This window comes from Bos javanicus, chromosome 23 (genome assembly GCF_032452875.1).
Source record: "Bos javanicus breed banteng chromosome 23, ARS-OSU_banteng_1.0, whole genome shotgun sequence".
Taxonomy (NCBI): domain Eukaryota; kingdom Metazoa; phylum Chordata; class Mammalia; order Artiodactyla; family Bovidae; genus Bos; species Bos javanicus.
In genome coordinates this window covers 47,635,492-47,707,580 of record NC_083890.1, presented here as the reverse complement: position 1 = coordinate 47,707,580, position 72,089 = coordinate 47,635,492, and the positions used below count along the sequence as shown (strand labels likewise).

At 44.5% G+C, this 72,089-nt stretch overlaps 1 long non-coding RNA gene across 5 annotated transcripts; it reads left to right on the top strand.

Moving 5' to 3' along the window:
* Positions 1–40,407: 40,407 nt before the first annotated feature.
* Positions 40,408–69,797, top strand: LOC133236729 (uncharacterized). Of its 5 annotated transcripts, XR_009733003.1 has the most exons (4): positions 42,532–43,119; positions 44,055–44,442; positions 69,388–69,490; positions 69,593–69,797. It is a non-coding gene; the product is annotated as an uncharacterized LOC133236729 (long non-coding RNA). The 5 variants fall into 5 exon arrangements; XR_009733005.1 differs by lacking the exon at positions 42,532–43,119 and adding an exon at positions 40,408–42,501 and having other exon boundaries at positions 69,388–69,797; XR_009733002.1 differs by having other exon boundaries at positions 44,055–44,311; positions 69,388–69,797.
* The last annotated feature ends 2,292 nt before the right edge of the window (positions 69,798–72,089 follow it).

The following is a 72,089-nucleotide window of genomic DNA, read 5'->3' as shown; positions in this document are numbered from 1 at the left end:
GCACATTTAGGGTAAATTCATTGGAATGCCTGTTGGATTGGCTTATGGGGGTCTCATATTTTTTACTTACAATCCCCTAGTGGGGTTAACTATTTAATCATCTATTTTGTCTCTCTCATTAGCACTCACCCTAATCACTCAATAAATATCCATTCTCTTTCACTTTTTTTTTTTTTTTCTGACATACTCTTCAGGAAAACCCTACATTAGCCTCATAGTAAATGAAATAGAATGAATGAAGGATGGGGAAAGAAAGCGACACAGAGAACAACAGAAAAGAGTAAAGGAATGGTATCAATACAATATGAAAGTTCGTATAGAAGCACAGCTTTAGTTAAGATGATTATTTGGGATTGTGCTAATGGAAAGAATTAACTCAGGGTTTAAGAAAATGGGTTGTGCTGACTTCCCTGCAGTCCAGTGGTTAAGACTCTGTGCTTTCACTGCAGGGGTGTGGGCTTGATCTCTGGTTGGGGAGCTACGATCCCACATGCCTCATGGCACGGCCAAGAAAAAAGGTTGATTGTGCAACATTCATTGAGCACCTGTTAATTGCCAGGGACTAGGATAAGCCCTAGGATTATATGGTGAACAAGGTGATTCCAGCCCTCTTGAAGCTCAAATTGATGTGGGGGCACGGACACAAAAATAATTATCTCAAATAAGATATGCTACAATCAGTAATAGAGAAGTGTGCACATTGGTGAGTACATGGTTGATGTCATTGCTCTAAAAGTTACTTGGATTGACACCTATGAGCTCCCATAGTTTTTTTTAACACATTATGGGGAATTTTATGGAATACTTTCTTCCCATGAAAATTCCTTCCCTTTAGATGGACTGGTGGGATAATTCATTGCTCAGTATCAGAATCAATTACTTTGTCTTCTGTAGAAATTACCTGAGTAGTGAGGCAAAAATGCTCGAGTATCAGGGAAAGCCACAAGCACGTAATTGCCTCAAGGGCTGAGAAATTTTATCATTTATGTTTCATTCTGTAGCAAAACAAACAAATGCACAGGAGACTGAGGCTCAAGTGAAGTGTCTCAGCCCTTTGCCCTCTAAAATAAGCTGGCATCTCCGATGAGAAGGTACAGGCTGGAAGGAGGTCCCTGTCGCTCACAGCTTTAAGCGGATCTGACAGTTTCTTATTTGGAGAGAGTGTGTTCTACACTTGACATGAAAAGTTTTGATGACTCACTGCCCTAATTATCTCCTACTCTCTGGGAGAGTGGAATCTACAACCCAATTCCGGGTGACATATTTCTGCCTTTCTTGGGATTATCAGTCTCTACTAACTGGTCATCACATCAAGGCAGCCTGCAAATACAAACTCCAGAGTGGTTTAACGAGGTCCTGATCTACGGCCAACTTTCTGTTGAACTCCCCCCATCACTGCTTCCGACAAGCAATGCTTCCCTGGAAATAAATGCATCTTTGTTAGAGATGTCAGGTTAGGGGTGCCTGGCTTCTGAAGCCAGCTGAGGCATGACTCCTTTCCTAGGATGAAGTAGAGGGCTCACTGAAGCGATTAGAGCAATTATTCAGAGCTGCCTGTCAGGGCTCATCAGCTCCGACTGCCTGATGGAAGAGGTAGCCCAGCCCTGCCTTCTCAGACCAAGTTCTGCTATCAGATGGCATCTTTGCCTCCAGCATCTCCTCAGATGCACTCAAGTTTCAAACATTTACTGGCACAACCTAACTTTCTCATTTCTCTGCTCTATTTTGTAGTCTTCCTACTCAGAGGGGGTCACCTGAGGCTTATTATGATTTCCTTTTCTTCTGCAACTTCTCCTTCCCCCCACCTGACATTAGATTGCTGAACTTCCTTGTGATAAAGCAAGAGTTTTTCTGAGTTACAGAAAATTTCTCATTTTCTTTCATCCCGCTAAATCATGCTGACGAGCCGGTAAAAGTCTTTTAGGGAAACGTGGTGTCTCTGAGGAGGAAAGACACTTGAAAGCCATAGGAAAATGGCTTGTGGAAGTCATCGGAGAGGAAGGATTTTTCATTAATCACAGTGAACCTCGTCAGCATCTTCATCCTCGCCATCACCATCATCAGGACTTCCCTGGTGGCTCAGTGGTAAAGAATCTACCTGCCAACGCAGGAGGTATGGGTTCAACCCTGGGTCGGGAAGATCCCCTCTAGGAGGAAATGACAACCCACCCCAGTATTCGTGCCTGGAGAATCCCATGGACAGAGAAGCCTGGCGGGCTACAGTCCATGGGGTTGCAAAAGAGATGGACACGACTTAGCAACTAAACAACAATCACTATCTTCATCATCTTAATTAACAGCACCTTGCAGCATCCTCCTTTTCACTGCCATTAAGTTCTTATGTGAAGCAACGTGAGAATGCCATAAAAATGGAATTAAATGTACAGTCTTGCTTCTCTAAGTCATTCAATGTAAGGGAACTACGATTCAAACAAATATTAAAATAAAATAAAATATGAAAACAAGTGAAAAATAAATAAGAGCTTGGATTGCAAAAATAATTGAAATGTTGCTTTTACATATAACCCTTCTTTAAAAAAATATGAGAAGTGAAGGAAAGCTGCGAATGCTATGTATTTCATCCAGAGTAGGGTCACGAAAATATTTTTACCCCCTCTTATTTGTTAGAGAGAGAATTAGGAAAGAGGTGGGATATTATTTTAGGAATTACTTTAGAAAAGTCTTGTCTTGCTTGATAGGGTATTTCAGCTCTACTAAGACTTTCACTAAAATTATCCTCGTAATTATTATAAAATTAGGAGTATTTTGTTTGATTCCTAGTAGTAGTAATGAGAAGCAGTATTAAGACTGGGATAGTCATTTCCTTGGTGATCACACGTAGCCCTGGATACATGACAAGGTGTTTGACTTGATCTGGGTAAGTGAGAGATTTCTCTCCTCCTGATGATTTCTGTTTATCCTAAGTTCAGTTCAGTTCAGTTCAGTCATGTCCAACTCTTTGCGACCTCATGGACTGCAGCATGCCAGGCCTCCCTGTCCATAACTAACTCCCAGACTTTACTCACATTCATGTCCATTGGGTTGGTGATGCCATCCAACCGTCTCATCCTTTATGGTCCCCTTCTCCTCCTGCCCTCAATCTTTCCCAGCATCAGGGTCTTTTCAAATGAGTCAGCTCTTTGCATCAGGTGGCCAAAGTATTGGAGTTTCAGCTTCAACATCAGTCCTTCCAGTAAACATCCAGGACTGATCTCCTTTAGGATGGACTTGTTGGATCTCCTTGCAGTCCAAGGGATTCTCAAGAGTCTTCTCCAACACCACAGTTCAAAAGCATCAATTCTTCAGTGCTCAGCTTTCTTTATAGTCCAACTCTCACATCCATACATGACTACCGGAAAAACCATAGCTTTGACTAGACAGACCTTTGTTGGCAAAGTAATGTCTCTGCTTTTTAATATGCTGTCTACCTTGGTCATAACTTTTCTTCCAGGGAGCAAGCAGCGTCTTTTAATTTCATGGTTGCAGTCACCATCTACAGTGATTCTGGAGCCCCCAAAAATAAAGTCTGTCACTGTTTCCACTGTTTCCCCATCTATTTGCCATGAAGTGACGGGACCAGATGCCATGATCTTAGTTTTCTGAATGTTGAGTTTTAAGCCAACTTTTTCACTCTCCTCTTTCACTGTCATCAAGAGGCTCTTTAGTTCTTCTTCGCTTTCTGCCATAAGGGTGGTGTCATCTGCATATCTGAAGTTATTGATATTTCTCCCAGCAATCTTGATTCCAGCTTGTGTTTCATCCAACCCAGCGTTTCTTATGATGTACTCTGCATCTAAGTTAAATAAGCAGGTGACAATATACAACCTTGAGGTACTCCTTTCCCAATTTGAAACCAGTTTGTTGTTCCAGGTCCAGTTCTAACTGCTGCTTCCTGACCTGTATACAGATTTCTCAAAAGGCAGGTCAGGTGGTTTGGTATTTCCATCTCTTGAAGAATCTTCCATGGTTTGTTGGGATCCTCACAGTCAAAGGCTTTGACATAGTCAGTAAAGCAGAAATAGATGTTTTTCTGGAACTGTCTTGCTTTTTAGATGATCCAGTGGGTTTTGGCAATTGCAAAATTGCCGAAAGACCAATTGATCTCTGGTTCCTCTGCCTTTTCGAAAACCAACTCGAACATCTGGAACATGTGTACTTAGTTATCCTAAGTACCGACTGATTTTGGAACTCCCTGGACGCATTTCTTATCTATGGTCCAGCAATCACACCATACAGTTACCTTTTATGTAAATAACAAGGTCCTACTGTATAGCAAGGGAACTAGATTCTATACCTTTAATAACCTATAATGGAGAAGAACCTGAAAAATAACATATACATATATATATATCTGACTCCCTTTGCTGTACATCAGAAACTAACAAAACATTGTAAATCAACTACACTGCAATTTTAAAAAAGAGTTGAGAAAAACTGAGATGCAAATTAGAAGTGGGTTATTTATTATTAATGTTGTTGCTGTTGTTTTTCTTTTCTGAAAAAAAAGTTACCCTTTACCTTTCTGAAATCAACTTGTTTCCCAGTAGAATTGAAAGCAAGGTCCTGTGTCCAGTAGAGATCTGAGAAAATGATAATCACATGTGAGATCTTTGCACACACTATTTTCCTTGCTGCAGATAGCTTTGCGGTCACCATCATTTACTAAAATTTGCTTTTTCATTCTGGTCTGACCCCTCCATGGGGAGGTTTTTTTTTTTTTTAAACTAAAGTCCTCCCAATTTGGGGTTTGGGAGGGTGGAATGGTTCTTCTGAATTCCCATAGTACTTACCTTACAAAGCAATGATTACTTTTTTTATCATGTTCCACCCACTCCCCCCACTTCTTCTTCTTTTTTTTTTGGTATGAATTCTCCTTCAGAGTCACAGGACTTGGTGGAATAATTTCATCTCACTGAGCTTTAGCATTCCCATCTAAGATATGGGAGCTAGGAAGAGTAGCTTCCAGACCTACCCCACAGGCTGTTTTGAAGCTAAAGATGAGATAATATGTATTGAATGGGTGAATGAAAGTATGTTGAAAAGTATAAAATGCTATGCAAATTTAAGTCTGTAGGTGCATAGGAGTGGCAGATCTCTTAGACTCCACCCAATCCAGTGCTGATGGTAAAGGTCACCGGGCTGGTTGGAGTGGACGAGCCCGTGAGCAGGTTTCTGGACTCAGCCTGGGGTGCTGTGTTTTCCTCCCTGCTTCTCTTACTAGGTGGGGCCGTGCACTCACTGGACACTGAATAATTGTTTGGTCATTACACAAAGCACAACTTGGTTTCACATGGGGCTGTGAAGAATTGATAGCACATCCTGTCTTGAAAGTAGAAGAGGATAGAAGGTTGAAGGATTGGAAGTAAGGCAATGAGAGTTTGGTGCCCGCAAGAGAGGTGGGGAGAGGCAGGGCTTCAGAGGACCAAAGGGGAGCATGGAAGCGGGAGGCTGGGCTGCGGGGCCCATGGAGGTAAGTTCTGCTGAGTCTGCATGTTTTCAGGTCGGCCTGGCTACCTGGCTACTTAAACAGGTGGGGAAACCTTATGTAGACTTATTTATTTATTTTAAAGCTTTTTTTTTGGATGTGGATCTTTACTGAATTTGTTACTGTATTGCTTCTGTCTTATGTTTTGGTTTCTTGGCCACAAGGCTTGTGGGATCTGAGCTCCCCAACCAGGGCCTGAACCTGCACCCTCGGCTTTGGAAGGCCAAGTCTCAGCACTGCTCCACCAGGGAAGTCCCTGTTGTGTGGATTTATGCTCGGTTGGGAAAATCACTTTTCTCCTCCTGATAGTCCATGACGTTCCACTGTGTGACCACGGATATCATCTACTGTCCAAAGGGTGAGTGACTTCTGAAAGGCGCTACCTGAAAGCTTAGTAGGTGAGTCGGGTAGTTGATTTTAAACAGTGAGGTCATTATTGGTCTTAGTTCGTGCTGGGGGAGATGGGCGACCAGAAGTCAAAGAGCTGGGGTGATGGCCATTTTCAACATCAAGCTTGGGGGAGAGGGATGGGCCTGAGAGGGGCAACTGACGAATGAATGGCGATCTGAAACAGACAAGATAGGGAATAGGTGCAGCTGAGTAAATGTGGCTGTTCTGGACCAATAGTGCATAAAGGATGGAAAACTGGCAGGCATTCCTTTTACGCGAGCCTGGTTCGCTGCTGAGTGGGGTTGGTGAAGTGGTCCAGCTGGACATTCCGGATACAAGCACTGAAACTTCCCAGGAGGAGGGGCTGGGAAGGGGCTGGGGGTGTCGAGATAAACCTACCTGCATTTCTCCTTGGGGGATCGCTGGGGGAGCCGGAAGCTCTGTCTCATTGCAGGTGAGCAGACCGTCCCGTCATTCCCGCTGCCTTCAGAGTACAGCTGCTCCTTCCTTGCTGCTCACGATAGGAGGGAAAATATTTCTTGGAACCAACAGAGGGTTCAAGTTTCCCCCTGTGCACTAGAGGCGACTGAAACCATGCTGCTGTTCTTCCAGAAAACAAAAAAGCGCCTGCCGCCAAGCTTCTGAAACGAAAGGTGTGATGCAAACCTACGAAACTGGAAAGCAAACACTGATGGGAGGAGACACGTCCACTTCTATCCTGGGTCCAGCTGTTTGCTAAGAGACAGAGTTAGTCTCTTAATGTTTCAACACATTGCATTCAAAATCCTTTTGGATTAGCACATCAAGGTTCAGCTTTTGACAAATGGCACACTTGCTCCTGTGGTTAAAAAAAAAAAAAAACACAACTTTGCTAATGGTCGTTTAATCATTTTGGGAGGTTTAGACACCCCTCAATCCCCTTTGTCGAGAATGAGCAGAGTCCTCACAGGCGTGCAGCCTCACTCGGCGACATCACTTGTGACAGCAGCAGAACAGTGACACTTATGAGTGGTGGGATTTTACAGGCTCGGGGCTCAGGAATCAGAGCTCTTACTGGCTGGCCTAATTGCTTCAGGACGCAGCAAGGTGATCCTAGCCTGTCGGCAGGCAGGTTCTTTACTGCTGAGCCGCCATACCATATCTTAAAGATTTTGGAAAAGAATCCTATTTCTTTCCACAGTAATAAAAGCACATTCTGTGGAAACACTTGACACCCTATGAGATTGTAATTGTTAGCTCATGACTTGTTAAGTTCTCGACTTTACAGCTCAAGGCCCCAAACCAAGCTTGTTCCTTCCTCAGTCAGCTTTGAATTCAATGACAATAGATCCCAATAAGATGCTCAAGAATGTCAGTTCACATGTGAGCACTTTCCTATTCAATAAAACTTTCGCATTTATTCTGATTGGATTATAGCACATGGCATAGAAGACATACTTCCTTTTGCTGTTTTGTTTTTGTAGGGAAGGCAAATTAGCAACTGCTTTAGTGATAAGACTGCCAACCTCATAACTTTGCTCTTGAAATCGTCTCCATCTCTTTCCTGCCTCAGTGTGTCGATGACAGAGACAAGGCTGTTGATCGAGAGCCTTTCAGAATGCCGCCCACATTCTTCACAGAATCATGGCTGACAGGGTGATATGCTATGTGTTTTCCCAGTGATGTGGAGGTTGAAAATGGAAAAGTTAAATATAAATCTTCATGGAAGTTTCAGTAATTTTTAATAATTTGTTCTTTTGTCGCTTGCATATGTGAATGATATATTTGTCCTAGAGCAATGTGAATTCATTTCCCCACATCTGTAATATCTGTGGTAAGCTAAATTAAAAATGCATTTGTACTTGTACAGTTAAATGATCATATTTAATGAAATGTCAGAGATGAATCTTAGCAAATAGTCAGGAAATTATTTTAGAGAGTGCAGCATTTCATTACCAGCAGTCAGGGAAAAGCAAAGTGATTAAGCAAATGGTTTACTGTTCAAAGGTGATGATGGCTGTCCAGGAAGAATGGAGAGCTAGGGTGTGGGGTTGATAGATGCTGGCTTTCCAAGTCCTTGTCCTTTCTCTTTTCCTGCTCGTGAAGTCTGAAGGTAGCTCACATCTGGAGTTTTGGAAGTTTTCTCCATGGAGGGAGGAAAACAAACCTCCAGAAGGTGGATATGAGGCATGAAAATCTCACATGAGGTCTCCACAACCCGACTTTAGCAAAATTAGGAGCCTCAGATTCACTGAATGAGAAAAGATGGAACTAGTCAAAGAATGACGGACTATGAAGACCACATGGAGCAGTTGGATGTGGAGTGAACTGGGAGGAGGCAGGAGGTCAGGAAACTGTGCCGGGGGTAAGGACAGAGTGAGAGCGGAGAGGTGTTAACACCCAGCAGGTCAGAGCAGGGGAGGCGGGGCGTGTGGAGTAGGTGGGGCCTGATGGGAGGGCCCTGAGTGACTGACAGGGGGCGGGGCCATCCAGTGGCCACGGAAACCTTTCTCGGTCACCAACGCAGGGTCACACCCCAACACAAGCAGCTTGACATGCTGGCTGGCCAAGTATTTAAATAAGAGTTATCGCCTGCTCTGGTGGGCATTAGAGGTTGAATTGCGTCCTCCAAAAAAAGTGTGCTGAAGCGTTAACCCTCAAGGCCTCAGTCAGATGAGGTCATCCTGGAGAAGGGTAGGACCTTGTTATGTCTGAGGACTTTCCATGGAGACGTCGGGAAGGCACAGAGGGAGAAGGCCGGGTGATGATGGACGGAAAGTGAAGCGAGGCGGCTGCAAGCTCAGGGTGCGGGCCCACTACAAGTCAGGAAGACAAAGGACTCACCCCAGGAATCCTGAGAGAGCCAGGTGATGCGGCCATCTTGATTTCAGACTTCCAGTCTCTAGAACTGTGAGACGCTATGGTTCTGTTTTGTTTTCTTTAATTGATGTATTTTTGGTGGTGCTGGGTCTTCGTTGCTGGTGCTTGGCCTTCTCATTGTGGTGGCTTCTCTTGTCGCGGAACACGGGCTGCAGAGTTGTGGCTCACAGGCTTAGTTGCTTCTGTGTGGAATCTTTGCAGACCAGGGGTCGAAACTGTGTCCCCTGCATTGGCAGGTGGATTCTTAACCACTGGACCACCAGGGAAGTCCCCATTTCTCTTGTTTTTGAACTATGCAGTTTGTAGTACTTTGTAATGGCAGCGTTAGGAAATGAATACAGTGGGTAGAACACAATTCTGAATGGCAGAATGAATAAGCTATGCCTTTTAGTCTTGAATTTTTTCTTAAGGAGATTCCATTACATGCCATTAACATTTTGTTTTTGTACTGGGACCAGGTTGAGGTAAGTCATTTTCCTCAGCTGCAAACTGTAAGGAGCTGCCAAAACACTCAGTAATTAAGATAAATAATATTCTAAGACATATATTTTTAAAATAATGCAAAAAAATCTATGATGAACAAAATATTAAAATTCTGAAGACAGGATCAGTGTTACTGATTTTTCCTTTTGCCTCAGTATGGTCTGGCATGGCACTGTTGTCAGCATCTGAACAACACAAGTAAGTTTAAAAATGTTTATAGTGAAGAACATAGATGTTCATAGATGTAAACAGATTTCACATAAAAAAACACTGTATTTCAGTTTTATCTCGGGCAGACACCAGAAGAGATCACAAGGTAGAAGCATGATGTCTTGGGTTAAACTCACTTTTTTTCATGTGAGATCTCAGACAGTGGGAAGACCAGACGCATGACACCATGTAACAACGAGAACCTGGTGAAGCATGTTTGAAATAGGAAATCTGCCTAAGAAAGACATGCTGCTACAGTCCCGGTAGCAAAGGGAAGTAGATCCTTCGGCCTTTACCACGTGACAGTACATGCTGCTGCTGCTGCTAAGTCGCTTCAGTCGTGTCTGACTCTGTGCGACCCCAGAGACGGCAGCCCACCAGGCTCCCCCGTCCCTGGGATTCTCCAGGCAAGAACACTGGAGTGGGTTGCCATTTCCTTCTCCAGTGCACGAAAGTGAAAAGTGAAAGTGAAGTCACTCAATCGTGCCCGACTCTTAGCGACCCCATGGACTGCAGCCTACCAGGTTCCTCCGTCCATGGGATTTTCCAGGCAAGAGTACTGGAGTGCGTTGCCATTTCCTCTTACGGACCAGGGATTGAACTTGTGTCTCCTACAGGCAGGCAGATTCTTTACCTCTGAGCCACCTGGGAAGCAACTTTACATATAATGAGACTTATTCTCTGCCTTGACCTTAGTTGGGAGTCTACCATTCATACTCAGGACAACACAATGGAGCAGAAAAGTTTGGCTCCAATTAAACAAGATTGTTGGTCGTGCCTTTCAATAGCTGATAGTTGAAATTAGCTGATGGGCTCAGTTTCTCAGTCTTGGGATGTCATAAAGGAAAAGTCTGTGGTTTTGTTTTTTTTAGCTGAGCCATGTGGGATCTTAATTTCTGGACCAGGGATTGAACCTGGTTCCTTGGCAGTGAAAGCCCAGACTGCTAAACACTGGACTCCAGGAAATTCAAGAAACGTATTATTTTTGATTCATGACTTTAGTATAGTCACATTTATTAATATTTTAAATATTGAAGATATTTTAAAATTAAAAAGCCCCACAAAATTTAAAGAGATCATAGAAATAAATTTTCAGAAAACTGGATATTTTAGTTGCATTTGAAACATTGTTTATATGACTGTTGAACAAATTAGTAGAGAAAAATTCAGTCAATTCACAAGTGTATGCAAAGACAGGTGCTATTTTGACATTTCCCACCGTTGAATTAATGAAGTAACTGATTGCTTTGATTTCTCTTACACAGAGCCCCAACGCTGTCAAGAGCTGAAAAGGAGCACAGTTAACTTTACTTGCTGTTTTACAGGAAATGAGGGGCCACAAAATATTGGGAATATTGAAGGCATGCATTGGGAAACTTCTTAAACTTCCTTGTAAGCACATGTAGATCCCTCTAATTATACACACGGAGTAAAATGGAAGGCAAATCTTTGCTTCAGGGAATTTTCTCATTTATTAATTGAGCATAGATAGTTCATATAGGTTTTTCTTACAATGCACATTCTTTGTTATTGATTCATTCATTCAACAAGTGTTTTTCAAGCTCTTCAGCTGTGCCCAGGAACAAGATGCAGATGGATACTTCACCCTTAGAGAATTCACTTGGGGTGATTGAACTGAGATCCATGATTATAAACTCGATGTGAATGGTTTCCAGAAGGCCAAAGACCACGTAGCTCAGAGGGCAGGCTGTCATTTCTTGTGTGCCGAGGCAAGGCTTTTCAGGAAAGATGGTGTTAAACTTGAGCTTTGAAGAATGGGCAAGATTTGGATCTTTAGGAATGGAAAAGGGCACTCCAGGGAGAGGGCACCGTGCAAGCTGAGCCAAGGAGAGGGATGAGAGCCTTGAAGGGAGCCCTCAGTCTAAGTGGGAAGCTGGATGGAAGGAGGGGTGGTTGTGGAGTGAAGCTGGAAGTCATTAAAATTCATCTAGTTCCCGCTTAGTTTTTAAAAAACTTTAGTTAATATCTATTTGGCCACACCCAATCTTACTTGCAGGTCAGGAAGCAACAGTTAGAACTGGACATGGAACAACAGACTGGTTCCAAATAGGAAAAGGAGTACATCAAGGCTGTATATTGTCACCCTGCTTATTTAACTTCTATGCAGAGTACATCATGAGAAACACTGGACTGGAAGAAACACAAGCTGGAATCAAGATTGCCGGGAGAAATATCAATAACTTCAGATATGCAGATGACACCACCCCTTATGGCAGAAAGTGAAGAGGAACTAAAAAGCCTCTTGATGAAAGTGAAAGTGGAGAGTGAAAAAGTTGGCTTAAAGCTCAACATTCAGAAAACGAAGATCATGGCATCTGGTCTCATCACTTCATGAGAAATAGATGGGGAAACAGTGGAAACAGTGTCAGACTTTATTTTCTTGGGCTCCAAAATCACTGCAGATGGTGACTGCAGCCATGAAATTAAAAGATGCTTACTCCTTGGAAAGAAAGTTATGACCAACCTAGATAGCATATTCAAAAGCAGAGACATTACTTTGCCAACAAACGTTCGTCTAGTCAAGGCTATGGTTTTTCCTGTGGTCATGTATGGATGTGAGAGTTGGACTGTGAAGAAGGTTGAGTGCCGAAGAATTGATGCTTTTGAACTGTGGTGTTGGAGAAGACTCTTGAGAGTCCCTTGGACTGCAAGGAGATCCAACCAGTCCATTGTGAAGGAGATCAGCCCTGGGATTTCTTTGGAAGGAATGATGCTAAAGCTGAAACTCCAGTACTTTGGCCACCTCATGCGAAGAGTTGACTCATTGGAAAAGACTCTGATGCTGGGAGGGATTGGGGGCAAGAGGAGAAGGGGACGACAGAGGATGAGATGGCTGGATGGCATCACTGACTCGATGGACTTGAGTCTGAGTGAACTCCGGGAGTTGGTGATGGACAGGGAGGCCTGGCATGCTGCGATTCATGGGGTCACAAAGAGTCGGACACGACTGAGCGGCTGAACTGAACTGAACTGAACTGAATCTTACTTGTGGCATGTGGGATCTTTAGTGCAGCAGGTGGAACCCAGATCCCTGACCAGGGATCAAACCCTGGCCCCCAGCATTTGGAGTGTGGAGTCTTAGCCACTGGACCACCAGGGAAGTCTCATCTAGTGCCTGCTTTGTACTAGGCACTGATAGTTCCTTTGAGAGTGTCCTAGTTTTCAATCCCTAAAGTAGCTTTCCCCAATTAAATGTGATTTTCCTTTTTTTGTAGAGTGTTGTTGTTCCTTTTCTACAGATGGGGAAACTGAGACAGAGAGAAATTAAGGAACTTCCTGGAGATTATCTCTTAGTAAGAGGCAGGACTTGAATTTAAGCCCAGGTCCTATGGACCTTTAAGTACACACTTTCCTCCAGGCTGCCATGTTTTTTTATTTCTTCTGTCTGCCCTCCAGTGGATAAGGATAAGAGGCTAGTGTAAGCTTCCTGATGGGAAGAACTGGCTGGTGGAAACTGGGTCTTCCTCTGGTGGGCAGGGCTGTGCTCAGTAAAACTTTAATCCAATTGTCTGCTGAAGGGTGGGGCTGAGCTCCCTCCCTCTTAGTTGTTTGGCCTGAGGCCTGGAGCCTATAGGCTTATATAGGAGGGCTTCAGTTCAGTTCAGTTCAGTGGCACAGTTGCTCAGTCGTGTCCGACTCTTTGTGACCCCATGAATTGCAGCACGCTAAGCCTCCCTGTCCATCACTAACTCCTGGAGTTCACCCAAACTCATGTCCATCGAGTCAGTGATGCCATCCAGCCATCTCATCCTCTGTCGTCCCCTTCTCCTACTGCCCCCAATCCCTCCCAGCATCAGGGTCTTTTCCAGTGAGTCAACTCTTCGAATGAGGTGGCCAAAGTATTGGAGTTTCAGCTTCAGCATCAGTCCTTCCAATGAACATCCAGGGCTGATCTCCTTTAGGATGGACTGGTTGGATCTCCTTGCAGTCCAAGGGACTCTCAAGTCCCTTGGAACACCCTTTTGAACACCACAGTTCAAAAGCATCAATTCTTTGGCGCTCAGTCTTCTTTATGGTCCAGCTCTCACATGACTACTAGAAACACCATAGCCTTGACTAGACGGACCTTTGTTGGCAAAGTAATGTCTCTGCTTTTCAACATAAGACCTCCAAGAGGGCTTATGTTGAGACACGTCTCCCAGGACTGCTGCTGCCAGTGCCCTGTCCCATGGCAGGCCACTGCTGACCCATGCCTCTTCAGAAGACCCTCAAACACTCACAGGTAGGTCTGGCTTAGTTTTCTGTGGGGGTCACTGCTCCCTTCCCCTGGGTCCTGATATGCACAAGATTTTGTTTGTGCCCTCCAAGAGTCTCTCTTTATCCCAGTCCCATGGAAGTTCTGTAATCAAATCCCGCTGGCCTTCAAAGTCTGATTCCCTGGGGATTCCCAGTGCCTTGGCTGGTTCTCCAGGCTGGGGAGCCTGATGTGGGGCCTAGAACCTTCACAATAGTGCGAGAACTTCTTGGGTATTATTGTTCTCCAGTCTGTGAGGTGCCCACCTGGTGGCCATAGGATTTGATTTTATTGTAATTGTTCCCCTCCTACCATTTCTTTGTGGCTTCTCCTTTGTCATTGGATGTGGGAGTTCCTTTTTTGGTGGGTTCCACTGTCTTCCTGGTTGGATTCAACAGCTGGATGCAGTTTTGGTGTTTTGGCAGAAGATGAGCCCACGTCCTACTACTCCACCATCTTAATCTCATCTCTGCCATGTTGTCTTGAATAAGATCTTTTAAAAATACTTATTCATTTATTTGGCTGTGCTGGGTCTTAGTTGTGGTGTGTGGGATCTTAGTTCCCTGGTCAGGGATTGAATCTGGAATCCTTGCATTGGGGAGCAGATTCCTAGCTACTGGACCACCAGGGAAGTCCCTTGAATGAAATTCTAATGCAGTGAGGAGGGGTGGACGAGGAAGGCCGGGGGTGAGGGGTCTCTGAAGCTCTGTTGAGCAGAAGACGGACAGTGTCAGAGCTCTTTGCTCAGGATGCTGGTGGCAGTGTCAGCCGGGCTGGAGAAAATATGGTTTAAGCCATTTTGTAATCAGATTGATTATATTCTTTGCAGCCAAAGATGGAGAAACTCTATACAATCAGCAAAAGCAAGACCAGGAGCTGACTGTGGCTCAGATCATGAACACTTATTGCCAATTCAGACTTATATTCAAGAAAGTAGGGAAAACCACTAGACCATTCAGGTATGACCTAAATCAAATCCCGTACGGTTATACAGTGGAAGTGAGAAATAGATTCAAGAGATTAGATCTGATAGACCGAGTGCCTGAAAAACTATGGGCGGAGGTTTGTGACACTGTACAGGAGGCAGTGAGCAAGACCATCCCCAAGAAAAAGACATGCAGAAAGGCAAAATGGTTGTCTGAGGAGGCCTTACAAATAGCTGAGAAGCCAAAGACAAAGGTGAAAGGGAAAGATATACCCATTTGAATGCAGAGTTCCAAAGAATAGCAAGGAGAAATAAGAAAGCTCCCCTCAGTGATCAGTGCAAAGTAATAGAGGAAAATAATAGAATGGGAAAGACTAGAGATCTCTTCAAGAAAATTAAAGATACCAAGGGAACATTTCATGCAAAGATGGGCTCAATAAAGGACAGAAATGGTATGAACCTAACAGAAGTAGAAGACATTAAGAAGAGGTGGCAAGAATATACAGAACTGTACAAAAAAGATCTTCACGACCCAGATAATCACGATGGTGTGATCACTCACCTAGAGCCAGACATCCTGGAATGTGAAGTCAAGTGGGCCTTAGGAAGCATCACTACAAACAAAGCTAGTAGAGGTGATGGAATTCCAGTTGAGCTATTTCAAATCCTGAAAGATGTTGCTGTGAAAGTGCTGCACTCAATATGTCAACAAATTTGGAAAACTCAGCAGTGGCCACAGGACTGGAAAAGGGGGAAGGAGCATGCTGGTCAGGAATACAATAAACAGTTTGATGGCTTTGTCATAGTTACTCTTACATCTCCTTCTGTTTTTTACCCCTTGGTAATTATCCTAATATCTAGTTTGTACTACCATCTCAAAATGCATAATTAGGTTTGATGTTTTTACGCAGTGACTGCTATGTACCAAGTGCTGTCTAGGTGTCCTAACTAGTGCAGAGTCACTGTCATGAAGATTTAAAGACAGTGATGACTATGTGAGTGAATGAGATATGGAATATCCTGCTTCCTGTTTTTTTTGTTTTGTTTTTTTTTAATATTTATTTGGCTTCACTGGGTCTCAGTTGTGGCGTGTAGGATCTAGTTTCCTGACCAGGGATTGAACCCAGGTCCTCTGAACTGGGAGTACAGAGTCTTAGCCCCCGGACCACCAGGAAGTCCTGCCTTCTGTATTTTTCACACAGGTGCCGGCTCCTTGAAACAACATGCATTGCAGTCCTCATGTTAAGCTGGACAAGAGCCAAATGGTAAAGAAAAATGAGAGTGAAAGTGTTAGTCGTGTCCAGCTGTTTGGGACCCCATGGACTGTAGCCGTTCAGGTTTTTCTGTCCATGGGATTCTCCAGACAAGAATTGTAGAGTGGATTGCCATTCCTTTCTCCAGGGTATCGAACCCACGTCTCCTGCATTGGCAGGCAGATTCTTTACCATTTGAGCTACCAGGGAAACCCACAACTATGGTAGGTCCTTGGCAATTCATAGCACCACTTACTGCTGATACTAATGGTACAATGGGTTCATCATAAACACCTAGAATTCTGTTTTATTATGGTTCCAATTAAAGTGTATGCCATGGAGCTTAGATATCTGACACTTTCTAAGGGCCTATGGATGAGGCCAGCACTGGATAGCTTGCCTTATGGTGACTGATATCCAGACATTTCTAGAAATAACACTTATTTTGGCCAATCTTGGAAAGAGTATCAGATCAGATCAGATCAGTCACTCAGTCCTGTCCGACTCTTTGCGACCCCATGCATCGCAGCATGCCAGGCCTCCCTGTCCATCACCAACTCCCGGAGTTCACCCAGACTCATGTCCATCGAGTCAGTGATGCCATCCAGCCATCTCATCCTCTGTCATCCCCTTCTCCTCTTGCCCCCAATCCCTCCCAGCATCAGAGTCTTTTCCAATGAGTCAACTCTTCGCATGAGGTGGCCAAAGTACTGGAGTTTCAGCTTTAGCATCATTCCTTCCAAAGAAATCCCAGGGCTGATCTCCTTCACAATGGACTGGTTGGATCTCCTTGCAGTCCAAGGGACTCTCAAGAGTCTTCTCCAACACCACAGTTCAAAAGCATCAATTCTTCGGCACTCAACCTTCTTCACAGTCCAACTCTCACATCCATACATGACCACAGGAAAAACCATAGCCTTGACTAGACGAACGTTTGTTGGCAAAGTAATGTCTCTGCTTTTGAATATGCTATCTAGGTTGGTCATGACTTTCCTTCCAAGGAGTAAGCATCTTTTAATTTCATGGCTGCAGTCACCATCTGCAGTGATTTTGGAGCCCAAGAAAATAAAGTCTGACACTGTTTCCACTGTTTCCCCATCTATTTCTCATGAAGTGGTGGGACCAGATGCCATGATCTTCGTTTTCTGAATGTTGAGCTTTAAGCCAACTTTTTCACTCTCCTCTTTCACTTTCATCAAGAGGCTTTTTAGTTCCTCTTCACTTTCTGCCATAAGGGTGATGTCATCTGCATATCTGAAGTTATTGATATTTCTCCCGGCAATCTTGATTCCAGCCTGTGTTTCTTCCAGTCTGGCGTTTCTCATGATGTACTCTGCATATAAGTTAAATAAACAGGGTGACAATATACAGCCTTGACGAACTCCTTTTCCTATTTGGAACCAGTCTGTTGGGAAAGAGTATAGGGAGAAGAATTATATTGTTATTAAGGAGTCATCTTTCCTCATTTTTGCCAAGTTCTTTTTTGGCTGGCAGGCAATGGCAACCCACTCCAGTACTCTTGCCTGGAAAATCCCAGGGACAGAGGAGCCTAGTGGGCTGCCATCTGTGGGGTTGCACAGAGTCGGACACAACTGAAGCGACTTAGCAGCAGCAGCAGCAGTGATTAGGGAGAAGTTGAAAATAGTGATTTTCTAATCCATTCTTTAAGGTTGAAAAAGCATAGCTATTATTATAAATTTATATTAGGAAAATTAAACAAAATGCTTACTGTACAGAAAATTAAGCTTAATGAAATTTCCTCATCTGAAAGGAACGGGCTGAGGGTTGTCTTTATTTGGCTTTGGTGGCTGGAGCTGGTATACAGTTCTTTTTCCCATCCTAGGGCTATGTTGGTTTGTGGGGCCTTTAATTTTTATGTTTCTCTTAAAGGCCGTGGTTTCAGGACTTCCCTGGTGGTGCAGCAGTTAAGAATCCGCCTGCCAGTGCAGAGGACACAGGTTTGATCCCTGGTTCGAGAAGCTTCCTTGTGCCTCGAAGCATCTAAGCTGGTGCACGAGTGCTGAGCTGGGGCCTCGTGCTCTGCAACAAGAGAAGCTCAGCCGTGAGAAGCCTGTGCACCACCATGAGGAGCAGCCCCTGCTCCCTGCAGCTGGAGAAAGCCTGAGTGCAGCAACGAAAATCCAGTGAAGCCAGAGAGAAACCAAACATTCAAAACACAAAAAAAGGGAAATTAATTTTTTAAAAAAGGGCTATGTTTTCAGAAAAATATTGTTGAGTTTTGGGTTCAGTGCAGTTCAGCTCAGTCGTTCAGTCATGTCCAACTCTTTGCGACCCCATGGACTGCAGCATGCCAGGCCTCCCTGTCCATCACCAACTCCCGGAGCTTGCTCAAACTCATGTCCTTTGAGTTGGTGAACCAAAGAATAAACTTAATTCTTTGGGTAACTTTCCATTTTCTGTGAAGACCAGGGGTGGACAAAACTGATTCTAGAGTTGCTGAAAAACCCAGGACTTCGCAAGTTTTAGATCAAGGGCTGTATTCGTTTCCTGTGGCTGCTGTTAACAATTTTTCACTAACTGCGTAGCTCAAAATGACAGGTATTATTCTATCACTGTTCTGGAGGCCAGAAGTCTGAAACTGATTTATCAGGAGAGACCTGCTCCCTAGTCTCCAGGGAGCATCCATTCCTTCCTCTTCTAGTGGCTCCAGGTGTTCACTGACCAGATCACTCCAGCCTCTGCCTACATGGTCACATTGCCTCCTCCTCTTGATTCTGTCTCAAATTTCCCTTTGCCTTTCCCTTTCCACTTTTCCTTTTTTTTTTTTTTTTGACTCTGCCACATGGCATGCGGGCTATTAGTTCCCCAACCTGGGATCGAACGCCAGACCCTTGCACTGGAAGCTAGGAGTCTTAACCACTGGACTGCCATGGAAAGTAAAAGTCGCTCAGTCATGTCCAACTCTTTGTGACCCCATGGACTATACAGTTCATGGAATTCTCCAGGCCAGAATACTGGAGTGGATAGCCTTTCCTTCTCCAGGGGATCTTCCCAACCCAGGGATCAAACCCAGGTCTCCAACATTGCAGGCAGATTCTGTATGAGCTGAGCCACAAGGGAAGCCCAAGAATGCTGGAGTCGGTAGCCCATCCCTTTTCCAGCAGATCTTCCCAACCCAGGAATCGAACCAGGGTCTCCTGCATTGCAGGTGGAATCTTTACCAACTGAGCTATCAGGGAAGCCCAGACCTCCAGGGAAGTCCCACTTTTTCTTATAAGGACATTTGCCGTTGGAATTTGAACCCACCTATGTAATCCAGAATGATGTCTTCATCCTAATATCCTCAACTTTATTACATCTGCAAAGACCCTTTCTCCAGATAACAGAACAGTTCACAGGTTCTGGGGATTAGTGTATGAACATATCTTTTTGGGAGCCTCCATTCAACTTACTACCACGGCTCTCAAACTTGTTTTGAACCACAGGAAGAAATACTATTACAACACAACCTAGCTCCCATGTATCCAGGGAAACAGAATTGTACAAGACAGTGCTTTCTTTTACCAGAGTGAGATGCAATCTGTTCCTTTCTGTTCTATAACATCGCATTCCACTCCAACAAAATCCTGTTTGGTGAGCTACTAAATTGATCTCATGACCCATTAATGGTGGTGCCGCCCACAATTCTAGATCTCAGATGATCATGGTCTAGACTTGAATGGAGATCACTAGCTTGTCTTGGATTTGTCAGGCTGGCTGAAATGAATTGGCTTTGAAGGACTGGATGGGGAAGTTAAGAGTGTGATCAGAATACTACTTTACTTGATGACACTGCTGCTGCTGCTAAGTCACTTCAGTCGTGTCCGACTCTGTGTGACCCCATAGACGGCAGCCCACCAGGTTCCCCCGTCCCTGGGATTCTCCAGGCAAGAACACTGGAGTGGGTTGCCTTTTCCTTCTCCAATGTGTAAAAGTGAAAAGTGAAAGTGAAGTCGCTCAGTTGTGTCCGACTCTTAGCAACCCCATGGACTGCAGGCTACCAGGCTCCTCCGTCCATGGGACTGAACTGTATTAAATTCAAGTTATCAATATTTACTGACATCTTTCCATGCACCTAGCATTGTGTTAGATATGAGAACCACAAAAATGAATTATTCAAGCCCACACCAGGCATTCCCTAAATTTTCTTCTGTGTTGCACCGTACAAATTGTATTAACTCTATGTTCTTAATCACCATTTTCTTTACAAAGGTAAATAGCTGTTTATAAGTGGACCTTTAGGCCCACTTATTTACTTTCCTCATGTACTCTTAAGTGTTGAAAATATGATATCCTACTGAAGCACCTGAATTCATGCCTAATAAGTTGTTTTCAGAGGATTTCCAAGTAATTAGAGGGAAGCTATTTTCGAGATATTAATCTAAATTTCTCATAATTGTGTGGACATTTTAAGCACTTTGCTGAAGAGACTACAAGTGTAGAAGCAGTGACAAAAAAAATCTCGCTTCCATTTCAAGCGAGTGACGTAAGAGAACTAAAACCCATGATTAAGAAAAATGAAATTGTATAAATTATAGCAGAAATGCCTGTCATCACCCGTATTAGCTGCTAAAATGCCTCCAGGGGGTTAGATTAGAAAAAGAAAATTACTTATCTGTAATTCTTATTCTCTTTAGGTAGCAATTATAATAGATATACACTCTTGGGTGTAAGTCATTGGTGTGAGAACCAGGAGTAGACTAGAAGTCAGCTAAAGAATGATAACCCTCAAGGAAGATGCACCCTGGGACGTCAAGGGCAGGATGTACATAGAATGTCATTGCCCCCAAATGTCATTCCTATCTGACCATCGGAAAGAACTGGCGAATTTAGTCCCTTGGAAGAAAAGAACGACTGAGCAGATCTATTATTATTATGATCATATATGAAATGTATAAAGGTCTAGCCCGAGGCAGAATTTGTGAAGTGGGTCTACTCATTTTCTCTCTGTGACTTTCTGCCTATTTCAGGAATCCAATACCTTCTTGCCATCTCTCTCCGCTCTTAGGAAATACCTCATTCAACTTATTTACACTGAAGCCAAAACGTTCATTTGGGAGGGAATCAGGAACCATGGGCTTGGTGCTGGCTTGATTACCAGATTATTCTTCTGGTAGGTGTCGGGGGAACCCTGTCACCTCTTTGGGCTCCAACATCCTCCTTAATACAGTAAAAGGGTTGAACTAGGATGTGTAATTTCTAGGAACACTTTCATTTTCATGATTCTTGGTGAAATGACAGGCTAAATGTTAGGCTAATTTTAGGCTAAAGTGTTAGGCAAAAAGTTACTGGTGAATGTAGCACTGAAACATGAGTAGGACTGAGGACTTCCCGGGTGGTCCAGGGGTTAAGAATCCACCTTGAAATATAGGAGACCCAGCTTTGGTCCCTGGTTGGGGACCTAAGATCCCACATGCTGAGCAGCTAAGTCCTCCTGCTTCCGATGAAACGTGTCCACAAATACTTGAGCACATCATTCTACCATGCTCAGATTCCACTCTGAAGTTCTTTACTTAGTTCTTCCTTGAAAAGAAAGAGCTTTTTCTGGGAAGGTTTCTAGTAAAAGTCTACTATAGGATGGCAAGAGCTATGTCGTGCCCGTTTCTGCTTCTCTAGTTCTGTGCATGGCGCTGAATTAGTGCTTGCTTATTGAAGAGATCATAGCTCATAGCTTCCTGGTGATAAGGACTTCAATGAGGTGCTCAAACTTTATCCCAATTCGAGAAAGCTGGAAAGAAACAACTATCAGCAATGATGGTCTATCCTTCTTTAGTTAAAAAATGAAAGTCTGACAGTGGTAGTCAGCTTTGGCTGAGGTTTGTGATTCCATGGAAGTTTTAAAAACACAGAAGTTTCCTGGATCCCACCCGTAAGGATTCTGTTTCACTGGTCTGGCATCAAGATTTTTTTCAAATTTCTTTAGATGCTACTAATGGGCAGCCAAAGCTGAGAGTCACCAGAGAAGGAGATAGAACTCACTGTTACTATCGAGGTTGTCTGGATAAAATCCAGGACTCAGTTAAATCTGGTAGCTGGTGAATAATTTTAGTAAAATTCTGTATACCAAATATTGCTTGGAGCATACACAAGCTAAATAATTACAAGTTTATCAGAAATTCAAATTTCACTGAGTGTCCTGTATTTTTATTTGCTGTATCTGGCAAACCTAGTTGCTATAAAATTATTATTAGCTTGTTAATTATTATTATTAACAGGCTAACCTTGTTAGAATCACTGTCTGCAGCGACGTTTATCCCTGCCTGTGACATCTGTCCTGTGCAATGTCATCCTAGCTGTGCTCAGGTCCCTCCAGCTGCTTGTGCAGCCCTAACTGTTCCCAGAAACAGCTTTCCCAGAACTGAAACTCCTGGTGCCGATACCGAAAAACTCACTCAACGTCACAGGGTGTCAGCCATAAGCAGGCAGACCTAGGAACAAGCCACTGAAATGGACTCTGGAGAACTGCACGGAGGATGAAAGATGGATCCACCGCATCAACAGTTTATCTACAGCTCAGCTGACACCAGCGGTGAGAAGGATGAGCACCTTGTTTTACCTGTTTCCCAACCAGACCAAGTGAAGTAACTGGGTAATTCCCAGTTAGAATGTATCGCAGATGACCAGCGTGTGAACAGAGAAAGAACCTCTGCCCCTTGCCCCAGGCCTGCAGTGCACAGACGGCTGCACTTTCCACCACAGCAGAGTTGGCCCTTCACTTCTCAGTTGGGCAGGTGGTGCTCTTGAGGCCTTGGGAAGGTTCTAGAAGGGCAAGGCCTCTCACTGGTCTGCTTCTTCTGTCCTCTTTCTGTGTTAATGTGTTAATAAGCCCACTTATTGGTCTTTGGGCTCTTGGGTTGAAACTCACCCTACTGGGAAACCATTACGTTTGCAAGTTTTGTGTGTATGTGGGGGGATTCCTGGCTGTATTGCTAGGCACTGAAATGCTTGTTTATTCTCAGCTTGGAGAGATTATGATCTCTTGGAACCAGGAGAAGTTGTATTTCTTTTTTTTTTTTTTGGTGGAACCGTGTAGCTGTAGGGATCTCAATTCCTGGACCAGGGATCAAACCAGCGCCCCCTGCAGTGGAAGCTCGGAATCTTAACCACTGGACCACCAGGGAAGCCCCCAAAGGTAAATTTCTGAATAAGCGGGATGATTAGGATTGAGACAGAATTCATCATAAGAATGACACTTTTCCAGCACGTTATCACTTTCTTATAGCTTTCCCTCTGATCCTAACAATGGCTCTGCTGGTTGGTCTTTTAAAAAACATATGGATTCCTAAGTCATTCTCTTGTCAACTCTAAGGCAGTGAGGTTGGGGCGGGACCCAGACTCTGTAGTTTCAAGACCAGCCTTTTAGAACATTAGTAGAGACTATTGTATCTGAAAATTATCTTTGACATTTTTAAAAATTGAAGCATAATTGATATTATTAGTTTCATGTGTACAACACAGTGATTCAATACTTTTTATATATTACAAAATAATCAGCATGATAAATCATGTTACCATCTGTCATACAAAGTTATTGACTGTATTTCTCATGCTGAACATAACATGCTGTGACTTATTCATTTTATAACTGGAAGTTGGTACCTTTTAATCTTCCTCACTCCTTTCATCCATCTCCCCACCCTGGGATTCTTGATTAAAGTTCTAGAAATCCCAGATGCTTTGGGGAGCAGCAAGAATAAATTTAAGTGAAAAAATTTACTATCTCTTTTGAAAAATTGTTGATATTTGCAGTTTACTTTAAATATTATGCTGGTAGCCTTAGTAAGTGTAAAACAAGTTGTAAGGTGGAATGTGAAAGTGGGTTAGTTATTGGTTTCTTTACTCCTGTCACTTTTGGTATCGGTGGGAACCAATTGAGGAAGATTCTCTCTTTTTTTAAAATAAATTTATTTATTTTAACTGGAGGCTAATTACTTTTTACAATATTGTAGTGGTTTTGCCATACATGGACATGAATCCGCCATGGAAGATTCTCTCTTTTAGAATTTGTTAAATTTAATCCAATTACATACTGAACATTGGGTATCTATAACATCTCAGGCACTGTGTTAAACTCTAGAGGTATAAGACACTGAACGAGGCTCGCTCCTTGCCTTTGAGAGGCTCATAGTATATTGGGCAGGCAGGGCTGTATGTCTACAGATTCTAATAGACATGATTTATGAGGTAAGAAGGGCTTCCCTGATGGCTCAGCAGTAAAGAATCTGCCTGCCAACCCAGGAGATTTGGGTTTGATCCCTGGGTTGGGAAGATCCCCCGGAGAAGGAAATGGCAACCTGCTCCAGTATTCTTGCCTGGGAAATCCCATGGACAGAGGAGCCTGGTGGGCTACAGTCCATGGCATCGCAAAGAGTCAGACTTAGTGACTTAGTGACTTAGTGACTAAACCACCACCATGATATAATGTGGGTATGAATTACAGGGTGTGGGGACATAGAAGGGGGAAGATTTGGCTCTGCTGGGTCAAGTCAGACTTCGAAAGGTGACACAGGGTCTTGGCCAGGGTTCCTGGAGGCTCGTGAGTCTCTGGCTGTGCTTGGTGTTGCGTTGACAACTTCGGGTCCCTTTCCCTGCAGAGTCCACTCACTATGAATCCAAGTGAGATGGTTTGCTGCCTCTGCCTGCTGGGAATGCTATGTATATCAAGTCCTTGGGAGAGTCTGCAAATGAAATCAGCCTCAGCCAAGCCAGAGGGGTTCTGTCTGAGCTTGCCTCTGCACCCCCTTCCAGGAGAGGGTGGGAGGAAGGCAGTCTCAGGGTGGAAGCTGGTAGATTTCACACCGCACTTCTTCAGTCTTTAAAGAAGCCTGCTCGCATCTTTGCAGCTCTGTTTGTAGGTGTGCAAGTGTCAGAGAGACTGACGTCAGTGTTCAGTGACCTGTGATCACGGCTCCTTCCAGCCCTTGGTCTTTCTGCCTTGCTGAGCTCATTCCGTGGACGATAACACCACACGGAGAGTTTGGAAAGGGCACCAGGTGAACCTCACCTGCTCAGATTAACTTTGAGCGTCTCTCTGGAGCCTTCATGGCCCTCAGTCCTATGGTTTGCTGGTAGAGTTCTGCCCTCTCTGGTTTTATGCAATTTTAACTCTTTTTCTCTCCACTGGCACTACCCCTCCTGTCTCTCCCTCCCATTTTCCTGCCCCCTCCCCACCTCCCAAATTGCCGAAAAACCACCGCTTGTCATCCTTTGCTTTGATGGCAGCCACTGTAAATAAAGCCAGGGAGCAGGTAGGACCTGCAGGAGAGGGGCGAGGTCACAGAAGCTGCCCTTTAAGCCCTGGGTTCTGTCTTCTGTGGAAGTCACAGGAATGGCCTCTTTCCTGCCCCCACGGCTCTTTGCTCTTATCCTTACCTCGGGCAATATTTCTGCTTTTACTGGAAGAAAAAGCAGAATGCAGAGCAGCTCTTTCAGAGGCTTGTCTGTCCAGCTGTGTCTGGGTCACCTTTGTCCCGACGTGGAGAGAGGAGTAGGGGAGGACGGATGGGGGGACGCCAAGACTGGAGGAGAAGTGGGTTTCTAAGGCTATAGTCCTGAGCAGGGTTCCTCTCTGAGCTCCATGACCCCGCATCTCCATGGTAATGGATTTGCCTGAGAATGTAACTTCCTATTTTGGAGTCATCAATGATCAAAAATATCAAAGCTTTTAAACTCTGGGCTCCTCTAGAGGAAAAACCATCACTAATTTGTGTGACTGGGTGCTTGCGGCGACGCAGAACCTACCCAACCAGGGCTGCTGGATTCTGATCTCGGATGCCCAAATAAAATGAGAAAATCAACGTGGAGAAAAAGATGAATTGCCCTTTATGTGCCAGAATTTTACCTACTTATCTCATTTAGATATACGCTCAGGCTCTCTGGGGGCTTTCCTGGTGGCTCAGTGGTAAAGAACCCGCCTGCCAGTGCAGGAGATGCAGGTTCAACCCCTGGATTGGGAAGATCCCCTGGAGGAGGAAATGGGCAGCCCACTCCAGTGTTCTTGGCTGGAGAAGCCCATGGATGGAGGAGCCTGGCGGGCTACAGTCCGTGGGGTCGCAGGGAGTCAGCCACGACTGAGTGACTGAACAAGAACAACAAATGGTCCTTTGAGGGGGTGTTCTTGTTCTGTGACAGAGGCTGAGAGAGGGTTCAGGGAGTTTCGAGCAGAGCACAGAGCAGAGGGGTTTCAATCTAGGTATGACTGCCTGGCTACTGAGCTAAGAAGAAGGGTTGCTGTCCTACTGACTTGGGGAAGCAGGCACATTCGGCTCTAATAGGAGCAGTTTATACACACTGAAATCTGACTGCAGAGTTATTAGGTATGTCTGAACAGAAATGGCACCCGATAGAGAGCGGGTTTATGCAGGAAACACAACTGATATAAAGACTCCGTCTTCCCTCCCTCCTTAACCTCCTGGAGAGGACAGGGAGCTATGCTCAATGTTTTGTAATAACCTATAATGGAAAAGGGGCTTCCCAGGTGGTTCAGTGGTAAGAACTCTCTTGCCAATGCAGGGGATGGAAGATCCCTGGAGAAAAAAGTGGCAACCCACTGTAGTCTTCTTGCCTGGGGAATTCTGTGGACAGAGGAGCCTGGCGGGCTACAGTCCATGGGGTCGCAAAGAGTCAGATACGACTGAGTTCACACACACATACATATACACATATAATGGAAAAGAGGACAGATAACTGAATCACTTTGCTGCACACTTGAAACTAACACAAATTGTAAATTAGCTGTATTTCAATTAAAAAAAAAAAGAACATCTGCCAAATTGTAGTCATCTCTCAATATTGGTTGTGGGAGTCTAATGAGAATCTCCTTATAATTTTCTAGCACATTGTTAATTCAAAAGAATTTATATCATTAAGATCATTAAACTCTGTTTATTTGCTATTGGCTATTAAAGAGAATGCTAATAATTTAAACTTTCTCTCTGATCCTGCAAAAAAAAAAAAAAGGTTGATGTGTCCCAGTTCATTTTATTTTCATTCTTGCCTTTTTAAAAACTGGACATCCTTATCTTCCAATAATTTTTTCAAGTTTTCAGTGGTTGAACTTCTCTGTGTAAAAAGATACCATTTAATCGGGGGAAAAGGCTTTCAGGTTAAGTGAAAAAGTTTTTCAAAACATTCATAATACTGTTTTATTTCATGCCATAATTATTTAAAAGGTGATATTTACACCTCCATTCCCCTGGTCATCTTCCCCGTGTCAGTAAGCGAATGCAACCTCGTGAACACGGTCCACAGAAGCAAATATGTTTGGCTGTATCAGATTCCATTGTTTTCCAGAGAGCTTCCGACGAGGAACATAAAAAAAGGTGACAGTTTCAGAAGCCAGTAAAATTTTACACTTGGCTTTGTGAGTAGGATTAATGCATTTTAGCACAACTCCATAAGAAACCCTGGCCGCTCTGCTGTGTCTCTGTCACAGCTGTGAAAACTCCCAGTACGTCGGCCTCTCTCATAAAGAGTAAGTAGATTGTAAAACCGTTTATAGCCTTTATAAAAATATTTTGACTATTTTACCCAACTACCTGAGTAGGACACCTGATACTAGCCTTTCCAGTCAAGCCTTCTAGAATCCAGGGGAGGGCTGACAAGAGACAAGTCTCTTTTTTATTAAAGTGACACGAGGATCACGTCTGTCTCGTCAGAGCAGAGTCTCCGCGGTGGGGAGCATTCCATAGTACAGGCAGATGTTAAACTGAAATGCTGCACACCTGAACTTTATATAAAAAAAGAATCTTTGAAATTTAATATATTTATTTTTTGGCCATGTGGTGTAGTATGTGGGATCTTAGTTCCCTGACCAGGGATTCAACCTGTGCCCCCTGCATTGGAAGCATAGAGTCTTAATCACTGGCTCGCCGGGGAAGTCCCCAAAGAATAAAAGTTTAAGTCTCTTTGCTTCTCATGCTTTATTTCCAATAGCTTCTATAAGGGATTCTGCTCCTGGCTCCCACCTGAGAGAAGCCAGACATTTTATTGAGGTGGTATCCGTAAGACTATCAAAGATTGAGGTGGTGTCTGCACGACTGTGTATCAAAGGGATGTAGAGGCCAACAGGCTGTAAGGGACATGCCCAGGGGTGTCCTGTCCACACCCTGAGCCTTGAAAAGGTGTGGTCCTTTTCTCCAGAGGATTCAGCCCCTCGGGGCAGCAGCCTGGGCCTCTGCCCCGCTCCAGCCCGGACAGCTGAGCACCCTGTGAGCACGTGTCCACCCTCACGCAACTCCTCCTGTGCACTTTCTTCCCAAACGCTTGTGTGTTTACCAAACAGACCTTACTCTTAGTGCCAGCCAGGAATCCAGAAGCCAGTTCTTATTTCACGTATATGGACTGAGAGCTGGTAAATACAAGTGGATGGTCTCCAGAGCATATAGGAAAACAGAGCTGCAGCAACCAGCCCAGGAAACCCATCCATTATCTGCAATAGTCAGCCCTGGCTGCCAGCCTGCTGTCTCTAAGACAGGTTTATGTCAGACTACTATCTCCAGTAATAATCCAGGAAACCGAACAATAACCCCTGTGATGATCATCCCCAAATGGTCAGGACTGAATAACTGACGGCTTCCCTAATTTTTGTCCCCACCTCCAACTTAGAACCAAGCCAAAAAAAACAAATATGCACCCCTACCCCATCACAAGGGATGCCCCACTTCTTGTGAGCCCATCTCCAGCTTCCCCAGCCCCACAGCAAAGGACAAAACTTTAAAGAGCCTGAACTTGCCGCTGCTGCTTACAATTGGGCCTCCCCTTTCTCGGTGCCTGATGGTTAATCACACAGCTAACAAAGCAAGGAAGCTCTTGAGAGGGTCCACAGAAAATTCGTCTTATTCACAGGCTCTTGGTACCCCAACAGCAGTAAGAATTTGGGACAGAATGCTAGTTGTTGAAGGGTCTTGTCCTAACTATGTGGCTTTCCTGGTGGCTCAGATGGTAAAGAATCTGCTTGTAATGCAGGAGACTTGGGTTCAATCCCTGGATTTGGAGGATCAATCCCTGGAGGAGGGCATGGCAACCCACTCCAGCATTTTTGCCTGGAAAATACCCTGGACAGAGTTGCCTGGCAGGCTACAGTCCATGTTGTTGCAAAGAGTTGAACACGACTGAGCACACACGTTTGTCCTAACTGCCACTTCATCCGGTAGCTTCTTGATCAACGGTCCTAGGGGGACAATATAACTCGTGTGGGGATTTGGGTTAGTAGAGTGGAGGGCTGGACAGGGAGAGAAAGGGGAGAATGATGGATGATGAGGGGAAGGAAAAAGGAGGGGGAGTAAGGGAGAGGACAGCCGGCCTGGAACCCCAGTTCCCGCTGGAGTCTCTCTCTGATCCTGCAATCGTGGGGATGGTAGGAATCTTCAGTTTAGTTCTGGAAATGTCCTGAGTCACTTCCGGCGCATAACCAATGGGAATGTCCAGTGGAAGCTCTTAGACCTAAGGGACTGTCTGGTAGATGAAGGTGAAACACAGTTATTAGAGCAAAGAGCTACTTCTTTGGGGGGAAATCCCTGAGAAGACTTAGGCTGATGCCTTGTTTATTGGGGTCATTCCCCCCCTCAAAAACACATGAGTCAGACACCACTTGGCTACAAAAAAGGATGGAATAATGCCATTTTCGACAACATGGATGTACCTAGAGATTATTGTACTAAGTGAAATAAGTCAGAAAGAGAAAGACAAATACTATATGATGTCACTTACAGGGGAGATCTAAAATATGACACAAATGACCCCATCTACAAGGTGGAAACAGACTCACAGACGTGGAGAACAGGCTTGCGGTTGCCGAAGGGGTGAAGGGTAGGGGAGGGACGGACTCGGGGTCGGGTTGGCAGCTGCAAACCATCGCGTAAAGAAAGGATGGATAGCAGGTCCTACTGTACAGCAAAGGGAACTATATTCAATGACCTGGGATAAACCGTAATGGAAAGACTATAAAATAGAATATATATAGATGTATAACTGACGGAGAAGGCAATGGCACCCCACTCCAGTCCTTTCTCTTGCCTGGAAAATCCCATGGGTGGAGGAGCATGGTGGGCTGCAGTCCATGCGGTTGCTAAGAGTCGGACATGACTGAGCAACTTCACTTTTCACTTTCATGCATTGGAGAAGGAAATGGCAACCTGCTCCAGTGTTCTTGCCTGGAGAATCCCAGGGACAGAGGAGCCTGGTAGGAGGTCATCTATGGAGTCGCACAGAGTCGGACACTACTGAAGCGACTTAGCAGCAGCAGCATATATAACTGAGTCACTTTGCTGAAGAGCAGAGATTAATACAGCACTGTGAATAAACTATACTTATATATAGAACATCAAACCACACACAAGTGTCCTTTCTCCCCATCATCTAGATGGTCGTGCATCCAGACGATGCCTCATGGAATGGCCACTGATGTCTATGAAGGCGGACACTGCCAATAGATTCCCTTGAAGATTTGTGAAAAGGGGCTCCGATGGAAAGTTTATGGTTTATATTTCCTTCTGCTTTTAGTTTTTCAAGATAAAATTCCCTGAAGGCTCAGATGGTAAAGAATCTGCCTGCTGCGCAAGAGACCTGGGTTTGATCCCTGGGTCAGGAAGATCCCCTGGTGAAGAAAATGGCAATTCACTCCAGTATTCTTGCCTGGAGAATCCCATGGACAGAGGAGCCTGGCGGGCTGCAGTCCATGGGGTTGCAAAGAGTCGGATACCTCTGAGCAACTAAAACTTATGTTAGTTTTTCAACATAAAATTAGAAGATAAAATTCTGACGGCCTTAAAAATCAATTTTTAGTAACTTTATATTTAAGGCCATTTGTAGATTGCCCTTCTGTGTATTTTCTTTCCTTGAGCCCATTTTTATGATCCTCTGAAGCTTGAAAAATAAAGCTTGGAATGACCACCTCCATCTTTCACTTGAGATTGTGGTGATCTTTTTGTTAGTATGGCCTCAGGCTCCAACAATGTGGCTGTGATAAAGCAGCTTGAAAGAGAGGTTTTATTTAAATACAAGGCAGGGGACAGCTCCAAGTGTGATGACTATTTTTCCTGACTGGTAAAGTCTGTTGGAAGGACTGATGTTGAAGTTGAAACTCCAATTCTTTGGCCACCTGATGCGAAGAGCCAATTCATTTGAAAAGACTCTGATGCTGGGAAAGATTGAGGGCAGGAGGAGAAGGGGACGACAGAGGATGAGATGGTTGGATGGCATCACCGACTAAATGGACATGAGTTTGAGTAAACTCTAGGAGTTGGTGATGGACAGGGAAGCCTGGCGTGCTGCAGTCCATGGGAATGCAGAGTCAGGCACCACTGAGCGACTGAACTGAACTGAAAGTATGTTGGGTTTTGGAGAAAACAGGTGGTAACTATCCTTTCCCACATGGGTTCTGAATCAGTTGAGACAAAGGGTCTGATAAAGATCACCCAGTAGAAAGCCAGAAGGAACATTTTCTGTTTTTCCTCTTTGAATTGCATGAGCTTAACTGGCCAGTTGGTGCTGGCCAGCTGGGGACCTCCTGGCAGGTGCAGGCTGCTTTCTACCTGGGGAAGAAGGTGCGTGGGCTGTAGACAAGACTGACAAAATGAGCACAGACGGGGCTGAAACGCTGCGGACCCCTCCCTAAGCCCCGCATTTAGATGTCACTCCTTCTTTCGTGGGACTAGTGAAAGGGAGCTCAGGTTCCCCCCAAATTCCAGAAGGCTAGAAGCCCCAACTTTGGGGGGCTCATCAGGAACATTTCTAAGGGAAACCCCTAACTTGAGCCTGCAGCTTGGCCCCGGTGGAGAGCTGGAAACATGTGACGGCCATGAGGAGGCAAAAATCAGAGGAATTCTCAATGATTCTAAATTCTGATCCTTGTGGAGAATGAATCAAACAGGCATAGTACAGATGTAATTTCAGGGCATTTTTTGGCAGTGCTTAGAACAACTTAGGGAAATGAGATTTACCAGATAAAAAGGACCAGTATTTTATCTTGGATTTCCACCTTTATCCCATCAGTGACATTAGCATTTACATCCAAATACATCTTGTTTTCTTTTTAAAAAGTTTTCTTGAGATAAGATTCACATATCAGACAATTCACCCATTTAAAATACAGAATTTCAGGATTTTATTACGCTTAAGGAATTGTAAATTCATCCCCACATTTGGTTTTAGATCATTAAAAAAGTATGTAGCAATCTGAAATTTATTTTAATTTTTTATTGGAGTATTATTGCTTCATAATGTTGTGTTAGTTTCTGCTGCACAGCAAAGTGAACCAGTTACATGGATACATATGTCCTCTCCCTCTGCCCCCCACATCCAGGGCAGGAAGAGAGACACAGGTATAGGGAATGGACAGGTGGGCACAGAAGAGGAAGGGGAGGGTGGGATGCGCTGGGAGGTGAAGTTTGACATACATACACCGTGCTGTGCTTACTTGCTCAGTCACGTCCAACTCTTTTCGATCCCACGGACTCTAGCCCGCCAGGCTCCTCTGTCCATGGGATTTCCCAGGCAAGAATAGTGGGGTGGGTTGCCATTTCAAGGGGATTTCCCCAACCCAGGGTCAAACCCAGGGCTCCCACATTGCAGGTGGGTTCTTTACTGTCTGAGCCACCAGGGAAGCTCAAGAATATTGGAAAGTGCAAGCCACTCAGTCATGTCCAACTATACAGTCCATGGAATTCTCCAGGCCAGAATATAGGAGTGGGTAGCCTTTCCCTTCTCCGGGGCATCTTCGCAACCCCAGGACAGAACACAGGTCTCCCGCATTACAGGCGAATTCTTTACCAGGTGAGCCACAAGGGAAGCCCAAGAATACTGGAGTGGGTAGCCTATTCCTTCTCCTGGGGACCTTCCTGAATTGAAGCAGGGTCTCCTACATTGCAGGCAGATTCTTTACCCCCTGAGCTTACCAAGAAAAAGTGAAAGTGAAACTTGCTCAGTCATGTCTGACTCTTTGCGACCCCGTGGACTGTAATCCACGGAATTCTCCAGGCCAGAATGCTGGAGTGGGTAGCCTTTCCCTTCTCCAGGGGATCTTCCCAACCCAGGGATTGAACCCAGGTCTCCCACATTGCAGGTGGATTCTTTACTAGCTGAGCCACAAGGGAAGTCCAAGCTTACCAAGACAGCCTATAAATACAGTACCATGTGTAAAATAGAGAGCTCCTGGGAACCCGCTGTATAGCACAGGGAACTCAACTTGGTGCGCTGTGATGACATAGAGCTTTTTGATTAGCCCAAGAAAGTGCTCCCCTCCCCTGAATGACCTCCTCTCCAATTCCCTACCAATCTACTTTCTGTCCCTATGGCGCACCCTCTTCTGAACATCTTATACAAGTGGAGTGATTACAGCATTTATCCTTTTGTGTCTGACTTCTTTCACTTTACAGAATGTTTTCAAGATTCATCCATGTTGTATCATTTATCAGAATTTAACTCCTAAAGGAAATCAACCCTGAATATTCATTGGAAGGACTGATGCTGAAGCTGAAACTCCAATACTTTGGCCACCTGATGCACAGAACTGACTCACTAGAAAAGACCCTGATGCTGGGAAAGATTGAAGGCAGAAGGAGAAGGGGATGACAGAGGATGAGATGGTTGGATGGCATCACTGACTCGATGGACATCAGTTTGAGCAAGCTCTGGGAAGGACAGGGAAGGACTGGGAAGCCTGGCGTGTTGCAGTCCGTGGGGTCACAAAGAGTTGGACATGGTTGAGTGACTGAACTGAATTGAACTGAACTGAGCTCCTTTTCAAAGCTGAATAATATTCTGTTGTACGTGGATATCAGGTTGTGTTTATCCATTTATTCATGAATGGACGCTTGAGCTATTTCTGCGTTGTGACTACTGTGAATAATGCTGCTGTGAACATGTTGTACCAGTGTCTGTTCGAGCCTTGGCTTTTGAATCTCTTGGGTAGAACCCCGGAAGATGTATGTGTTGCTTAACCACTTGGCAACTCCATTTGGAACCATATGAGGAACTGCCCTGCTTACTTTTAAACGACATATTTTTATGACTTTAATTGTGAAAAAAATAAGTGAACAACCTTTCAAATCTCCATTCATCCCTCTTGCTTTTCCAACTGGGCAATATTCACACAACACTGTGAAAAGCAGACTGATTATCTGCCTTGTTGCCGCTAATAGAAAGGAGGAGAAAATGTTCAATTTCTGTAGAATAAAAAGCAAAACAGGAAGGGAACTTCGTTGCCAAATTCCATTATAAATGGATGGTGTCTTTTTGAGGAATACTGAAAATCCTTCAAGTCCAGGAATATTTATGAAGCCTTGAAGCCTGGCTTGCTCCGCGATGCCAATGCACAGCAAAGAGTTTTAGAGTTTTGAAACAAAACCCCCTAGAAACCCTCATGGAACCTCCCCAGGAAGCTGGTCTTTCCTTATCTTGCTCCTTGAATCATTTATTTAAGCGGCAATAATAAAAGGTGTCAGCAATTCAGCTGTGAGCTCTGGAAGATTTCTGTGCTCATTGACCTTTAAGCATTTGCGTCTTGACAGGTGAGCTGTTGGTAACGTTTCCTGTGAGATATGGGGCGGCCAGGGGTCAGGCATGCTAATGATAAAATTACCATTTACCTTTTACCTCGGCAGGCCTGGTGCCTGACATTATAAATGTAGGTAACCTTTCACCTGAAGCTCTCTTTTTTTTTTTTTTGCTCTACTAGAGACTGCGGGGACGAACACAGTTCTGGAGGCAGATGACTTATGGAGGGGAAAAGACTGAATTTAGTGCATTTTTTCCCCCTCTTGGGCTTCTTTTTGGGAATGCCTTGTCCTCTCTCAACCTGGTTAGAACACTGTCTGTCCTTGGGGGGTGGGCTTGGGGAGCAGGGAGGATGTGTGCTTTGTCATCCTCTTCTCTTGACATTTTTGAAGCATGGCGGTGGCCCGTGTTCTTTCTCTAAAGCTGCAGGTATTAATGAGGTTTTATTGGTGGCCTGCTTTATCTGGAACATCAACCCCTTCCCGCTGATTCCAGTAGAGTGGCATTTCACTGCTACTGGAGACCGGACACGGTTTAGTAATTAGGGACTTGGTGGCAATTTACAGAGACCCGTGCTTCTGGCTGGTGCAAAAGAAATGTAAAACACAGAGGGATGCTGGTAACAGAAGAAACTGCTGGCAGCTCAGCTCAATCAGAGAAAGTTAAAGGGAAATGGTGTTAATGCCCGTTTCCCAGGTTGGCGATTTGATGCGGTAGAAGCTGTTTTTTTTACATATTTATTGATTAGTCTTTAAGGAGTCTTGGGATGATCTGATTCTCCATAAGTAAGTCTTAGTGACATCTTTGAAGACTCTGGACTGGGCTGAAATTGAAATCAAAATCCTGTATTATCAGATAGTAAGATTCATTTTTTTGGATATCATTTTAAAATTAACTTTCATGGGAGTATGTTGGATTTGCAATGTTGTGTTAGTTTCTGCTGTGTAGCAAAGGGAATCATTTATACACAGAAGTATATCCACCGTTTTTTAGATTCTTTTCCCTGTAGGTCATTACAGTGTACTGAGTCAAGTTCCCTATACTCTACAGTAGGTCCTTATTAGTTACCTATTTTATATGTAGTAGTGTGTATATGTCCATTCCAATCTCCCAATTTATCCTTTCCTTCCACTCCCCTTTGGTAGCATAAGTTTGTTTTCTACATCTGTGACTCTATTTCTGTTTTATAAATAATTTGATTTGTATTTTTTTTTAGATCCCACATATAAGTGGTATTATATGACATCTGTCTTTGTCTGACTTCACTAAATATGACTATCTTTGGGTCCGTCCATGTTGATGTTTGACACTATTTCATTCTTTTTTATGACTAATATTCCATTATATAATATATATATATGTGTGTGTGTGTGTGTGTGTACAAGGTTCGTTTTGAATGTTTGCTCTCCAGTGTGTTGAGAGTTGGAGGGCAGAAGAGGGAGAGAAGTAGGGAAAGAAAGGGAAAAAAAAGGAAGAGAGAGAAATTGAAAAGAAGAAGGAAGATATGAAAGGAGAGGAGAGGAAGGAAAAGAAGGGAAGATCTTTGGTTAGATTTCATCTGAAGCCTGTTCATAGCAGGAAACTCAGGTCACTGCATCACAATGAGAGGAAGTGCTCCCTCGTGAGGGGCCCGGGAGGATGCATGGGGCTCCCCTAGTTCCCACCTTGGGAGAGAAGGATGGTCAATGAGGAGCCAGAATTCCTGGCCTCTGCAAATGTGTCCACCACTTAGTCTCTCTAACACTGCCCACATGACTTCAATGACATTATCCTGGTGTTTATAGGAAGACTTTGTGAATAAATAACGACAGATACAAACCTGAGCATGCTTCATTGCTTAATGTGTTCATCTAGCTCAAAACTGGGGGCCTTGGAAGTGTCCTATGGAATAAACCCTCAGCCACAAAAATCTCATTACGGATAGGTTCCAGGAAGGAAATACACATTTTGGGGACCATTTGTAGCATATTCAACTGAAAGCTGGTGCTAATGAAATTATTCTCATGTAATTAGATCTATTAAGTAATGTCCCAGGTTGTTCCCATGACATGGTTGGACTGCTAATTTTCATTCTTTCCAGGCACGGAGAGAATTCTCACTGAAGAGCTGTGCCCCAAATAGCCTCGGAAGCTTGCTGATTGGGAAGTCCTTGCTGCATGGAAGGAAGGGCCATGGTGTCCTCTTCAAGAAGATTTGGTCTTCCCATTCTTCCTCTCTGAGCTGGTGAGCGTGACAGCACACAGGGTAAGTTTTTGTTGCAACTCTGAGATCAGATCCAGCATGTTGACCTGTGTTGACAGGGTCCTGAAGGAGCCTCACGGAGGCTGAGGGACTGACAGTCATTTCTCAGCTTATCACATGGCATCGCCTGGTCTTGCTTTATTTTTCGAGGCAGCTCTGACTCAAGAGGCCAGAATCCCAACAAGAATCCCATCGGTATGAGACAAAGGCCTTCCACCATCCATCCATTCTTCCTTATCCTTCCCTGGGTCTGGAGTGACATGTAGCAAGATGGGCTCAGTGTCAGATGTGACTCAAGGCGGGACTCCTGGCCACAGGGCGGGGGGACTGAAAGGCAGGGGTTGGGCGGGGGAGAGCCAAGAGTCCCTGACCTTGGTGGGGAGTTCTTTTTTTCCCTTTATAGGTTGAACCTTGGTTCCAAATTATTTCATTCATTTTATTTAGAAAGGCGCCCTCATGTTGAAAAGACCTGAAGCCAAGACTTTCTCCCTGATGGCAATGCTATGTAATGGCGTGGGAGAAAGAGGATTCCAGAGAAGCTGAATCTCATCCACGTCTGCTGCTCTGACAGCTCCGCGCCTCCCTGTGTGTGTTGGACGCAGTTGGGTTTTCTATAACAGCTGTGTTTGTGGACATCTTTCCCCAGTGGAAGGGGGCAGAGGCATCACATTATATAGCCTCAGCAGAGAAGAGGATTTCTCTCAACCTAATGGAATGATGTCTGGCAGAACAAGGTAGGTTTCTAAACACTTGGAGATGATGCTGTTTATTCCCAAGAATCTTATATTCCAGAGAAAGAGACAGGGAAAGGATGTGGGGGCTGGGGGGTAGGAGAGAGAGAGATACAATTTTTTTTAACAAAGAGGTTTTCTAAAATATATTTATTTATTTTAGGCTGTGCTGGGTCCTCTGCTCTGCAGGCTTTTCCATAGTTGTGGCGAGTGGGGGCTTCTCTCTGGCTGTGGTGCCCGGGCTTCTGATTATGCTGACTTCTTTTGTTTTGGAGCACAGGCTGGAGTGCTCGGGCTTCAGTAGTTAAGGCCTGTGCGCTCTGTAGTTGCAGATCTCAGGCTCTAGAACACAGGCTCAGTAGTTGCGGGGCACGGGCTCAGTTGATCTGTGCCTTGTGGGATCTTCCTGGATCAGGGGTCGAACTGGAGTCTCCTGCATTGGCAGACAGATTCTTTACCACTAAGCCACCAGGGAAGCCCTCAGCTTTGTTCTTTTAAGAAACATTCAAAGCAGAAGCTCCAAAGGATCTGATCCCTCCTGTGTCTAACTTGGGTCATTCAGGGGTGTTCGTAAACCACAGTGAGTGTGGTTAGTCCTCCCAGCCACTCTGGAGACTATTTGGTGTCCTAGCCATAGGACTTTCGCTCTGAAAAGAAGAAATAAATCTAAGCAAAATTCCTGATTCTTATCCAGCAGCCAAGACTGACCCTTCCACTCCAAAGGGTAATGCATTTTGTAGATTGAGTGGGAAACTGAATAGGCACCCCTCTTTGGGGATGTAGATATCTCTGCTTCAGAAAATGTTTATTGATTCTGTAGCTTTTTCAGAACAACATAATCATGCAAAAAGCCATCGGCATGAGATTGGGAATCCTGGCGGCAGGAGGCAGGGGAGCTGACTTTCTTTTTACGGTCAGACCTCTGTCAACACAGTTCTGAAGCTTAATCAATAGTCAAACAATGCAAGTGACAGGTTGATCATTCTGGTAGAGACCAAAGCCTATAAGATGCTGTACAATTAAAACAGAAACAACACATAAGACTTTTTATTTGCCATTACTTGGAGTTCTACCAATCCTATCACAATTCATCTTAGTCCATCAGCCTGTGGACATAGGAAGATAGAAGTTACAGGAAAACGAAGTTTAGCCGTTGTATTAGAAATACAAACTCGAGGGATTTCTCTGGAGGTCTAGTGGTTAAGACCCATACTTCCACTGCAGAGGGTGTGGGTTTGAACCCCTGTTGGGAAACTAAGATCCCACATGCTTCGTGGTGGGCCAAAAAGGAAAAAGAAGAAAAATATAAACTTGAAGAGTTGTTACCACTATTTCATCTCCAATTTGTTAACAAAAAATAAAATTATAAATTCCACATCAGTTTCAAATAGACTGAATAATACATTATGTTCCTAATGTCTTGATAATAAAGTACTTTTATTTTTAACATTGTTTCCATTAGAACCTGGTTTTCTTTTAGCTGTTTTTTCATAATAAATTTTTATATAATTTTTTTTGGGGGGGTTCCCTTGTAGCTCAGTTGGTAAAGAATCCGCCTGCAATGCAGGTGACCTGGGTTTGATTTCTGGGTCGGGAAGATCCCCTGGAGAAGGAAATGGCAACTCACTCCAGTATTCTTGCTGGAGAATCCCATGGACAGAGGAGCCTGGCGGGCTACAGTCTATGGGGTTGCAAGAGTCGGACATGACTGAGCGACTAAGCACACACACATATATAATTTTTATATTAAGTGTTTTAATATGAAGTTTTAGCCTTGTGGTTTTCCTTTTATAAAATGGGCTATTTTTCTACTTGCTTCTCAATAGTGTTTTTTTTTCTTTTTTGATTTCTTGGTAAGTTGAACCTTGCTGTAAGCTCCCGAGCCTTCAGTAAAAGAGCTTAGGGGTAAACAGGTAGGTAGGTCAGGGTTCAAATTCCTGTCTCTGCCTTTTACAGGCTGCCTGACCTGGGCAGGCTTCCTGGCCTCTAGAAAGCTCTATTCAAGTGTGAAAGGGGGACCTGGAGGAGCCTGTTGGGTGGGTGTGGGGAGAAGTGAAGGATGGGCTGGGCCTCCTGCCACCTCGTGCTGTTCCTTATTATTTCTGTTATTACTCTACAGACAAGCTCTCTGTTATTCAGAATTGTTCATCTGTAAATGTTTGTCTCAGAAAAATGATGCATCTCCCTAAAATACGTGACATCCAGAACGATCACAAGGCATTGGAAAATTCTGAACTATCTTGAATTCCTTTTTTTTTTGTTTCGTGTTGGCTATACGATGTGGCCTGGGGGGACTTAGTTCCCTGACCAGGGATCGAACCTGTGCCCCTTGCAGTGGAAGTGTGGCGTCCTAACCACTGGATTGCCCGGGATTCAATCTTGAATTCTTAGAGGAAAGTGATATTAGGGACTGAATGATTATTTGTGGTGGTTTTTGTTTAGTTGCTAAGTTATGTTCGACTCTTTGCAACCCCCATGGACTGTAGCCCGCCAGGCTCCTCTGTCCATGGGATTTCCCAGGTAAGAATCTACCCACCCACTGGAGTGGGTAGCCATTTCTTTCTCCAGGGGATCTTCCTGACCCAGGGATCGAACTGGGGTCTCCAGCATTACAGGGAGATTCTTTAAATTCCTGTTTGAGCCACCAGGGAAGACCCACCCTCTACCCTTTAAGTACTAAGCTGCTTAAAATATCATTCTGCTTATTGTAATTTGATGTGTGAGATTCTGGCAGGCATTTACAATTCAGATCCCACTCCTAAGAGATTCTCATTTAGGGCCTGTTCCTGTGATTTCCTTATGGACGCCTGAGATCGTTAGGTAAAATGCATATATATGCTCAGAGATAAATGTTTATCATCATCACCTCAATGAAGCATTTACCAGTCCTGACACGTTCTAATGTCCTGGGTGCTCCAGCAGCTCCTTCCCCCCTCCTTGTCCACGGTGGTCCTCCTCCCCTCTCCCTCTCCCCACATCTCAAAATTTCCAAGTATTGCCCCCATCAATCACTAGAATTTAGCTGGCAGCAGGGAAAGTGGGGGAGGAGGGGTTGGCTGGGCAGCAGAATCATTATCCAAATACCTCGTTCAAAAAAAAAAAGTGGGGGGTGGCGGGAGATAATGGCCTCTTTGTGTGGAGGGAGAAGGCAGAGGGGAAGGGGGAGGGGGGCTTGCTGACACTTGGGACTCCAGCTGTTTTCCAAGAGGCGGATGGTGTGAGTGGTGGCAGCTTACAGAGGGGTGCTGCCTGTCTCCAGAAGGAAAGAAAAGCCTCCCCCCAGGCTGGACCTCTGCACGCTTGACTCACAGCCACTCAGTTTGCTCTGTTCCCTCGCACCGGGCTCATGCTTCTCCTGTGACCTCGTCTGGGTCGCTCACATGAATCATGTCGCTCCCAGGGTGCAGTCCAGGGTTCTTGGCATGACGCACAGCACCTCACCTCTGCCGCCTGCTTCACTTCCCGCTTTAGTCCTCACCCCCAGCACCACTCAGTCAGGGTATCGACAGTAGACTCAGGAACACGCCTTTTCACAAAGCTCACCAGGCAGCGCTGAGGCATCCGAAGCTGTCCTTGCAAATGGCTGTTCAGAAGCTCAAGACGCCATTCAGGCCTCTGTTTTTCTGTAATCAAGGCTCAGGAAAGGAGGCATTAGAAAGTGTTTCAGTTACCAAGTCCCCTTGGTTAAGGTCCAAGGCAGAATCCTGTTATGGTTAATTCTGCACAAAAAGTTTTGTTTAGAGTTAAACTGCAGGATATTATTGTTGCTCATCCCTCAAAAGATTGTGTGTTTGTTATAAGCCTGTGCGCTAAACCAGTGACATTATTCCACTGTCTCATTTCTGGAGCCTCGTACTTCCTTACGCCCATGTCAAGTCTTAATCTAAGAGGAGGGGAACGTGGAAATAATAGAGTGAGAAATAAGAACGAAAAGACTTCCCCACAAGATTATATGGCAAACTAGCAAAAATGGGACATATGGATATCCAAAGTATCAGCAAATGACTATCATATATATTTTCATTTAATTTCATTTGGCCATATCAAACTTGAAACTTTTAAAACATAAATTTTAATAACACAGGAATATGCTTATGGTTTAATAACATGGAAAATACAATTCTATGCAAAATGTTAAAGAAAATTTCGGGATGCAAAATAGGTTTTGTAATATAACCTTGGTTGTATAAAATATGCATGGAAAAAACCCCTCATAATATTAAATTCATATTGGTTCTCTCAGGTGTTGAGATACTGACTTTTTAAATTCCATTTTCCTTATGCCCCAATCCTTTCCAAATTTCCGAGTTAACACATATTACTTTTGGAATTGGGGAAATATAAGCTTATTTTGGGGCTTCCCTGGTGGCTCAGTGGTAAAGAGCTTGCCTGCCATGCAGAAGACTCAGGCGTTTCAGTCCCTGGGTTGGGAAGATCCCTAGGAGGAGGAAATGGCAACCCACTCCAGTCTTCTTGCCTGGAGAATCCCATGGACAGAGAAGCCTGGTGGGCTACAGTCCTTGGGGTTGCAGAGTCAGACACGACTGAGCAACTAAACCACCACAACAAGCTTACTTTTGTGATTGTCATTGTTAAGCCTGCAACAGAAAAAGGCACGAAGGTGACAGAGAAGCTGGCAAAGGTGTAGGAGGGAGAGAGAGACAGAGAAAGAAAGAGAAAAAGTAGGATGAGAGGAAACAAGAGTAAGGCAAGGAGACCAGTGCACATTTTGCTTCAAAACCTGAGGAAATACCCATTATTTGAATCGCATCTTCCAGCTGGGACTTCTGATTTCTAAGCAGCCTAGAACTCTGATCAGAAGATACCACAAAGAGACAGCTCTTGTACAGTTTACTGGTGTTCTTTACAATGACACATGGTGGAAACAACAGCTTCTTTTTACCATCAGCACTGAAAGCACCAGGAGCTCCGGGCCGTTGCTTTCAAGTCCTGGGCGTATTGATAAATGAGTCACACGCTGGCAGAGCTCCAGCGTTTCAGGAATGTTTCCTATGTCCTTTCTGCTGCTTTCTACTGTTCAGATGCTTCCAAGTCAATCGTGAAGGCTATGAAGCTCCGACCCTGCCCACCAGTGTGTTCTCTGGTCCCCAGGATGAGTCCAGGACCTGGCTGTTGCTGTGACCACCCTGACCTGCAGAGAAGCTCCAGACTCGGTGAGATTGGCAGTTGGATCAGACCATGAATATGCAGAAGGCAGGAGGGAGGCAATGACTACCCAACACATAATGACTGAATTACAATTTTAAAATGGAATGAGTTGGATAGTTATTATCAGTGTAATTATTCATAAATGTGCCTAATTATTCATAATTATTCAGAAGTATATCACTTCCCTGATTGCCATAAGTGATCTCGGAGGCCAATTACGATGCGCTTCTGGCCGCAGGACTCGGGGAGCGTTACCCCTTCTGTCTTGGCGCATCCGCACTCGGTCTCCGGCCTGACTCCGCGGGGAGATCTTTGTGTCGTTGGGCCCTTTAACTACACACAACAAACCCTCGGCTTGAAACCCAGCTGATTACCAAGCCCCCGTCGCCTTTCTTCCCCGTTTCCGGTCCCAAGCTCCTCTTGTTTGGGTTCGGTCTGTTCCTTCGAGGGCGCTCTTTGATGCTGTTTAATTAGGGCTCTCTTGTTGTCACTCCGGCATTTGACATCTTAATAGCGTTGCAGGGCATACGGTGCGAACCAGGGCAAGAAGGGAGGGACCCCTGCCTGGATACAGCTGAAGTGGAGAGGCCGAAAGCCTGGGCCACTTGGCCAGCCTGCAGAGGGTGAGCCGTTAAGTGAGAGCTTTCAGGTTTCTGATAAATCTAGAGATCCTCTCACGTAGGCGAAGGCAGTCCCCTTAACTCACTGCCTCCCCAGACACCTGGGACTTCGTTTCAAAATAAGGCAGCCTAGGAGAACATTTCCAGTTTTTCCAGAGAATTTTCACGTTGACCTGGATGAGGCAAAGCACCGACGTGGACTCAGGCTCTCAACTTGCTATTTGGGCCGAGGTCCTCACGAATGCAGACTTCAGAGATGGAGGCACGGCTCAATTTCTTCTTCTTTTTTTTTTTTCCTCCCTGGAAAACATTACAGCAATTACCATATTGTGGGGCAGCATGATCAAGTGCAAATTAGCATATAGATTAGTTCTGGGGGGCAGGGAGAAGGAGAGGTGGGTTAAGATCTTGAAAATCATGTAGAGTTATGCTGCACAAAGAGGGACGTGCAGAAATCTTCCAGGTTTTGCTCTACCTAACGCTGTGTACACGTGAACGCCTCTGACAGGGGTCAGCGGGCAGTTTCTAAGGGAACCAGGACAATTCGGTTCTGACCGTTGCTGAGATGAGACGAGGGACTGGGCCGTGTAAGAAGTTGCAGATCTGTTTGGTAGATTTTTAAGACTTTTTTTTTTTTTTTTTTTTTACCAGCTTTTTGCTCCTGATTTCTTTAGTAAGACTAGCCTCTAATTAATTGGAATCACCAAATTCAATTTTTGTGTTTTGTCCGAGAAATGAAAATGGTTAAATTTTGACTGACGGGGTGAAAAGAGGGACACAAAAAAGAAAAGAGTATAATTTAGAACTGAGACTTGTGGGGGAAATGTGCTGAAAGGCGGCAGGCAAAAACGAGGCAGATTAAATTACTGCCTTCTAACCTAAAAATATAAAAGCAGACTGGAAAACAAACCCCTACAGGACCCACCTTTTCTTTCTAGATTCTCTAACAACGCAGGAGATCGGTTCAGAGTCAGTTACTCCGTCACCTCCACGCTCAACCAGCTGTAGCATCTGAAATGGCACCAGCTGTAGCATCTGACACCAGCGGTCGAAGTTTCTGCATTTTGAAGAAATGGTACCGGTTAGATTCTTCCTACAGCTGCTGTAGAGCGGAGTTCAGAGGAGAGGCAGAGCTGTGAGGACGGAGTGGCCAGGAATACTTTCGTGGTATTTGGGAACGACCTTGGCCACAAGGGTACGTGGAATATGAATCAGTATTTAAGAGGACACTGCGGCCAGGGTGATGGACAGGACTCAGAGGGCAAGGAGCCATGTGTGAGGAGCCTGGCCTGGCAGAGCAGAGGGTCTGTGCTGAGGTGGTGGCAGGTAAGGATAAAACGGGGTAATGAAACCCAAGGCAGAGATCAACCTCTTTCATTCTTTGCAATCTGCTTAAAGTGAAAGTGAAAGTCGCTCAGTCATATCCAACTCTTTGACCCCGTGGACTATCAGTATGAAATTCTCCAGGCCAGAATCCTGGAGTGGGTGGCCTTTCCCTTCTCCAGGGGATCTTCCCAACCCAGAGATTGAACCCAGGTCTCCTGCATTGCAGGTGGATTCTTTACCAGCTGAGCTACAGGGGAAGGCCCTGCTTAAAAGGATCTAGCAATAACCACTTTGAAAAATTACTATATGATAAAGAAATCAGTTTTTTCTTCCTGAATTTCTGGCACATAGTAGGCAGATGACAGCTGTTTCATTACATTAATGAGTTAATGTAACTCATTAACTGTAAAATCAGCTCAGGATAAACAACAAGGTCTATTGTATAGCACAGGGAATCATATCGAGTCTCCTGGGATAAATCATAATGGAAAAGAATATGCTTATATAAAAGAATGTATGCATGTGTGTGACTGAGTCACTTTGTTGTACAGCAGAGATCGGCACAATATTGTAAGTCAAGTACACTTCAATTAAAATAAAAATTAAGGGACTTCCCTGGTAGTCCGGGCTTTCTTTATATATCAGATGGTAAAGAATCTGCCTCTGAAGCAGGAGCCCCAGGTTCAGTCCCTTAGCTGGGGAGATCCCCTGGAGAAGGAAATGGCAGCCCACTCCAGTATTCTTACCTGGAGGATCCCATGGACAGAGGAGCCTGGTGGGTCACAGTCTATGGGGTCAGTCTCAAAGAGTTGGACAGGACTGACTGACTTTCCCTCTAGACTCCCTGGCAGTCCAGAAACTGCCAGGACTATGCATGTCCACTGCAGGGGGCATGGGTTTGATCCCTGGATGGCATCACCGACTCAATAGACATGACTACGAGCAAACTCCAGGAGATAGAGAAGGACAGGGAAGCCTGGTGTGCTGCAGTCCATGGGGTCGCAAAGAGTCAGACACGCCCGAACAACTGAACAACAGCAATAACAAGAGAACTAACATCTTGCGTGCCACAAAGCATGGCCAAAAAAAGAAAAAATAACAATTATCATAATAAAAAAATGTAAAAAAAAGCCCTCAAAACAACAACAAAGAAGAAAACCAGTGTACAGCCAGTGTGAGGCATGCGAGTCTCCCTGTAGTAAGTCTTATCACCAAGAAACAAATCAAACATTTTTTTAAAAATAAACACTGCTGCTGCTGCTGCTAAGTCGCTTCAGTCGTGTCCAACTCTGTGTGACCCCATAGACGGCAGCCCAACAGGCTCCCCCGTCCCTGGGATTCTCCAGGTAAGAATACTGGAGTGGGTTGCCATTTCCTTCTCCAGTGTAGGAAAGAGAAAAGTGGAAGTGAAGTCGCTCAGTCGTTTCCGACTCTTAGTGACCCCATGGACTGCAGCCTACCAGGCTCCTCCATCCATGGGATTTTCCAGGCAAGAGTACTGGAGTGGGTTGCCGTTGCCTTCTCCGAAAAATAAACACAGTTCTTCTTAAAAATAATATCCCTCATTGGCTATTCTGGTTGGGAGCTGGCTAAGATTGGGGTATGGAAGAAACTTTCCCAGCAAAACAGAAAAACAAAAGACATGTGTGTGAGCCAGTGAACAGGGAAGATAAGCCAGAAGGACCGGCAGGGAGATTTCTTTTCCCCCAAAGACTCGAAAGGATAAAAGCCAGAAGAATGTGCTCCAGAGCCTGACCAGTCAGCGTGGCTACAAAGCAGAGTGGGTTACATGGCCTGTGATGGCTGGAGCCAACACAGCATATTTTATGGCCCATTAGGTAGATCTGACCTGAGTTTGAGCAAGCTCTGGGAGTTGGTGATGGACAGGGAAGCCTGGCGTGCTGCAGTCCATGGGGTCGCAAAGAGTCGGACACAACTGAGCGACTGAACTGAACTAGGTAGATCTGAAAACTAATCTGGTCCCAGGGGCAGGGTTGGGGCATGAGATAGCCATCTGGCCATGTGAAATTTGGCATGACATCCTGGGTACCAGCCCAGTGCCACACACTGGCCCTAGAGACCCCATCAACTGTGCACCCCAGGGGCCTCCAAAGACATCTGGGTGCATTCTGGAGTCTCTTTCCTACTCAGATTCTCCAAATGCTGTGAGAAGCTAGTTAGGAAGAGTACAAGGTCTTCCGTCTCAGACAAAAGTAGCTGAGACATAGTAGGTGCTCAAAAAATATAGTGAAGAAGTATTTGTTGAAAGAATCTTCCCTTTTGTTCAGTTTGGAACACCAGGTCCTGTGGTTTTTATTTCCTAGACTGTCTCTCATTATCTATTTTTCAACATTTAACACAGCTATTACATGCTTTTTTTTTTTTAAAAAGAAATTTGTTTATAAATGAAATGCCTTATTCTTGCAATTAGATTTCAGACTGCTGTGGGATGGAGACCTTCTGGTGGTTCTGATCTCTCTGGTCTCTCATCCAGGGGAATGCTTTGCTCACCACCTGTGTGTGATCATTAGTGACACTGGAGGGCACCTCTGTTCTGATAGAATTGGTACTCCATTAGCAATCAGAAAATCAGGCTTGTTTGTAATCTGACGGGCAGCATAAGAGTAAGTAAATTATAGTCTTTTGGAGCCTCAGTTTGATCATATGTAAAGTATGAATAATAATTTGTGTCCTTCCTGTAAAACAGGGTCAAATAATTGGATTTGTTTTAAGTCATATATTTAAATAAATAAGTAATAGCCAGAGTATATCCATCTACTCTGTTTTCTAGTGGTATGCTCCTGCTCAGTTGCTCAGTTGAATCTGACTCTTTGTGACTCCATGGACTGTAGCTGCTGGGCTCTTCTGTCCATGGACTTTTCCAGGCAAAAATACTGGAGTGGGTTGCCATTTCCTATTCTAGGGGATCTTCCTGACCCAAGGATTGGACCCAAGTCTCTTGCATTGGCAGGCGGGTTCTTTACCACTGTGCCACCTGGGAAGCCCCAAATAATTGGATTTGTAAGGCTCAAATAAATTACTGTCTGCTAAAGTGTTCCAGCTACTTCTTAAATTTAGCTATGATGGTACTCTTTGATGTAGTTTATGATGTACACAGACATTTCTGTATTCCAGGAATTCCCACTCTTAAGGAAAGTGGGGGATTCCTGGAGTACAGAAATGACTAACCCATCACTAACTGGTAGTTGGCTGTGATGGGTTAGTGCTGGATTGGGGACCCGTTGGTAAAACTTAGCACGAGGGGGACAAGACCATGCTAATAAACATTGGAAAATTCACCCAGTGGCTAACTGAGAAAACTGTTCATTTCACCCTCTTCTTGCCCATCATACTTTATGTTCCCAACAAATTCAAGAAACTTCTTGAGACGTTCTAATTTTCACTTTTCTAGTTAGAGCCTTTTCTGTTTAAAGAAGTCCCTTTAACATTCTTGTAAGGCCTCCTTAGTGGTGATGAACTCCTTTAGCTTTCTTTTGTCTGGGAAACTTTATCTCTTCTCAAATTCTAAACGATAATCTTACTGGATTGAGAATTCTTGGTTCTAAGTTTTTTCCTTTCAGCACTTTGACTGTATTGGGCCAGTCTTTCTGATCTGTGGTATTTCTTTTTTTTAATTATTTTTTATTGGACTAGAATTGATTAATTACTCTTGCCTAGAAAATTCCATGGATGGAGGAGCCTGGTGGGCTGCAGTCCACGGGATTATGAAGAGTCGGACACGACTGAGCAAGTTCACGACTTCACGAGTCTTACCAAAGTCATCATACATTTACTTATATTTACCTTTAATAAAGGCTTCCCTGGTAGTTCAACTGGTAAAGAATCCGCCTGCAGTGCAGGAGATCCTGGTTCAATCCCTGGGTCGGGAAGATCCCCTGGAGAAGGGATAGGCTACCCACTCCAGGATTCTTGAGCCTCCCTGATGGCTCAGACGGTCAAACTGAGAAACATCTACTAATTCCTTGAGTTTCAAGAAGCCTTATTTTCCCATCCTAGTCCTTTTGATGACATCTTTTTTTCTTTCTTTCTTAAACTTTTTTATTTTAGACATTTTCAAGCATACACAAAAGTAGACAGAATGGTCTGTTTTGTTCCTATTTACTAATTATCCAGCTTCAACAGTCATCAGCCTTCACCTTTTATTCATCTGGTATCCTGTCTCATCTTCATCCTTCACCTTCCAACCTTCCATCTCTGAGACCAGCTTAACCGTATGAGTCTTATAGTTCCTTTTCAAACTCTTGCTAATTATTTAATAGTACATTGGCAACAACCTTCGCTCATCCCTAATGGAAGAGGCAGGCTCTAATTCGGTCTCTGGTTTGTGAGGCTTCCTGCTAAAGCTAAACCCTTAAGCTATGTTCTTGCAGTCTGGGACATTAGCAAGATCTCTCGATTGAATTACAGAATCACTTTCCACCAAGGAATCAGTTTTGTGGAGTACTTAACACTGAACTACAAGAGGAGGCACAGGAGTAACGGGTCTTCTCAGTAATGTCATCTTTTTTTTCCCTTCTGTAAATCAAAGGCGGTATTACAAGACCTTCAGCTTTGTGGCATGAGTGGAGTTAGAAGTTTACAGGGGCTGGAAATAGCCCTTCAGATGATAGCATTTTTGTTCTCCTGCAGGTTTATTCTTTTTACCTGTAGTTAATATGAATCATTGAAGGATCTGAGATTTTTCTGTGATTTGAAACTTTTTTTTCTGGGACACAGATTCAGGAGTTTCGAGGGACCTACAGGCTGAAACAGCATTGATGCCCTCACTCCATTCTGCCTTCTGCCAGTGACCTCTCTGGGGGCTCTCTGATGCTGCCCGTGTTCAGCAGGGCCTCTGCCCTCCAGCTTGAGGATCAGAGTTTACAGGTCATTGCGGGCTCTGAGACAGCCTGCACTCTCTTCTGGGTTGACTCTGGCAGTGCAACAAAGAGAACCTCGGTGAGAAGCTCAGTCCTCAGGAAGGTCCTTGGGCGACACGCAGCAGGCCAGCTGGTCCAGAGGGCGCTCAAGGCAGGAGGCTGAGTTCGCTTCCCACCTGGGGTTCGATGCCCTCCCTCCTTTCATCACGGGGGTTCTGAACCTCAGAGTGTCAACCCTCTGCTGCCTCTTGTTACTTCTAGAAGACTGAATTTTCTGAACATTTTCTCAAAGCAGTACTTAATCGCATTTTACTTTTGTTAAAAATCAAACTCGCGTAAGATTGCCTGTCAACATGGGAGCAAACAGAGGAACTAGAGAAAAGGGGAAAAGATGAAAACATTGTATACATTTGGGAACTGAAATCTTATGTCTCTTTTTGGGGAGAGGGGGATAACGAAACCATTCTATGCCCTGATTCTGGCCGTGTTTAAACACATCTATTCATATATTAAAATTCAAAGTTCATCTATTCATGTATCAAAATGGAAAGACTTGTACGTCAAAAGAAAAAAAAGGTCAATTTTACTGTTATAATTTAAAAATAAAATAGTTAACCAGGGGAAAAATAAAAATTCTAGGCTTGTTCAAGTTTGAAATTCAAGAAGCCAATGGGTAAATACTGAAGATTCTGAGAAGAAAGTGGGGAGGAGACAGCAGCTGGGGATTGTCAATCATTTTTCGTGTTGTTTAAAACTTTTAAAAAAGATTTTAAAATTCTTACTTATTACACAAATGATTTTGTAATGACAGAGATTATAGAAAGTTACCAAGAGTCTTCTAACTATAGTAAATCCCCTGATTTGCATTTAAAAAATCCTTTAGTGACTTCCCTGGTATTCTAATGGTTAAGACTCCACACTTGAAATGCTGAGGATGCGAGTCTGATCCTTGGTTGGGGAACTAAGATCCCGCATGCCTAAAGGTGTGGCAAAAGAGAGAGAAAGAAAGAAAGAAAGAAAAAGAGAGAAAGACAGAGAGAGACAAGGAAAGAGAGAGACAGAGGAGAGAGAGAGAAAGAAAGAAAGTCCTTTCAGCTCAGTCAAGCTCTGCTCTTCCCTCCCTTCATTGGACAAAGGCGAGTCTGGCTCCAAGCTTCCTGCAGAGAAGGAGAGGGTCTCCCACTACTCCCGAGAGCCTGAGACAACCATTCTCTGCCCCATTCCAGAATCAGAAGCTGCCTTATAGCAAGACAGCCCTGGGTGACTCCCTTGGAGTCCACTTTGGAGTTTGAGAATTCCTGGTTGGAGACCCCTGGTTGCCATGGAGATTGCCATTGAGGCTTCAAGAAAATCCTTCCTCTGAGGGTGCCCCGCAGCACACACCCCACCCCTGTTCCAGCAGCTGAGAGTGAGGGCATGCTCCCCAGGATTCCTCCCAGCAACGTGAGACCAGTGTATCAGAGGTGCCCCAGGAGGCCTATCTTGATTCCATTCACAGCATCACAGGCATATTCCAGGAGAACTCTGCCTGTTATCCTAAGCCATCTGCTTTTCCTTTTAAATTTAAGTCATCTCCACCAGGTTTAGTGGAGCAGGCTGAGGTGTGTGGGGCTGGGTAGAATGTGGGAGAATGTGGCATTTAACTGGAAGTTGAAGAAGGTGCAGCTGAGCAAAGGGAGGTGCCTGGGGCAGAAAGAGATCCCTTGTTGGGAGGGTGGTAAGGATGGGTTGAGAGTTCGGGGTTTGCAGATGCAGACTTACGTGCAGGATGGATAAAAAACAAGGTCCTACTATGTAGCACTGGGAGCTCCAGTCAACATCCTGTGACCAAATCATAATGGAAAAGAGTGTACATGTATCTGTATAACTAGGGCACTTCGCCGTACAGCAGAAATTAACACAACACTGCATGGAATACTACTCAGCCATTAAAAAGAATGAAATAATGCCATTTGCAGCAACATGAATGAACCTAGAGATTGTCATACTGAGTGAAGTAAGGCAGAAAGGGAATGAGAGATATCATAGGACATCCCTTATGTGTGAAATTGAAAAAGGAATGATGCAGATGAACTTACACAACAGAAAGAGACTCATAGACGTAGAGAAAGAATTTATGGTTGCCGGGGGTATGTATGGGGGGAAGGGATAGTTAGGGAGTACGGGGTCAACATGTACACTCTGCTGTATTTAAAGTGGATAACCAACAAGGACCTGGGAACCAACAGGCACAGGGGACTCTGCTGCATGCTGTGTGGCAGCCTGGATGGGAGGGGAGTTCGGGGGAGAATGGATACATGGGTATGTGTGGCTGAGTCCCTTTGCTGTCCACCTGAGACGATCACAGCATTGTTTGTTAATCCTCTATTCCCCAATTAAAAAAAAACACATTATAAATCAACTTCAATAAAATAAAATAGTTCAGCTATTAAAAAGAAGAGTCTCTCCGATCTCACTTACTTGGTGGGGCAGAATTGTTCCATGCAGAGCTGTGGGGTTCTACACCCCGCTGTGGGAAGCTGTGTCATGAGTGTGTTATCCTGAGCATGTTTTGTGACCGCTAATGTCCAAATGAGATTTCCCCTCTGGGTCCTGAATGTCAGTGCGGACAGGCTCCAGACCTGCTGGTGAAAGAAGCAAAATGAGTGTCTCCCTGCAGGTGACAGAGCCAGGTCCATGTGCCTTTAACTTTATGCAGAAAAAAATTCCAGTGGAAAAACTATGAATGAGCACCCACTGAGATTGCTCACATCATATATTTTTCTTTTTAATTAATATTTCATGACCAGTTAACCAGCAGTCTGTTATCCTTCTAATAAAGAAAAAGGTGTTATAACCAATAAAATATATTTATTGCCCTCATTTTAAAGTCTTAATTAAGGACCCATCCCTCATGAAAATCTTTCTTAAAATACCATCGGAAGTGCATGAGCGAGAAGGAAGGAAGCTGTGGCATACTGAAAAAGAAACGTGTCCTCTCAGGGTTAGCCCATGATGTGTGTGTCTTGGACCAGTTTGTAAATACATGCGGTATTAGCTTGTTTTGGAAGAGATGGTTCTGTAAGTAAAAATATGAATGTGATTTGCTCTGTGGATTTTATGTGTAGAATGCGTATGCTATAGAATTTGAGGAATTCGGAGATTTTTCTTTTGTAAACTCAATATAAAAAGATAATGCTGCGCTATGTTCAGGGAGTAACATGTGAGTTAGGCAGGAGTTTCTGAGTTAAGCAGGAACCCGTGATAAGAAAAGGAGTTTCAGGCTAACAGTATGGTCTTCGGTGGGTGTAATACACTGTTCTAGAATCATGGCTGTCGTTCTTGCTGGATTCTTTAGGTTGTAGGTTCCAAGTGTTGGAATCTATGAAGCTGAGTTAGCTACTGGAGTCTGTGCAAGACAGCTACGGCTAGAGAAGGACCTCTGTGCATACACTCTGAGGTGGCTAAATATTAATTAGACCAGAAGAAGGGAACAAGTTCTACACCAACGGGCTGCTCTTCCTTTGCGCACTTAGAGCTCTGGGTTCTACTTGTCAGAGAAGGTGGAGAAGATGGGGGACAATCCGCACACTCTTACCTTCAGAAGGGTTAGGTCTTGTACTAGAATCTTCCTTAGCTTCTCCTGTTCCCCCAGTTACCTTGAGACATTTTATGCTACACAATATTAGATTCAAAAGTAGATAAAATCATAGGTTTACAAGTAAAATGGAGCCTTAGAAATATTCTACTTAACTTAGAAAAAGAAGGTGGAAGGAGTTTAAATGAGAGACTCCCGTGGTGCTCCAGTGCTCAAGACTTCTGCCAGCGCAAAGGGTGCAGGTTCCATCCCTAGTCCGGGAGCTAAAATCCCCTGGCCAAAAAACCCAAAATATAAAACAGAAGCAACATTGTAACAAATTCATGAAAGACTTTAAGAATGGTCCACGTCAAAATAAAACCTAAAAAAAGAGCTTAAGTGACTTGCTCCAGGCAGCACAGCCAGCAACTCAGCAACCAGGGCTAGAGTTCACCTCATCCTTCCTTGTGATCATTTTGGATTTGAATGAAGCAAAAGTCTCATTTGTGTGGCCATTTGATCTAAAAACATTAAAAGTTCTGTGTAAAGTGGTGTTTAACAGACTACTAGTTCTTCTCAACTGGGGTAAACCCGGAATCGCTTTGTTATACCCCAGGGAACAAAAAGACCACCTTTCCCAATAAAGTTAAAAGCGTATTTCCTTTTAGGCAAGAAGGATTATTTCTAAGGTATGATGACAGTCTCTGTCTCTGAATCTGAATGCAGTTCTGTAAAAATATTTGAAGAATTGGAGTGGCTTTGATGATTTTGGCAATTAAGTCATTTCATAAATGTTGGAAAAAACTTGCTGAAATCTTTACAGTGTTCAGAATGCTAACTTGATTGTATATATTTCTCTTATTCTAGCGTATATTCACCTTTCTGAGTAGTTATCATAAATGTATCATAAGATGTGTACGTGTGCAGTCGCTCAGTCATGTCCGACTCTTTGCGACCCCATGGACTGTAGCCTGCCAGGCTCCTCTGTCCATGGGATTTCCCAGGCAAGAATAGTGGAGTGGGTTGCTGTTTCCTTCTCCAGGGGATCTTCTCAACTCAGGGATTGAGCTCACATCTCCTGCAGCTCCTGCATCACAGGTGGATTCTCTACCTCTGAAACACAAGTGTTGACTATTAAATACCAGTCATCCTTGTTTGAGTATCCTGAAAGGTTAAACAATTTCTCCAGTTGCTTCTGTTTCCACGTAAAGATTAACCAATGGACTTATTTTTGTTGGTATTTCTGTTTGTTGATGCGTTCGTATTTCGTTGGCTCAAAGCTTAATAAAAAAGCAAAGCAAAGTACCTTGCACTGATAGTAATGACAGTCTTAACGCTGAGAAAGCACTTGTAGATTCATACACATTTATGATGTTAAATTGGTTTGGTGAGTATTTAGCATAAAAAACTAAACCCAACATCTTCCAGAGGTGGTTTCTTTTTTCCTGCCCTTGGATGGTGAAAAGAAGGCAGAAGTGCGCCACCTGGTGGTTGAGGATGGATTGGCATGGTAGACACCGCAAATCCCCTTCTAACTGAATTTAAAGCGTACCAACATGGACGGAGGAGAAGGCAATGGCACCCCACTCCAGCACTCTTGCCTGGAAAATCCCATGGATGGAGGAGCCTGGTAGGCTGCAGTCCATGGGGTCGCTAGGGGTCGGACACGACTCAGCGACTTCACTTTCACTTTTCATTTTCATGCATTGGAGAAGGAAATGGCAACCCACTCCAGTGTTCTTGCCTGGAGAATCCCAGGGACAGGGGAGACTGTTGGGCTGCTGTCTATGGGGTCGCACAGAGTCGGACACGACTGACGTGACTTAGCAGCAGCAACATGGGTGGAGGAGCCTGGTGGGCTGCAGTCCATGGGGTCGCTAGGAGTCGGACACGACTGAGCGACTTCACTTTCACTTTTCACTTCATGCATTGGAGAAGGAACTGGAAACCCGCTCCAGTGTTCTTGCCTGGAGAATCCCAGGGACCGGGGAGCCTGGTGGGCTGCCGTCTCTGGGATCGCACAGAGTCGGACATGACTGAAGCGACTTAGCAGCAGCAGCAGCATTTCCTTAATGACCAATTCTTTCCTCCTCAGACTTATTTTTTTCTTCGTGTCAAGAGTACTTAGCAGTAACTATTATCTTGTTTGACATTCAAAAATATTTTCTAAAATTAAAATGAGTAATCACTCTGCTGTGCTTCTCATGGCATGTGTATCCATGAACATTTGCAGTTTGAGTCATACCAAGAAATGATATTTAGTTAAATTCAGATACTACCAAGGACTCAAGTATGCAGTGAAGAAGAACTAAAGAGCCTCTTGATGAAAGTGAAAGAGGAGAGTCAAAAAGTTGGCTGAAAGCTCAATATTCAAAAAACAAAGATCATGGCATCTGGTCCCATCACTTCATGGCAAATGGGAAACAATGCAAACAGTGAAAGACTTTATTTTTTTAGGCTGCAAAATCACTGCAGATGGTGACTGTAGCCATGAAATTAAAAGACGCTTGCTCCTTGGAAGAAAAGCTATGACCAACCTAGACAGCATATTAAAAAGCAGAGACATTACTTTGCTGATAAAGGTCCGTCTAGTCAAAGCTATGGTTTTCCCCGTGGTCATGTATGGATATGAGAGTTGGACCACAAAGAAAGCTGAGCGCCAAAGAATTGATGCTTTTGAACTGTGGTGTTGGAGAAGACTCTTGAGAGTCCCTTGGACTGCAAGGAGATCCAACCAATCAATCCTAAAGGAATTCAGTCCTGAATATTCACTGGAAGGACTGATGCAGAAGCTGAAGCTCCAATACTTTGGCCATATGCTATATATAGCATATATGTATAAAACTATATGCTTTATATTTATATGTATAATGTAATATTTGGCTCTAGCTTTTCAGAGGCCTTTGGTTAAAAGCAGTTAACACTTTTATTTAACCTGTCCTACCTACCCCTTAGGATCTTTGAGGTTATGGAGGCTTTTAAATAGGTTATAATCCCAGAAGTTACTGCATACATTTACATTCTATTTAAGTAGAAAATGAAGCAAAAAGACACTGTTAGGTAAAGGATAAAGTTCATTAGCCTGACTGCTGAAAAATATTAATTGTGAATAATGAGTCTCTTTTGCATAGGAATGTAAAATAGAAAATAAGATTCATTTCTGGTTTTGAGACTTTGATATTCTTTGTTCTGAGGTCGCTTCATCTTCTTCAGTCAGAGACAATATCTTGTTAATCTATCTCCATTTCTAACATAATGGCATTAGTGAAATGTCACATCAAGGGCATAATTCATTATTATATTATAGTAAGTCCTTCCTGCCATCTTTTTTTGAACAAAGCAGGATGATTAAACATTGCTAGTGAGGGGCGCCCACAATTTTTGGTGCAATCTTTGGAAGCAGGTCTTACCCCTCAATCAGCTAGTGGAAGCCGTTGTCCAAAGTCATTGTGGATCAGAGAAGCCATCTTCTGGTTTCTCTGTCATCAGTTCAGTCGCTCAGTCGTGTCTGACTCTGCAACCCCATGAACCGCAGCACGTCGGCCTCCCTGTCCATCGCCAGCTCCCGGAGTCATCTTAGTTTTCTGAATGTTGATCTCTGTCCTAGTCCTGGTCATTTCCATGGACTGAGCGATTCTCTCTGGGACATTCTTGAGGGGGCGAAAGCAGAGCTGCACGTGCTTTTACCCTTCTGTCTCAATGAGATTTATTTCCGAATACATTTACATATGTTAAGTGAGTTTTGTGACTAACTAGCTGTAAGACATTTTGCAAATTGTTTGACATAGTTGGCCTCAGTCTCCTTATTTGTTAAATAAGAGAGTAGAACTATACGCTTTCAGAGGTCCCTTCCAGCTCTAATCCTACTATACACTTTCAGAGGTCCCTTCCAGCTGTCATCCTACTAAATGCTTCTTAAAGGAACATGTAAAAAAGTCTAGCTTATCAAAGCATTAGAAAGTACTTAGCTATTTTTATGGTTTGGATCAAAAATATGAGCTGTCACTTCTTGGGAAGCTTTATTGCCTCCACTTCTTGGCACAGGCTGAAGTTTAATATCATTATGGCACCCTTTAATGAGGATTCCCTAATTTAGGAAGGCATTTGTGATAATGATCACTTAAAAAGATCACTGATTTGAGAAATGGTTCGGGTCTTAATGGGTGCTGAGAATGAAGGCTGAGTGATTCTTTACTGGGCTGTGCTAGTGCTGATATTTGTTCTGCTAATTGTACTTAATTTACTGTGAAGTTTTTTTCAGAGATTTCTGTTGCTGTGAGCAATGTTGCTACTGGGTCTGGGCATTGAACTTAGAGCCCTTATTCCTTGACTATCACATAAACCGGTCCATCCTAAAGGAAATCAACCATGAAAATTCATTGGAAGGACTGATGCTGAAGCTGGAGCTCCAGTACTCTGGCTACCTGATGGGAAGAGCTGACTCATTGGAAAAGACCCTGATGGTGGGAAAGATTGAAGGCAGGAGGAGAAGAGGGACACAGAGGATGAGATCATTGGATGGCATCATTGACTCAATGGACATGAGTTTAAGCAAACTCTGGAAGATGGTGGACAGGGAAGCCTGGTGTGCTGCAGTCCATGGGGTCAAAAGAGTTGGACACTACTGAGCGACTGAACAAACACAATTTTTTAGAGGGAGTGACCTGGAGGTAGCCTAGGAATCTTGCATCTTCCTCCACACTGCTTCTTAGGCACATCAGCAGTTCACCCATCAGTTTATGAAAACCCAGGAGTTGGAAATGCTGCCAGTGGTTCTTGCAAAAAAGACCAGATAGATCACTATTCCTCAAAGATGGGCATTTCACACTGGGATGCAGAGGGAAGTTGGGAGGGAGGGAAAGTGAAGGTTGAGAATGAAGGGAAAAGAAAGGAAATCATCGAGATGAAAAAGCTATGAGGAGCCTTCTCTCTTATAGAAAGCTTGGCAGAGTGCTGGGTTCCCTCCAGGACTGCACCTGGGCTCAGGGAAGAGGACTGACCTTGGGTGTCTCTCTCTCTCTCTCTCTCTTTTTTTAATGAGTATTTTTTTTTTTTTTGGCTTCCCTGTTAGCTCAGCTGGTAAGGAATCCACCTGCAATGTGGGAGACTGGGTTTTATCCTTGGGTCAGGAAGATTCCCTGGAGAAGGGATAGGCTACCCACTCCAGTATTCTTGGGTTGGGAAGATCCCCTGGAGGGGGGCATGGCAACCCACTCCAGCATTCTTGCCTGGAGAATCCCAGGGACAGAGGAGCCTGGCGGGCTACAGTCCATGGGGGTCAGAGTTGGACACGACTAAAGCGACTTAGCACGCACACATCATAGCCAATTAACAAACGATGCTGTGAGAGTTTCAGGTGAACAGTGCAGGGACTCAGCCATACACACCTGGATCCATTCTTCCCCAAACTCCCCTCCCATGCAGGCTGCCTCATAACATTGAGCAGAGACACCTGTGCTCCACCGTAAGTCCTTGTTGGTTATCCATTAAAATGTTTCTTGATCGGAGTGGAGCAGGTTTTGTCCTCTATTTTCTACCCACCCCCTGAGGGTACCTAAGGAATCATGAACAAGAAGCTCCATCAAATATAATTATAATCCTGGGAGTGATTGCATAGACACATTGCATTCACGTTATCAATAGCTCCCTTGCTCTGTTAAGGCCCTCGTCCCCTTCTGTCTGGTAAGGAAAACTAAGCCACAAATCAACGGCTGGTCTCAGATTTAGGTTACACGTTTTCTCCAAAGACTGTGTGAGGACTGAGAAATAAAACAATTAATTTCACTGGACTCAGGCAAGTCATCTGATCTGAAAACCAGGTGTCTGGTCTTTCCACGAAGATGGATTGCCTGGTGTGTCAGCCAGTCCCGGCTGAGCATTCCTGAGTAATTAGGAGTCATTTCATTGGCAGATGCCTACCCAGCTGACCTTGCAGAGCTCTCGAAATGTCTGAGCCAGAAGCCGCCCCGCCCCAGCAGACCTCCGCAGCACTGGCCTGCAGGACTTGGTGACATGATGCTGTGACATAAAGGCAGTCCACGGAGCTGCCGTCCACAGCCCCAAGCCCCAGGCTACCAGGAAGAGGGGTGAGTGTTCGAAGGTTAAGCTAAATAATATGCTTTTAATGATATCGTGTGCCTGGCAGATCAAAAGCATCACGATGAGATAAAAAGTTCAAAAAGGACTTTCCCTGCACAGTGCATTTGACCAAAGCTGCTTTCATGATCTCGCTGATGGAATTCTAAAAAGTGTTTTTAAGGGTTTGACCCTAAGTGTTACACTTGAGCGGGTTTTCCCTCACCTTTCATCCCATGGAGACGGGAGCCATTTGGTGGGAAGATGGATTATTAGCAGGAGAAAACCAGCGCTTTGTGGTCTGTACGGATGGACTGATCTGGGTCTGGAAGCATCTGGAAATGTTATCTGGGTGCCTTGGCCATCTGACAGGGTGTTTATCTCTTTAAAATGCTAGGGAAAACACAAAAGCAACACCCAGGTTGGGAGAATTTAAACTTTGCTCAAACCACATCAACTTCATGAGGCTTTCCCAGAAAACTTCTCAGTTGGAATTGAGGGGAGGGAGGAAGACATGAACATTTCCTGAGTGCCCGTTACATAATATGGGATTCCTAGGGGGCACAGTGGTAAAGAATCCCCCTGTCAAAGCAGGAGACGCAGGATTGACCCCTGGGTTGGGAAGATCCCCTGGAGATCATTTCCTGGAGAAGGAAATGTCAACCCACTCCAGTATTTCTTGCCTGGAGAATCCCATGGATGGAGGAGCCTGGTGGGTGAGTCTGCCGGGTTGCAAAGAGTTGAATACAACTGAGTAACCAAACAACAACAAATTACATACTATGTATGTGTTGGGGACTTCAGATGCATGATAATATTTAATCCTAAAAGTATCCTAGTTACTATTAGTTAATAATAATAATTATTAATATTATTAATAATCTGTTATTATTAATAATCTGTTCTCCCGCTGAACTTTATTTTTAAATATTAATCTATCTGAGAAGGATCTTTAGTTGCATCTTGCAAACTCTTTAATTACAGCATGTGGGAATCTAGTTCCCTGATGACCAGGGATGGAACCTGAGCCGCCTGCATTGGGAGCATGGAGTCTTAGCCACTGGACCACCTGGGAAGTCCCTGAACCTCCTTTTTTTAACCATAAATATAGCCTTTATTATAAACATCCTTGTGTGCAGCTTGTGTCGGCCTTCACCTTTAGGCCGGGTGCAGGTAGAGAACACAGGCTCTGTCACTTCCTCAAGCTGCTATTTATGGCCCTACTCTGTGCTGACCATCGTACCTACTTGCTTCATGCGCACCATCTCCTTTCATCTTACAAAGACTCTGGGGGTCTGGCTTTGGTTTGCTCACTTACATACAGATGAAGAAATTGTCTGAGGGGTTGGGTAACCCGCTTATCCTCGCCCAGTCAGTAGGTGGCAGGGCTGAGACTGGCACGCAGGCCTGAGGGGCTCCCGTCCACGTTCCCGTGTTGCACTCGCTGCCCCTAACCCTGGAATCTAGGGCCGCGGTGTCTGCTCGACTGATTGCTTGTGTGACGAGCGATGCAGTTTTCCATCAGGCCACCCTGCCTTCCAGGCTCCCATCATCCTCTCACCTATTTGACTTAAAAAATACTCACAACCTAAAGTTGAGAGTTATGTTTTATGGGGCGGGCATTTTTAGGACTTCAAGCCCAGGAGGAGGCGTCTCTGTATGGCAAGGTGCTGGAGTCTGGGCTCCCTGAAATCATTCCTTTGATGTGCGCCTAAGCTAGCTGGGGCCAGCATCCTGTGTTTTCATGTCCTGAGGTCCCTCGGGGCTCACCAGCTCAGCTTCAGTGGTGCCTGCAATTGCTGATGATTGTGATATCCTTTGTCTACTGATATGGCAGGAAATATTCCAGTTCTCACACCCATCGTTATCATATTACAAACCTCCTCAAAATATCCAGCCCACCCTCTCCAACCCCCCAGGAAGAAGTCCTTGTCCTGTAAAGTGTGATTCAGGGACCAGCAGAATCACCAGCATTGGGGAACTGTGTAGAAAAGCACATTCTCAGGGCCTTCCCTTAGACCTCCTGAACCTGGAGTGCCGCTCAGGAAAGTGGTCTCGATCAAGCTTTCTAGGTGATTCTTATGCCTCCGGAAGCTCAGAAAGCACTCTTTTAACTGGTCTCTCCATCTGGGCCTGAGTCGTTCAGTCATTCCTTCAGAAAGCTGCCAGTGAGTTTTTGAAACACACACAGCATCATGTATATAATTCATGGCTATTATATAGGACATGTCATGAGCACAGTCCTTAGGCATGGAATCCTCTACAGGCTTCTACTCAGGAACCTGCAATTTTTATTTTTTAACAAATAATTTATTTTTGGCTCTGTGGGTCTTTGTTGCTTCTCAGGCTTTTCTCCAGCTGTGATGCTCGGGCTTCTCACTGCGGTGGCCTCTCTCGTTGCAGAGCGCGGGCTCTAGGGCAGTAGGCTCAGTAGTCGAGGCTCACGGGCTTAGTTGCTCTTCAGGATGTGGGGTCTCCCTGGGCCAGGAATTGAACTTGGGTCTCCTGCATTGGCAGGAGGATTCTTTACCACTGAGCCACAGGGAAGCCCTACAATTTTTTCAGTTGAGGGCTTTTCTGGAATAACCACGGGCGCTTTGTGGGCTGGTCTTATTCATCTACAGAGCTCCTGTACTGAGCACTCTGGAAACTCTTCACTGAACAAATGAACTGCTAAGTCACGTGTCATTTTCTTATGGCAAGTCTGTTAATCTGTTTGAGTTTAAAAGGATGAATTCAAGTCCAGTTTTTGGACATTTTTTGATGATTGATATTTCCTCAATTAAATAGCTGGGAGTTGGGGGGACGATTACATGAGTAAGTTCAGTTCAGTCGCTCAGTCGTGTCCAACTCTCTGCGACCCCATGAATCGCAGCACGCCAGGCCTCCCTGTCCATCACCAACTCCCGGAGTTTACCAGACTCATGTCCATCGAGTCCGTGATGCCATCCAGCCATCTCATCCTCTGTCGTCCCCTTCTCCTCTTGTCCCCAATCCCTCCCAGCATCAGAGTCTTTTCCAATGAGTCAACTCTTCGCATGAGGTGACCAAAGTACTGGAGTTTCAGCTTCAGCATCATTCCCTCCAAAGAAATCCCAGGGCTGATCTCCTTCAGAATGGACTGGTTGGATCTCCTTGCAGTCCAAGGGACTCTCAAGAGTCTTCTCCAACACCACAGTTCAAAAGCATCAATTCTTAGTGTACCTGACCGCTTGGTTACGGCCTCTGCCCTAGTCATTCCCAAATGTTTATATATAAAGTTACATCATTGTATTATAAATCACTTACCTTACAGTTCTCTTTTACAAATTGAGCATTTTGTTTAAGGTTTTTGAAAGCACATATGTACAAAATTGTATGAGCCTGTGGTTAAAGGCGATCAACAAACATAACCGGTACTCCAGTTAAAGGATGCGTAAGGATGAGGCTTGCTGGTGACCCAGACAGCCGCTGCTTTGCAGGGAGGCAATTCTTTTGCTGGCAGTGTGTTTTTGGAACTAAAGAAGTTTAAAAGGTGTGTTTCCTCCTCTCCCGCTCCTGGAGTTTTGGTTGAAGGCTCCAGATTACAAATGTGTCATTGCCACGTGTGTTATTTTTTCTTCTTCCTCCCTTCCAGAATCCCGAGACTGGGGCTCCTCCCCAGGCAAGGCAAGGCAGGAGACTGACAACGAAAGGCGGCGTTGAGACTGCTGAAGAGTTCATTTTACGGATTCACACGCTAAGGCTGATAGCGTTTCAGTAATTTACCCAGTAAATTTCCCTTGGTTATAAGAGGTGGGACTGGGATTGAACTAAGAGAATTCTTTTCCCCTGTAACACTGATTGCCCAAGATAGGGGCTCCCCAAAGTATGAAACTCAGGAACAACTGAGAGCTTTAAAAAATACATGGATTTCTAACTGCCACCATAACCCTAATCAACTAGAATCAGGGTGTAAATTCAGGAGAAATTATATTAAAAAAAAATGTTTGGTTATCTGTTTGTCAAATTCCTATGCTCAACCCTGCTTGGGAAATGTAGTATCAGGCAGACCTCATATTCAGAAGGATCTGAAGCGGCCTCAGGCAGCCAAGTGGGTACCTATGACTAATGCAGTGGTTCTCAGAGGGTGGTCCTTACACGGAAGCTTCAGCATCACTTGGGAACTTGTTAAAGATGGCAGGGCCTCATCCAGAACTACCTAATGAGAATCTCAAGTGGTACCTAGAAATGTGTGCTTGTAATTCTTCTGGGCGATCCCAACGTTGGCTACAATTTGAGAAGCACTGATGTCATTGGTGACTGTGAGAATATAGCTGTTCTGGACTAGAGAGGGATGGATTTCTAAGCCACCATCAGTCATCCGTAGCTGAGTGAAAACAAAGTGCCTGCTCTGTTGGGGGAGGTGAGCAGGGCGGGGGGAGGGCTGAGCAGAGAGGGTCAGGGCGGGGTTAGAAAGGGAAGCGGGTAACTAGGACAGTCTCCACGCTTCCCCATTCTGCCAGCCCTGCCTGTGCTACCTTTTGCCTTTCTTCTAAGAAGTAAATGTCAAAACTAGTTTTCTTTGAAGGCGACATAGGTATTTAACACCTCAAACAGCCGGAGTCCCACTAAAAAACAGGGGTTTTATGATGTGATAATTCACCTCCCTGGAGTTAGTGTGCTTTGCCTGGTTAGAATTTGACTAGCTAAATTTGGGTTTCAGAAAGGAATTCTACCAAAACAATTTTGTGCTTTTTTTTGAAGGCAAATCAAATTGACTTTTAAATTTTTAATTGGAAAATTAAGTTCCTTTAGGCTCATTGCATCTCTAACAGGATGGGCCAATTATTGGTCAATAAAACAGTGTGACCAGGGATTCCTGTGGCTTACAAACATTACACGAAAGCCTCTAATCTTCCTTTTGCACAGCATAAAATGAACATGTTAATTCTTCCTGCATTTAAAAAGATTTAAATAAAAATTCCCTTACCCTTCATTTAAAAATACTGAAGTGATTTTCTTCGTGTACCAAACACGTGTTAGCCCAGCAGTAGATCCTGGGGAGTCAGGGATGAACAAGACAAGGTCCTTATGCCCAGGGAGCTCCTGGTCCAGTAAGCAGCTTGTGGCCACCAAGATGTGTGTACCCCGCATGCTCTAGTCATCAGAGATCTTTCCGCTCAAGCTCTGCTAGATGGTACATGGTTGCCCATACGGACCAGGTCTCTGCCCCATAAGCGTATCAAGCCCTGATATCAGATCAAGAGAATAACAATCCCTTTGGGCAATTCAAATAGAGGGAATTTAACACAGGGGGTGGGTTACACCGGTAATGAAAGAGTTGAGGGTACAGACGGGCAGGAAAACTGGGCTGAACGGAGTCAGGGAAAGTTGATGTTATCAGACTCTATGAGCTGGGTTTTTTGGGTGCTTTTAGAACCACAGCAGGGGTGTTTTGGCCCCTGCCCAGGGCTCCGTCCTCAGGGTGGACTCCACACTCTCCAGTGGCCCCTCGGTCTCCGTGGTGCCCACTGTCCCCGCCCCGGACGCTGCAGGCCCGCCCACGTGTAGGATGTTTTCCAGTGGTCCCTTCAACTCTTCAGAAATGTCCCGAGCTCCCTGCTCAGGCTGCAACCTGCCTCTTTCTCTGGTGCCAGGGGTGGGGCTGGGCAAGCTGACCGTGTTTGCTTCTCCAGGCTGTGTTGATTGGGTGGTGATGAGCTGACTCATTTGAAAAGACCCTGATGTTGGGAAAGATTGAAGGCAGGAGGAGAAGGGGACGAAAGAAGATGAGATGGTTGGATGGCATCACCGACTCGTTGGACATGAGTTTGAGCAAGATCTGGGAGTTGGTGATGGACAGGGAGGCCTGGCATGCTGCGGTTTATGGGGTTGCAAAGAGTCGGACACGACTGAATGACTGAACTGAACTGAGCCCTCCGGGGAAGGTATTGACCGTGGTTTCAACAAGAGCTGAGCTGAGAGAGGAGACCGGATGGGAGTTGAGTCTCGAAGCTCAGGTCAGTCATCTGCCAATGTCTCCCGCTGAGCAAACCCGAGGAGAAAGGAGGGGACTGGAAGCCATCCTTCGCTGGATGGAGCAAAGCAGAGGAAGGTGGGGACCGGGTCTGAGAGCTAATATTCCAGTCAGGGGTATACCCAGCTGTCCCCCGAAGGGAATTCTTGCCAGCTGGGTCGGAATAAGAAAGGTTGTTTTTTTTCTTTTTGCCGTATTGCCTGGCTTGTGGGATCTTAGTTCCCTGACCAGGGATGGACCTATACTGGAAGCAGAGATTCTTAGTCAGTGGGCCACCAGGGCAGTCCCAGCAAGAAGGTTTCAACGAAGATCCGTCTCACTCCTGACCACTCTCAGGGGGACGGAGGGGACGACAGAGAACGTCCCACCCAGAAAGCGGCTGGGACACAGAGGTCAAAGCAGTGCAGAGGTGCAGTCCCATCAAGACCCCTTTCAGAACCAAGCTTCCTGGATTCTCTGCTAAACCTCACTCGCAACTCAATTTTGAAAAACGTTTTCGTCTTGCAGCAGTGCTCAGAATCTGCCCTCTGCTCTCGGAAGGAGTAGGTCTGACAGTGAATCCTTTCAGGTATCCGTGTCTGCGTTGACTGGCCTCTTAGATACTTAGAGAAGGAAGACTTAGCTCAGAATAATCAACAGCAAACCTTGTGGAAAAAGTAAAGAAATTTTGGGCAAGAGGGTCCTGCTAGGCCCCTCGATGGGCTCCTTGCCTCACCCGCTGTAAAGAGCTCAGCACAGAGGTTGAATTTGGGACCAATTTGCCAGGACGATGGCTAGCTGGGTATGATGACATCAGCTAGGGACAGTACTGCTCAGTCCCCCCCCTCCCCCAATCCATTGAGGATTCATATTTTTATAAAATATATTTTTAAAATTGCAATAGAAGAAAAACATACAAAACAGCATTTGAGTATTTTTTGTTAGATTTGACAGGCATAGAATTACACCATCCAGTTACACGGCAAGTTGCTGAACTCTTCCTGTTGGGCACCTACTGTTATGGACAGATTCCTGTCCCCCCTCCACACTGGCTCAGAAGACGCCAGCGGAGGTGGCCTTTCTGATCGTAGGAGGCTGCTCTGCGGGAGGCTCTTTCTTCCCATTCCCGCCCCCTGACCCATGTGTTTCTGGAAATGGTGACAAAGGTTTAACAAAAAGCAGGCTCTGTAGATCAGCAAGAACCTGGAGGAAAACAGCTCTGAGGGGCGCACTTAGCAATAGCCGAGCACGGGGCTAATGCCTGCACCCCGGCTCGGTCGGGTGGTCTGTCTCTTCCCCACCCACTTCATTTCATGTTCTTTCGATGCTGACAACTTGGAAAAGGCAGCAGACATTTCTAAAAATGACAGTTATCTTCAGGGAAAGGAAAATGGCAAATATGAGACAAAAAAAGTATGAAGTAAATTTTTCACCCTGAAGGACCAGAGAAATCATTAGAGTTATCTGACAGCCTCCGTCTCCAGGCGTGTGACCTGCCTTCTGGCTATCTCATTGCTATTTATATGAGCCGGGATGTCTACCTAGCGGCCGGGTTGAAATCAGGCGGGATCTACGGGAACTCAGATATGGCCCAGAGTGACAGAAACCTGCAAACTCTTACATCTGTCTTTTGAAATTCTGGATTCCACATTATCCACCTATAATTCGCAATTAGTTGCTTTTCTCCCAACACACACACACACATACACATGCCCACACAGACACACACAGACAGACACACAGACAGACACACAGATATACACGTTTTTATCCTTCTCTCCCCTAAAACATCACATTGAGCAAAATGAAACTTTAGGAATTAGCTGTCATTTCTATTCCATAAGATATCATGATACTAACAGAGTGGGTATTGACATAAAGTAAAATAAAAATATCTGCTCTTTGCCTCAGTCTTCAATTAAGATATTCAAACAGATTTTGAAACGGGAAATTCAAAATTCTCTTACTTATTTTTGACACTTAAACCTACGGAATTTCTTCTTTAAAAAGCTGCCATTACTGAAATGTTATTAGGGTAACATGAGTAAAGTTAAAGCATACTGGTGGGAGGGGGGTGGAAAATCATACCGGTGGGATATACAGTCAAATGCAATTCTGTACAGCCAAGCATTTCTTCCCGCTTGAGAGATTCGTTTTCTCTGATGCCCTTTATTAAAGTTTAAAGCAAGTGTTGACTTGGCGGGAGGGAAAGGGTTTGGGAATGAGCTTTCTTGCGGTTGACCTTTAGGGGCTGTCATGCTGCCTGAGGTATTGTTATCAAGTAAAGTAGGGTGTGGTTCTGTTTGTAAAAAAATGTTAAAAACAAGAAAACCAGAAACAGAAAACCCTCACCCCCCAAATCAGCCTCCATATTCATCTCTCAAGATCACCCCGTGTTTTGGATCACATACCCCTCTTGGAGTGTGTCCCTGTGTTTGGAGGGAGAGTTTGATCAATTATTCCACTGACAGCTAAAATCCCATCATGTGTCCATGTGTTTCTCAAAGAGAAGCTTAACTATATTCTCTTTATATCGTTTCAGCAAATGATTCTCAGCACTAGGACTCAAAAACCTGCTCCCACAATCTTTTCACAAGTTAAAGTTTCTCCATTTCAGCCTTTAGCATGATGAAAATGAATCTGAAAAGCCCTGTACCTATTAAAATTCTTACTCCTGCCAGACAGCTGCTTTCCTCTGAAGATCACGTCATCTGCTTTTTGACTAGGTTGTGCATTTAAGACCTGAAAACTGTGACCCCCCGTTGCCTAGCAACCGAGAAACTCTGGCCTGAGCCCTGGTGGGTGAGATGAAAAAAGGTCTGTGAATGTGGCAGGCCTGTCCTTATCAATATGCTACCATGGCAGCTACTTTTATTTCTTTCTAGTAATATATCATAATAAGTTTTGTAGGTCTTTATACTGTGGTTCTCCCTTTTGAATAAAAGCATAACTAAGACTTGAGGGGATGTCTGATATAACAGAAAATGTAACCATAAAAAAAAAAAAAAAGCCCAGAATAGAAATCATCTAACTGCTGAGTACCCTGCCGAGCTGCCTGAGGCAGCTACACATTTCCATTGAGTTATTTTATGATCAGGCCAGTATGTTATTGAAATATTATCTCTTTAGCCTTTCTCATTCTGATAAGAAATGACAGGCTCTCAGAACAGTAATACATACAGAGTACAGAATATGGGGCCATGGACAGAATTCAGCTGGGGTAAAGCATACTGGCTTTGGAGAATTTCCATTAAAACTGATCATCCTTGGGTTGTATTTTCAAATCGGGCACAGTCCACATTCTAATGTCCACTTTAATTGTGATGAGAATTTGGAGCTCTGCAGATGGTTCCACCTAGACCAGTTTATTGAATAACATTAAAGAAAAAGTGTGCAATGTTTTCACCCAAAGCAAAGACTGAAATGCTGACCTGTTTGAGATGCTTAGGTAACAGCTACAATTGGGCTTTGAAGTCATTCATGAAAGGAGGGTAAGGAGGCATAATCAGGAAGAGAAACTTTCAAATGAAATATTCAGAAGGGGGTCTGACTTAGAAATATCGTGGAAATGGTGTGTGATCCATAAAGCTTTGTTACCTTCTAAAGCTTTCACAGGAGGAAAGATGATCTTATCACTGTTGACTTACTGATTCTTTGCTGTTGTTTAACATGTAAGCCATCCCATATTGACAAACCAAACATGTTCATATTTTGAGATGCTGCCGGCAATGCAGGAGACCCAGGTTCAATCCTTGGGTCAGGAAGATCCCCTGGAGCAAGGGAATGGCTACCAACTCCAGTATTCTTGCTTGGAGAATTCCGAGCAAGACAGAGGAGCCTTCACGGCTACAAAGAGGCTGCAAAGAGTCAGACATGACTGTGTGACTCACATTTGCTCTTTCAAGGGAGACGTGCGTCTCTGTGTCTGGCTGTAGGAGTGTGTGTCTGTGTGTAGTGGTTCAGTCGTGTCTGACTCTTTGTGTTCCCCTGGATTCTGGTCTGCTGGACTCCTCTGCCCATGGAATTTTCTAGGCAAGAAAGGAGACTTGGGGTTTATTCTCCATTCTGCTTCTATCAACCCCGCGGCCTGAGGAAGGTGGGGACTCTTAGGGACTCAGAACTGCCCCCTAGAAAAGAAGAAGTTGGACTGTGCAGCTCCCAGCATCCGCCCGTTCTTTCTTGTGTTTCTTTCACCCTCTATCAGCTACATCTACTCTCTGCTCTCTTTTATCATCATGTGTGTGTGCTCTGTCACTTCAGTCACGTCTAACTCTCTGCAGCCCCATGGACTCCAGCCCACCAGGCCCCTGTGTCCATGGGATTTCGCAGGCAGGAATACTGGAGGGGGCTGCTGTTTCCTCTTTTGGAGGTTCTTCAAGATACACATAATCACATTTTTGTTACTCAAACTACGATACCTATGTAATTTTGATAATCACCCCTTTGTATATTTTCAGACTTTCTGACCCTCTGACAAAGGACATTCAAGAGGAACAGAAGCTGAGGAGCCCCTAGTGACTGATCCTGGGGCTGTGTAAATTGATCTGCCACAAACCCGAAGTGAGCATTTCCCTCTGTTCAGCCCAGTCTCTGTGTATGTATGGGATCCGTGACTGGTTTGCTTTCTTCTTCTTTTTTTCTTTCTTTTTTCTTTTTTCAAAGAGCAATAACGTCGACGCAGCTGTTGCCTCCTTTCTTACAAATGCTGCACAGTGAATCATCTTAGCCTCTCTGTAAAATTTTAACTTAATGGAGTCCTGGCATTTCTGATGAGACGAGGAACTTAATTTTATACAACAACCTATTGAACAAGCTGTTCTTGGACATTCCCATCTCAACTAAATGTTAAAAGTATTAAAATTCACATTAGCACAAGAGGAAATTTTGCATGGGTAATCCTTTAATACAGTGTTTTATGGCTCTATTAGCTGCACAGCAGCTGGTGACATGATGAATTTAATCCATTAAAAAATTCAGGAAGAGGTTTAAAAGTCAGCTTTTTAAAACATTATCTTGCTACAAGGAAAGGGAACTTCTCCTCGGGGCCAGAAGTGGCCTGGCTTCACACTGAGGCAGGTGTGCAAAACACACGTGCCTGACAAACGCACATGCTCAGAGGCTGGCTCCCAGAGAGGGGTTAGTGTGATGGTGAGCCAGGGCTCAGGGCGGGGGAGCCAGAGCAGGCTGAAACAGCTGAGCATCTTTGACTTAGGTCTTCTGCTTTCTCCTTGCTTTTCAGAGAAGGTTTTACATGGATAGTAAACAATGGTATAGTTTTTAGATGGGTGCAGCATTTTTGTGTCGAGGTCTGTATTTCTGTAAAATCAGAAATTCCCTGAGCCTTTAGTGGTATGATTATTTATCTGACAAGGGCATAAGTAAGAAAAGATGTTTCAACCCTTGCTATAAATAAGCATCTGCCAAATCCCTTGGGTATAAAAGCTTTGGTGCAAGGGATCCAGGGCCTCACCTTGAAGAGATGCCCCCGCTTGGTACCTCTGGAGGGCCTTGGGAGGGAGCCTGGATGCAGTGCAGTGAAGTAGCATCTTGGATGGCTTAGTAAGTTGGGGACCTGCCTTGGAAGTAGATGGATGGCACTGGCGTGTCTTAACCACTAGCCTGCTGCTACTGCTGCTAAGTCGCTTCAGTCATGTCCGACTCTGTGCGACCCCATAGACAGCAGCCCATCAGGCTCCCCCATCCCCGGGACTCTCCAGGCAAGAACACTGGAGTGGGTTGCCATTTCCTTCTCCAATGCATGAAAGTGAAAAGTGAAAGTGAAGTCGCTCAGTCGAGTCCGACTCTTAGCGACCCCATGGAGTGCAGCCCACCAGGCTCCTCTGTCCATGGGATTTTCCAGGCAAGAGTACTGGAGTGGGGTGCCATTGCCTCCTCTGAACCACTAGCCTTAACATCCTTCATTTTTCTTTTCCAAATTGTAACTTGTTTTCCCAAAAGGAAAAAAAAAAAAATGACATTGTCCTCCCCCACCAATAGGTTTTTCAAGTTCATGGGTAGGATTAATTGTTCTCAATGTCAGGAGAATTTCTTTGCAACAAATAGGTATTTCTGAGCGGAGACAATAACAGGTCACCTTGGATCCAATTGCCTGATATTTGTAAATGAGTTTGTTATTGTATTCAACCCTCATGAACTGAAAAATAGGGCGTTTTGCCTAAAGAACTCATTTATACAATTCCCAAGTTCATGTAACTTCCCTCATGTTATCTCCTCACTTAGCAGAGCTCGATATGGGAGGGGAATTGCTATTCTTGCAGTGTAGCTATTATGGATCATAAGACCAAAACCAAACCCACCTCATGTGCCTTGCAGGAAATCTCTAATGGTCCCTACAGTTTCAACAAACCACCAGGTTGCAAACAGCAATTATAGCCCTTGTATTCTTCAGTATAAAAATCGGTTTGTTTTTCTTCTGACATAAAAGGCTTTACCTTTCTCGAGGTGCATGGGTTACTTGGGTGAGAAGGCCCTTTCTTCTGTTCTGTGGACAGAGACAGGAACATTCTAAAATTCTTATTTTCTATAATTCTCCCCTCACCCCACCTCCAGTCCTACCTAGAATTGACTTTCTCATGGCAAGTTTCGTGTATTTAGCAAACGGGCGAACTTCAGAGCTGCTGGCTGTTAGCACGGGTGACGTTGGTCTGATGGGATCTAATCCTGTGTTTGAGGCTGACTGACTGAGATGCAGCAGCCTCTGGACCGCACCCCCTCCAGACCACCCCGCCTCGGACCCCCTCCCCGGATCGACGCCCCCCGAGCCCCCACTTGGAACGCTTTTGCAAAGATGTCTTTCACGGGTGTGTGGTAATGTGTTTCATTTTCCAATCTATGTGGTTCCTGGTGACTGAGCCTGTTGTGAGAAGGGTTATGCAGTCTGAGAGCTCGACTAATGACACTGCCTTTTTTTTTCTACATAAAACACAAACTCCACTAGAGTGATTTCCATATTGGAAAAAAATGCATAACCACAGTCCAGCCAGTAGTGCCATTGTTGCTGTGTGCATTTCCATGTCTGTACTATTTGCAGAAGCAAGAGAGATTCTGGTTCGCATATCAGACGTTATAGTCAAGGATAAAGCAAATGCAGAAGAATCAGAAGGGGAGGGGCATAGGCATTTTGATGGAATTTGGTGTG